Consider the following 67,342-nt stretch of genomic DNA (forward strand, 5'->3'; position numbering starts at 1 on the left):
TGGAGCCGTGCAGTTCAAACCCGCTGTTCAAGGGTCAACTGTATCATTCTCAGAGAGCTGTCGCAAAGATCACAGGAGATTGGATGTGTGGAGTACTTGGAACCCAATAAGGCCTGCTACAAGTGTGCGCATTGTTAAATACCCAGGACGATTCCTAGGAAAATAAATATATGTCCCTGCTCATCCTCCCCAAACTCTTCCGCCAGCAGCCGGCCACACCCAAACTCCCACAGCAGTCCTCTCCACCCATCCCATCCAAGCTTTTACCCCAGCCCTTCTCCCCTTCCCTCTTCCTGATCCCTGGGCAAGTCAGATAGGCAAGAGGGGTGTGGTAAGAACAGACACTTTATTGTACACCATGGGGGGAGTAGAGAGGAAGGAGGGCTCCAGGGTGACAATGCCTCATCCCTTCCCCTGGGCTGAGTGGTCTTGACCTACCCAATACTCTGGCCAGCCATGGGGCACATGGACTTGAGTTGTTCTGGGCTTGTGCCAGAACCTAAAGTGATGCTTGCTGTGCGTGCTTGGGTCTGTACAAAGCAGTGCCAGGGATGACGAGGGACCCTGGGCCCTCCTCCTCGGCCCCCGCGAAGGGGCAGTAGGGCCCGTTTTAGGGCCTGGTGGACACTCAGGGAGTCAGTCAGGTGCATTCCAACCTGTTCAGTCTCTTCTCTTTTCCACCACGAGACACTCTGAGGGGCCATGGGGGACGGGTTGCAGCTGTGAGGATGGGCAGAAGGGCAACCCCTGCCGGTATGTAATACTGCAGGCCTGCTTGCGGCCTGTGGCAGGCTGACTCAGGAGGGCTTCTCCTGACATTAGGAAAGCAACAGTCTCACAGATTTATTGCTGGAGGGCAAAGCCAACTTCACTGGCATCAACTTGTGTGCCCCACCTATCCACCCCCTCGGGCTTCATGTGGCCTCAGCGGAGACGGCTCCCTGAGCAAGAAGCTGGTGATTGAGCTGGAGGGCAGGGGCCGGGGGACTCTTGCAGGCATGCCCCTGCCCTGTCCTGGAGTCCTGTGGGCACTGCGTGGACAGCACCAAAGCCAGTGGAGGGAGGACCCTGTGCAGGGACAAGGGGCCACCTCCTTTTCCTCCAGGGAATCAGGGAAGCTGGCTCAATCTCACCTGGTCAGATCCCCACCTACTTCACCCCCCTGGCCTCACCCCACTTCCAGCTACCAAGCTCCCCTGTGGAGTGAGCAGAGGTGTGTCAGAAATAGAGGGGCAGCTGTTCCCTTCTGAACACTGTCAGAACTGCCTCAAGGACAAACGCAGGAGAGAGGCGCTTCTTGGGGTCTCACCATCTTAAGAAACGCGTATTTTCCTCAGGAGAGAGAGGGTGTGACTAGTGGGCACAGCAAGAAGCTGGCTGGAAAATAAATTGGGGTGGAGAGCTTTTCCTCTCCAAGGCCCCTCCTTCCCTGTCTCTGGCAAACCCAGTGATGGGAGGTCAGTGAGCCACCAGCAACAAAAGCCTGCCTTTTCCCCACAACAGGGGGCTTCCCGCAGGGCCCTGCCCCGAGGCCTGGCCTGACAGAGCTGAGAGGAGGAGGGGGAGGCTGATGGGGGCAGAGGGGCAGCGAGATGAACACTGGGAAACACAAATCAGCACCCTCCACACTCACCTCCACGTATGTACACACGCCACCCACACACACGCGCACACACACACACACAAGCTCTGAGCCCCATGACTAACACAGTAGACACAGCCAGGCCAGGGACCGGCCTACAGCAAAAGGCAAGGCGTACTCCCCAGCCCACGGGGATCAAGCAGACGGCACCGCTCAGCCCCATCGCAGGCTGTCGGGCTGGGGCCTGGCCCAGCCACAAGCTACAAAATTAAAAATATATCAAATATACAATGAAAATAGATCTGTACAGCACTGAGGATGAAAATAGTCCACCAGCCACGGTATAATATTGGGTTTGTCATTTAACAGCATTTACACCCACATGTACAGATTGAATATACAATAGAAATAGAATATATAGAAGAGTATATATAGTAGAGCCTCTCTCCTGGGACCTTGCTTTTCCTGTTGCTAAATCGGCTGGGACTAGGCCTGGCTCCAAGGTAGGAGGTCTTGTCAGGTGAGGGGGCCTAACGCGGGATATTGTGCTCAAAAGCTCATGTTTTTTGGGAGACGTGGGTCTCCCTCTCCCCTCATACTTGTGAAGGGCAAGTAGGGCTGAGAGGGCGAGAAATGGGAGGTGTCAAGGAGGGGTGAGTCAGGGAGATGGAGGGGTGGGGGGTAGCTCCCCAGGCAAGGAGGTGGGGACCAAGGGACTAAGGGGTGAAGGAGGGAGCCCTGGGCCTAGTCTTTCCTGTTCAGTGCTGAAAGCGGTCAGTCACAGGGGTGGCTTGGGATCCTCTGTGAAGGTGCATAGGCCTAGCAGTGTGGCCTGTCCCGCCCAGCCAACCACAGCTCTCAAAGATGGCGGTTTGATCTACGAGCCTTCCTTCCTTCCTTCCTTCCTTCCTTCCTTCCTTCCTTCCTTCCTTCCTTCCTTCCTTCCTTCCTTCCTTCCTTCCTTCCTTCCTTCCCTCCCTCCCTCCTTGCTGCCATCCATCCATCCATCCATCCATCCATCCATCCATCCTTTCATCCTTCCATCGGCACATCCGGTCCTCACACATTTCCTCTTCAGTCAGGTTCTAGTCCTCCCAGCTGGCATCCGATGCCATCCCGCCACCTCCGGCACCCACAGCACTGGCTGTGGCCGCCCTGCCACGGGCCAGGCCGTTTGGGAAAGGTTTCCGAGGTGTCCGTACATAACGTGCACACCAGGTAGTTGTGCTTACACAACAGGGTGAGTGGCAGCCAAAAGGGGCAGTGAAATGATATCTTTTCCCAGGTGTGAGGCTTCTTGTAGGTGAGCCCCTGAACTCCAGGGACCCCAATTCCAGGGGAGAAGCTGCCACTAATGAGCAAGTTGAGCCCCAGGTGAGAGAAGACGGGATGTGCTTTGCAGTTGTGCTCCAAACCATCCAATTGTGCTGTGGACCACCCAGTGTGCTCTGGAAAACTCTCAAGGAAAAGACAGCTGCCACCACTCTGGGCTCCAGGATGGAGGGGGGCCAGGGTGACAGCTAAGCTCTAATGGAGGAGGGAAGGGTTTGGACCCAGTCATGGCCCTCCCAGGCAGAATGCAGGAGCACACCCCACCCACCCAGGCAGGGCCAAGGACATTGGGGATCCCACCTAGAGGTGGGGGCAAAGAAGCCCTCTCACCCTTGCTGCCAGGGCACCATCTGCCTCACACAACAAAACTCCACCCCAAGTCTGAGCCCTGAGTTCTGGCACATCTGCCCCATTCAGGCAGCCTCTGGGACACCCCACCCCACCCTGGTGCCTCTCATGACCACCACCACCACCATCGGGCAGCAGAGAAGGACTCTGAGACCTAAAGAACTGCCAGTGGCAGGTTGTAGGGACAGAGGGAGGGTGGAATGACCCCGAAGGTGGCCACTGGGAGTCTCCTCTGTGCTGTGAATCAGAACTTCTGGGTTATTCCAGTTATTTGAGTGCAATTTGGTGAGAGGACCTCAGAGGGTAGATGGGTTGGTGACCTGGGCTGGGGGACAGAGCTTGTCCCAGTCCCCACTCAGGTGTAGGGAGCAGAAGTTGGCTGGGACTGGAGTGAGGGATGAGGCAGGGCAGACAGCCCCTCTTCTTGGACAGAGGGCCTGGCCTGGCAGGAGAGGCCAGGCTGGAACAGGGGAGCTGGCTGGGTGTCATGGGGAGAGGCGGGCAGGCTGGGAGCAGTGGTCACAGCTCTGACTCAGGGGTGCTGGCCAGGAGGTAGCCGCTCCCATAGCGTCCATTGGGGTTGTTGCTGGGCTCCAGGGGTGACGTGCTGCCAGGCCCCAAGTAGGAGCGGTGAGTGGGCATGGGGGAGGGTGCCTCGCTGGGCACCTTGCTGAGGATGAAGCGGGTCTCGTCATTCTCCTCCAGGTTGGAGATGTCCTTCATCATGCGGCCCTTCTTATAGGACACGGAGAGAGTGTTGGAGCCATCAGAGAGCAGGTGGAAGTGCCGCAGGACGAACACCACTGGGATGGGCAGGGTTGCCACGACGATGAGGGTGATCAGGAGTGCCATGGCCCAGTTAGGGAAATACAGGTAGCGCTCAGCAGCCTAGGGGCAGACAGGGGTGAGGGCTGCTGCCTGACACCGCCACAGCCTCACCCTCTCAGGACCTCCAGGACCACAGCCTCCTGCCCTCTCCCCATCCCACGCACTGTCCTGGTACCAGCAAAGACGGGGTCAGCAGGGGTTGCTACTTGAGTTAGCTGGTCACCCTGGTAAAGGGCCTGAGCCTCCCACTGTGCCAGTTGCTACACTTGTGAAAAGGATGGGTGACTCCATTCCACACAGAGGGAGAGAAAACGGGCTAGGTGCATTAGCCTTTCTGATCCTCAGTTTCCCCACTTGTGTGACAGGGATAATGTCACCTCTCCGAAATGTTGTGAAGCGTACAGACCAGGTGTGCAATGCCCCTGGCAGGGCCTGGCATATAGAAGTTGCCCGGTAAAGGTTTGTATCTATCACCGGTTGCATTACAGGAGAAGGTGCCTATATCACAGGGGTTCTGGGCCCCACCCCTCACCTCCTCTTTGATCCAGGCGCTGTAGCCGGGGGGTGTGACCCCCAGCTGTATGATACTGGCCGTGGTGAGCACAGCCATGCACAGCGGAGAGACAAACTTCCACATGTAGAAATAGAAGCGGTAGGGCCGGAAGCCCAGCATCTCCGTCAGCTCCTGCATGAACCTGCCAAGCACAGCAGAGGGCCCAGGAGTTGGCACCTTCACTGTGGCTGTGCATTTCCCCACCTCCTCCAGGAAGCCTTCATCGACCAGTCCTTCCCTCCCAGCTCTTCCATTCTTCATAGTCAGTGCTCCCAGTGTATTATTCTGTGGCCCAGCTGGCCTCCGGGAAGACTCTGCTGTCCTCCTCTAACCTCCCCTGACGCACCACCCAGGGATATGATACAGCCCACAGGCCAGGCACCAGCCCTCACACTGGCCTGGCTCTAGACTCCCCCTGCTGGAAAAGAGGTAGAAGTGCACTTCCCTAGTGTCCTACCAGCTCTGTGGGTGCAATTCCTGAATGGGGGATTGGGTGTGCGCGTGGTGGTGGTGGTGGCTGGCAGGCTGTCTACATGAATGGCGTTTTAAAAAAATCATCTTTCCCTCAATAACACCTAACTGAAACCTTGCACTTCTTTCTATTATAAATGCAAGCAACCATTAATAGTACTTAGGACTCTGCCAGCAACTCATTAAATCTCAGATATTTTCCGATCATATTATAACTGGAAATACCTACAAACATCATTTAGGCTCATCACTACTTTGAAATTACTGTTGTTATTAGACCCACAGCTCGATCTCGTACCTTAATGCAGTAAAAAGAAAGTACACCGATCTTACTAAAATCACAGATTTGAAACATTATTGTGCTAATTTTCAATATAATTAGTTGCCTGTGTAATCCTATATATTTTAGCATAAGCGTTTAAAGATAATATTCTGAGAAGGACCTCAGGGGTTTCACCCGTCTGCAGAGAAGAGTCAGCGTGTTCGGACCCTGGCTCACAGGGGGGCCCCCTCTTATCACCCAGCCCTCCTGCACCCTGCCAGGAAGCAGATGGTTGTATCAGGGCCTGTGCAAGAGTCCAATTCTAAGACCAGGTCCAGACGCCATGCGAGGGGCAGGCTGAGGAGCTTAGTGGAACCCTTGGCCTTGCTGAGTGAGTGGGAGCGACCCAGTCCTGGGGCTTCCAACCAGTCTTCTCCTCCTGGGGATACAGATGGGTTCTTAAATGAGGAATGAGGCCAGGGGCTGACAGTGAGCATAGATCGGCCCGAGGCTCAGGCCCCGAGACCCAACCCTTTCTTATTGCTGCATTCTCTTACCCACTCATCCCCAAACTTAGGGCCCAAACCACCCCTCGTCTCACACCCCTAGGTATAATAGGTCACCTTATAGCTGTCGACCCGGCTGCTAAGGTCCACGAGTGCTTTGACAGCAGGGGCCTTTTATGCACCCACTAGGTGCTTAACAAGCTCCATAAAATATTGAGGTGTTGGTACCCAGGAAAGGTGCTCTGGTAATTTAGGGCAGTTTAGGATGACGTCAGGATTTGTGTCCTCAGCCTGGCTCTGCCTCTCACCACCCAAGTGGTGTTGAGCAGTGATGCTTCTCTCTGAGACTCAGTTTCCCTAAATGGCACTTTCAGTCCCGTCACTGACTCTGTGACCTCCTGCCACACTCACAAGCAGCCCTGGGATCGTAGCACTTTCTGGGGAGTCAAGATGGGACAGACCCATCCTCCTGTCCCCACCTTACCCCCATAGCCTCCTTACTTCTTGGTTCCATAGATCCAGGCCACAGCGATATTCTCAAGGATGACGATGACAGTGAGTGGCAGGGTGGCCGAGTAGTCATCAAACATGGTGACAAAGTAGTTTCCGGAGCGCTGGACGAACAACATCCCCACGAAGAATGCAAAGACACAGCAGCCCACTACAGAGAGCCGGGAGGCCAGTGTGGGGGCAAAGGTACAGGTGGGTGGGGCCCGAGGGTCTTGGAAGCACCCAGGCCCTTCCCATCCCACCCCTCCCCCCAGCTGGCCTGCAGCCCACCCTCCAGCAGGCCCAGCCCTACACAGGGGAAGGGGTCCAGATTTGGAGGTTCTGAGCTCCCAGTCTACTAAACAGGGAGCATCTCAGGGCTGGGAATGACAGGGACGGAACAGGACCGGTGTGGAGGGAGGCCAGCCCTGCCCAAGACAGCTCAGCAGGCGTTCAGGAGAGAGGCACGTGAACAAAGAAAGAGGCCTGTCTGTCGGCTCAGATTTGGCACAGGTGCCCAACCAGTCTTCTCCTGGTTAGTGAGTGCCTTTCTCTGGTGGCAGAGCCAGGCTCCCGCTGTGTCCCAGGTGGGGGAAGGGGAGAGGAGGTTTCTGGGTATGGGGTCAAGAATGACTTGGTCAGAACCCAGTCTTTCTAAAGTCAGAGCCACAACCCACCCATTGTCCCTGAGGGCAGCCGCCAGGCCCGTGGTGGCTGCCAGGAGCAGTTACCTGTGAACATCTCCTTGGGCACCTTAAAGGTGTCGATGATGGGCGTGGTGATGCCTGCCATGGTCCCGATCATGCTGCCCAGGCCCAGGTTGATGAGCATCAGGAAGAACATGACGGACCAGAATGGGGAGGCAGGGAAGTGCGTCATGGCCTCAGTGAACGCAATGAAGGCCAGGCCTGTGCCTTGCACGGACTGTGGGTGGGGGTGAAAGGCAAGGGCTCCGTGAGGGCCCACGCCCAGCCTGGGATCCCCCGTTTCCGCCTCTCTGCCCAGAGAGCTTTAGGAATTCCCCCTTTCACAGGGATGCCCTGCCCCCACCTACATCCTGTTGTTTGGGGACAGGGGGTCTCAAACTTGAGTGGGCATCAGAATCCTCCCACCCCAGGGAATAAAACACCAACTCAGTTGTTCAGCTGTGGGGCCTGGAAACTGCAAGTTGTACAAGGACCTGAGGTGATTCAGATGAAGGCTCACTTTCAGAACCGTGCCCAGCTCAGGACTCCTCCTCTAGGAAGTCTTCCCTGGTTGTTGCCAGCTGTGAACTCCAGACCTGAATGCAGTGGTCTCACCACAGCTGCCCCATGGGATCACACTGGATCTAACCCCCCACCCTAGGGGCAACACTTTGATTGGTCTGGGGTGGGGGGTAAGCTGTGTATCAGGGTTTTATAAAGCCCTCAGGTGGCCCTGGTGGGCAGCCAAGGTAGAGAACCACTGCTGTAATGCTTGGGTGCCTGCTTTGGGGGCAACTGACCACACACTGCCATGACTTCTACATTGTCCTATACTGTCCAGTGACTGTGAGAGAACACCTCCCCTAGTAGGTGGGTGTGTAATCCCCGCCATTTGGACGTTATCGAGGTTGTATCATTAAAAAACTGCTACAGTCTTCGTTTTATTCAGAGGGCCAGGCCACGCCTGTGAGAATGGGGCAGGGTCTCATGGAAGGGGGAGGTGGGGAGGTCCTTCATACTGCCAGTCACCTGGGGAAGAGACCAGGCTAGGATCCCCTGGACAGGGTCCTTTTGCTCTTGATCACTTGGGAAGAGGGCAGAGGGTACAGGACACAGCTCCCTCAGCGTTAGAATGGAGCCAGGAGAAGGAAGCTGACTTTTACTGTGGAGCTCAGACACTGTTCAGGGAGTGTCCCCTTCCCTGGCCCCATGGAGAAGGACAGGGTTAGCCCGGGCTGATGGGAGCTGGCTCTGCCCCCTGTGAGCCTTGGCACCAGCTGGGTCCTAGGACCCTGTGGGCATGTCTCTCCTCTTCCTCCTTCTAACAGAACAGTCCCTTTGAAAAACCCCAGCTGTGCAAATGAGGATAGAAGCAAGGGGTCAGAAGTTAGGCCTGGACATTAATGAGGGGACAACATCCCCCTGCCCTCCTCCAGGGACTGAGGGACAATGTGGCAATGAGCGTTGGAATGGGGACAGCTGGGGGAGAGACAGAAGCATCAAGGGGTGACTCAGAGCATGGGGACTTAAGCCCCGGCTCCCCTCCTTGCCGGCTGTGAGGCCCTGACCAAGTTGCCAACTGACAGGCTACTCACCTGCAAAGTCAGAACAACATTCATATTCAACTCCCAGTGCTGTGAGGCAGGCCAAAGGAGGCAGCCAGTAAGGGGCAGACACTAACGGAAACACTTACGTCTGGGTGCCACGTACAAGGCACTGTTAGTGCCTGACATGGGGCGTGATGGGTGCTCAGGAAACCCATTCAATCAACGTGCAAGTCGTCCCGTACACTCCCTGGGATTTCTGTGATGTGTGTCCGCCTCTTGCCCTCACCCAGACTCAGCCTACCTCAGGGCAGAGGTTTGAACTGTTACCTTTCCTCTCTCCCTTTCTGGACACATAGGAGGTCCTCGCTTGTCAGGTAAATGAGGGAGTCCCTGGCAGCTTTCTGGGGCCTACACGCAAGCTCCAGCCCCTCATGGCGTGTCTGTGGGTCCACACTCCCGTGTATGCCTTCCGGACCCTCCCGACAGAGACAGCCTATCCCACACCTTGTTTAGCTCATCCTCCAGCAGGCAGGGATCAAGGCCCAGGGCTGAGAAACGGTCCTCCTTCACGGTCATGATGACCTTGTACATCTCCGTGTAGTCCTTGGTGGTCAGGTGAGAGAAGTTGACGTGGGGCGGGATGAGGTCCCGGCTCAGGACATTCGTGTGGAGGTACCCCAAGATTTTCTCGGCATTCCTGCAGCAGAAAAGGGAGAGGACCAGGTAAACAGGCAGGGGTGGGTACGATCCTGGGGGCACCTGCCAAGCACCCAGGCAGGGCCCCCCAGCCATCAACGAGACATCTCAGCCTGTCCTTGTGGCCCAGGGCTGGGGACAAAGAGCTTCTCTGTGTCGCTCCCTCAGCCCAGGGAGATAGGGGCTGTCCATCCATGGCCCGCCTGTCCCTTGGTTGGGTGGGCGGGGAGGGGAAAGGACAGAAGAGGTGCCACCTACTCGACCACACACTTCTCATTCATAATGTTGGCCTTGAAGCCCAGCACGGCGAACACCACGAGCGTGGCCAGCACCGAGGTAAAGAAGTTGATGAAGGACACCAGGGCAGCGTCGAAGTGGCAATTGTTGTCCTGCTTGTTGTAGCTGGAGAAGGCGATGACGCCCCCGAAGCCCAGCCCCAGGGCGAAGAAGACCTGCGTGGCTGCCTCCCGCCACACCTGTGGGTCCAGCATCTTGTCCAGCTAGGGGGGTGGCCGGGGAAGAAAAGAGACACACAGTAACGGTTTTATTCAAGCACAATGGCGTTTCCACCACACCCCCTTCCCTCAGCCTCAACGGAGTTCAGAGGCAGCACGATATAGTGGGGACAAGCTGTGGCTATGGGACCTTGGGCATTTCTTCTCACCCCTCCGAGCCTCAGTTTCCCCAAGTATAAAACAGATAAAAAGAGTATCAACTTCAGAAGATCATTGGGAAGCTAAGGTAAGATAAAATACACATACAGGCTTACACAGTACATCCTCAGTTCATTTTAACTGGTATCATTGCTTATCGTGGGGCTATCATTCTAAGGAATATCTCCAGAGCCATCAGGTACGACGTGTAGTGTACCACTCTAGGGTGTACCATTCACTTAGCCTACAGTGTGAATGGTGCCTCCTAGAGTTGTTCAGTGTACAGCCTACACAACAGTACAAGAGAATTGAGAACACCAGTGTCTCCCTAAGACCCCCTCCATCTCAAACCATAAAAACAGACACCAGCGGCAGAGCTGCTCTTCTCCGGGCCTGCCCACTCTCACCTTCTTGAGAGTGTACTGTCCTTTTAAAATAAATCTGCTGTTTGCTTGGCTTTAAAAAACAACAAGGACACCAGCACCCAACATCTCCCTCAGGCCTACCCAATCTTCTTTTTCTAAAAAAAAAAAAAAAAAAGAGGGGGGCCCAACATTCATTCATACACATCTATATGTTCCCGATCACAGAGAAACCCTCCCCACCCACCCAACTTGAAGCACAGAAGCCAGACCTTTCCTGGAGAGGGAACCCCTGCCTCACCCCACCCCCAACTGCCCTCAGACCTGACAGGATCCTGAACCACAACAGCACCTAGAGGGGATGGGGCAATTTCCAAAGCGCTGTCCCCTCTGTTCTCCTTTTACTGTTTGGTTCTCAAGGCATGGACCATGGCTTGGATACAGCATAGGGCTTTACAGTGGAACATGGGAGAGTGGGGCTACCAGAGAAATGGGCCAGATCTTCTTCATTACAAAAATAATACAGGCCCATTTCCTTATCTAACTGCCCTGGGGCCAGACTGGTTTTGGAAATCTGGCTTTTGTTTCTAATTTTATTGTGGAAAGGTAATACGGTGCATATGCCACATAATTACATAACACCACCCCAGTGGGGTCTGGGACAACCTGTAATCAAACACATTTGTATTTTTGCCGCAAAATATGAATAGTCACACCAAGTGAATCAATAAAGGCTATAAATAGCCTCACATCTGTTCAGGTCATTTTGCCACAAAATGAGTTCTGGGAGAAAGAAAAAAACACATTTTTGTTTTTCCAGGCTATTTGGATGTGGGCATTGTGAATAAGAAAATAGGGGCCTGCCTATACATGCTCCTAATAGAAATTTAAAGATTATAAAGAAAAGAACAAAATACAGCAGTCCCCCTCCATCCACAGTTTCGCTTTCCAGAATTTCACTTACCAAGGTCTGAAAATATTAAATGGAAAATTCCAGAAATAAACCATTCATAAGTTTTAAATTCCGTGCCATTCTGAATCGTAGGATGAAATCTCACGTGGTCCTGCTCAGTCCCACCTGGGATGTAAATCACCCCAGCGTATCCACGCTCTATACACTCCCTGTCGGTTGGTCACTTGTAGCCGTCTCGGTTATCAGATCGACTGGCAGGGTATCACCGGGTTTGTGCTCAAGTGACCCTTTATTTTACTTAATAATGGCCCCAAGGTGCACGAGTCTTGATGCTGGCAATTCAGACACGCCAAAAGTAGCTATTAAGTGCTTCCTTTAAGGGAAAAGGTGTGTATGTATAGGAAAAAACCTAGACTATATAGGGTTCAGTACCATCTGTGGTTTCAGGCATCCCCTGGGGTGTCTTGAAATGTATCCATCTTAGATAAGGGGGGACCACTCTAATCACAGTCCCACTGCTAAAGGACTTTGCACCTCCCCTCTCCTGGGTGGGATGTTTTTTCCTTAAGATCCTCCCAGAAGGTTCTGGAAATGGATGGATAGATTACTTATGCCTGGAAGGCATATTGTCATTCACTGGTGTTCACAGATGTCAATCATGACAGTTCTACCAATCTGGAACCTAGGCACTTCCCTCAGGCTAGAAACCTGGACCTCGTGGGAGGGCTCTGAGTAGTTCGGTAAGTTCCAAAGAAGCAAAAGATTGTATAAGGGAGAGCAGGTTGAATTGGACATAGCTCTGGTCATGTCATTTGCATGTTGAAAAATCTTTGTTGGTTCCCCACTGTCTGCTGGAAAATCTTTTCCCACTCTATGTTCCGAACACTCTAACTTCAGTGAACTTACTACTCTTCAAAAGTACCCTGGTCTCCACCCTCTGGCCTTTGGCCAGCCTATTCCCTCTGCCTGGAATTTCCTTCCTCCTACTCACTTTCTGGCGAACTCCTATTTATACCTCAAAACCCAGCATAAATATCATCTCCTCTTTGAAGCTTGTCCTGGCTGCCTCTGGCAGAGCTGGTCATGGTCCTGGGCTCGCACAGCTCTTGTCAATACCTGAATTGCAGGTGTATGTGTCTGTCTTCCTCTCACCACTTTGTGCTTCCTGAAAAACCCACCTGCTGTTCATCTTTGTATGAGCCATGCCTGGCACATGAAAGAGAAGGAAGCGGGGGCAGTCAAGAGAAAAACAGATAGGCAGGCACAGTCTGACCTGTGTGTTCAAAGGGAGCTGAGTCAGGCACCTTCAGTACTGAATGTCTGTTGTTCCCTGAACTTAAAGGGGCTCTTTCGAGACTTCTAAGGGGATGACACACAATTTCAACAAAGTCCTGATCATAGTGTCAACAGAGAATGAACCCATGGCCACACCTTAGGGAGCTCAGTGTCCTTTCCAGACATCAGGATGTGACTGCAAAAGAGGAGGTGGGAAATGGGCTTTCACACCGAAACAGAGCAATGGCCTCCTGCCATTTCCTTGGCGTAGTGGCTGAGTCACTTCCTCATGCAGGGAACAAGGTGTGTCATCACATTTGATTCAGCGGCATGGAGATGCTTTTTGAATCCACAAGCAGCTGCTGAGTGCTCAGCTTGAGCTGGTGCATGACAGGAGCACACACGCATGTTCCTTAGCACTGCCGGTCACCTGCCCGTGCAAGGACCAGAAGGGACCACGGACACCAGGTAGCACTGGAGCACGCGGTTCTCATAGCCTAAGAGCAGTGTCACCTTCACAAGAGACCAAAATAATAATAGTTCTGCATGCCAAGGGCAGGCCCACATGGTCCCCTGACAACGCCGTGAGGGAGCCACCATGGGTCACCCCATCTTACAACTGAGGAAACTGAGGCCCCCAGAGGCCAAGGAACTTGCCCTCTGATTGCTGAGTGAAGAGCTGGGGTCTGGATCCGCTCACCTGGCTCCAGAGCCCACCCTCTGCTAACAAGGCTGGGCTGCCCTTGTCATCCTGCTCGGAAGCTGTACTCCACCTGTGGGAGTCAAGAAGTTCTACCACTAACTCCACACCGGGGCCGTTAGGACTTGCAGGGACCCCACTTCTCTCCTCGAAGGGTTAACGCATACTTCTGACCCTGTGGCCAACCTGGCTCACTGGTCAGGACCCCTTGCTTGTCGAGGCCCAGAGGCGGCGAAGCGAGAGGCCGATGCCCAACGCTATGGCACAGCTCAGGTCGTGCCAGGCCCACCCCGGAAGACGGTGTGGCCCTCACTGTGACTGCTCTTAGGTGACACAGTGATGCTTTAAAGCTCAAAAGGCACGAAAGGGGCCACAGTAAGGTCTCCTTTTCCTCACCCCTGTATCCCAGACTCCCAGCTCTCCTTCCCTAGCTAGAACCATGACATCAGTTTCTTACGTACCCTTCAGGTGATATTTAATGCAATATATGTACAGAGGGTGGCAAAAAAGAATGTATACACATTTTGAGAAGGGAAAAAAACTGTATTAAAATGACACTGATGGTATCCACTTTGAGCACCTCTTGTAATTGCAGAAGTCAGACGTGACTTGTATTCATCTTTTGGTATCGGTATATATTCAGTATGACAATTTTAATGTAGTTTTTTCCTTTCTTCAAATGTGTATACTTTTTTTGGCATCTTCTGTGTGTGTATATATATATATACACACACACACATCACGCATATATCTGTGTACACACCTGTGTGTGTGTGTGTGTGTGTGTGTGTGTATTCCTCCCCTTTCTTCTCCTACTGTCCACACCAGAGATGCCTACAGAGCTCTCCACCCTCCTGGGGCCACCACCTTCCTGGGGCCACTGCCCTGGCCCCCAGCCTCAACACTCAGTGTGCTGAGCTGGGAACTCAGAGTGCAGGGCTCCTGGCAAGCTGCTCCCTCTGCCCATTCAGCTTTGTCCCCACGGTCTGCCTACGGGACCACCAGGCCTGGCCCTTCTGTCCAAGGATCCCATTTAGCTCGGCTGCTGCAAAATGTCCACAACTCCCAGGTTGTCCTGCTTCATCTGGACTTCATCCCAGGATGGCTGGCCCTGTCTCCTGCTCTGACTCAAGCCTCGGCTCCTCCATAGCTGCCCACCTCCTGCCACCTAGCCCCTGGAACTCAGTCTGACATCAGCAAAGTCTCCCCTCCCCCCCATCTCCACACTTCACTCTGGAAGGTCCCTCACCATCCTGTGCTGAGTCTGGGTTCTCCCGCCTGGCTGCATGCGAGAATCACCTGGACACCACCTGAACACCATACCCAGTGATCAGATGTGCTTGATTCTGATTAGTCGAGGGTGGGCCTGAGCACTGGCATTTTTTCCCTATTGCCTTGTTGCTACAGGTTCCAGGAAAGCCTGCTATGCAGGGAAGGGCTGAGCAAAGCCTGGCTCCGCCCTGAGCCCAATTCTTCCCCTGCAGCCCTCTCAGGAGGCTTTGGGGAAGGCTGTCTTCTCACAACCCGTGGGACATTTGGGCTTGCAGGTGGACAGGGTGCTGCCTGTTCCTCAGGTCCCCATCCCCCATTCCGCTGTGCGCTGCCTCTCTATCCAGTACAATTGCTGCCATAATTCTGGGTGACTCAGTCTCTACATCACTGTCCCTTTCAACGATCTGCCTCTGGGTCCCTTTACCTCCTCCTTCCACTGACCTTGTCCTTCCCCCCACTCCTACGGTCACGCCATGACCTGTGTCCAACTGGAACCTCAACATTAAGGACCCACATTCCCAAGCACCCCATCGTTTCAGCTCACTCCCTCTAGTATCTTGACTCCAAAACTTCTCCAGTTCTACCTGCATTTCTCTGCCCCTCACCCTCTCTGTATCCTAACTTCCCTTCCTAACCAGCTTAGTCAAGGGCCCATCATTTGGTCACTTACATTCTCACCTCCCCTGCCATCTCTCCACTGTCATCACTTGTTAAACTCCTAACCCTGGTGACATCCAACCCTCCACCTACTGGTGGCCTGTCCCCAAGCAGCTAACACAGCTGGAGAAATCATATCTGGGGCCTCTGGACAGGCGGGACCTTGGACAAGTTATTTAACCTCTCTGCTTCAGTTTCCCCATGTGCAAAACGGCGGTAAGAGTAATGCCTGAGTCTAAAGTCCGTATGGGTTCAAACGCGTTAACACAGGCAACCGTGCCTGTGTGTAATCGTGCCTGGCACACAGCAAGCGCCACTCACTGCCAAACACAGGATCGTTGTGAGTAACATGCTGGCTGACTTCACTCCTTACCCCAAACCTCCAGCGTGCCCTGAGAGCTGCACGCATTGCCCACCTCTTGCACAATTACTTCACACTCATGCCTCCTTTAGACCTCCAACCCCTCCTCCACCATTCTTACAGCGGATGACCTTGCTTCTTACTTCACAGAGAAAAATGACACAATCAGAAGAGAACTGCAATGAGAAGGTCCTCACTACAGCTTCTCAGATGCCAGCTTCTGTGCCCACAGGCTGGCTTGTTCCTCCTGCCCTTTTGGGGACAGTGTGTGCTCCTGGCTAAGATCAGCTCCTCCACCTGAGCACTGGGTTCCAGCTCTCCCACAACATCCATTTCCCCTTCTCTATTGGATTTTTTTCAAGTGTACAATTAAATGGTTTTTTAGCATATCACAGAGTTGTGCTGCTGCGATATCATGATTTACAAGATATCTGCTCTTTACCCAGTTCCTAGCTCACTGCTCCTAAAACCCTCGGCATATCCTGTGCTGAGAGTGATAAAGGTGTCTCTTGTTATGTGAATGTGGTGACTTTTGGAATCACTTAAGGATGTGGGCTGGTGGTCAGGAGAACCAACTACTGATTAGAGGGTTGGAACTTTCAGTCCCACCCCATTGACTTCTGAGAGGGGTAGACGGGCCAGTGACCAATGATTTAACCAACCATAACTGTGTAATGAAACCTCCATAAAAACCCAAGAGGACAGGTCCCGAGAGCTTCTAGGTTGGTGACCACGTGGAGATGCTGGGAGAATGGCACGCCTGGAGGGCATGGAAGCTCTGCTCCTTTCCCCACACATGCCCTATGCAATCCTTCCATCAGGTTGTCTCTGAGTTATATCCATTAATAATGAACTGGTGATCTAGCAAGTAAAATATCTCTGAGTTCTGTGAGCCATTCTGGCAAATTAATCAAACCCATGGAAGGGGTTGTGGGAACCTCTAATTTATAGCCAGTTGGTCAGAAGCACAGGTAACAACAACAACCTGGACCTGTGACTGGCATCTGGTGGGGGGGGCAGTCTTGTAGGAATGAATCCTTAACCTATGGAATGTGATGCTATCTCTGGGTAGATAGTGTCAGAATCGCGTTGAAGAAAGTTGAATTCTCGGACACCCAGCTGGTGTTCCGAGAACTGTTTGTTGGAGATGCGAAGAGCCCACACCCTTCACCGCCCCCCGCCCCCCCCCCGCCATGTTGAAAACTGAATCTCTGAACACAATTTAGCAGTCATTACTACAATCGATTTGAGAACATTTTCACCACCTGGAAAAGAAAGCCCGTACCCATTAACAGTCACTGCCCATTTCACCCCCAACCTCCCCACAAACCCAGCCCTGACCAACCACTCATCTGCTTCTTCTCCACAGATTTGCCTCTTCTGGACACTTCATGTACACTATGTGGTCTTTTGTGACTGGCTTCTTTCACTCAGCTTAACGTCTTCATGTTGTAGCATGCATCAGTATTTCATTCCTTTTTGTGGCTGGATAATAATTCCATTGTATGGATGTACTACCCTTTATTTTTCCATTCATCAGTCAATGGACATTTGAGTCGCTTCTACTTTTTGGTTATTGCAAAGAATTCTGCTATGAACACTTGTGTACAAGTTTTTGTGTAGACATATGTTTCTAGTTCTCTTGGATATGTGCCCAGGAGTGAAATTGCTGGGTCATGTGCTAACTCCGACTAACCTTTTGAGGAACTGCCAGATTGTTTTTTCCAAAGCAGCTGTACCATTTTACATTCCCACCAGAAGTGTATATGATGGATTATTTTTATCATCATATAAAATTCTGAAATAACACCTTTGATCCCACGGCCCTATCCAGTTAACACCCCATTTCTCATTTCTCTGCTCCCCTTCGCAGCAAAACTCCTGAAAGTAAGTATTCTCTATTACTTGTCTCCAATTTCTCACCTCCCATTTTTCCTTGAACCCATTACTATTAGACTTTGTCCCCAGCACTCCACCTAAACAGCTCTTGTCAAGGTCACCAGTGACCCCTCTGTTGCCAAGTGCATTGGCCATTTCTCAGTCCTCATTCCCTTACCGCTCGGCAGCTTTGAAGTTGGCTGACTACTCCCTCCTTCTTAAAGCACTTCTCCACTTTGCCTCTGAAATGACCATCTCCTTCCTTCCTCATCCTCCTCCTTCTCCTCTTTCTCCGTCTCCCTTACTAGCCATCTCTTCCCCAACCTCTAAACTCTGGGTCCCCAAGTGCTCAGTGCTCAGACCTCTTCTTTGTCTACATTCAGGCTCCAGATGGCTGTAACCAGTATGACTTTAAATCTTTGACTCCCAAATTTATACTTTCACTCAACCTCCAGACTCATCTATCCAACCACCTACTCAACATCTCAGATGCCTTTTAGACATTTGAGACCTGCCATGTCTAAAACAGTACTTTTTTCCCCTTAAATTACAATATTTTAAAGATTTTTTCTTTTTTCTTTTTTTTATTATTAGTTTCAGGTGTACAAATCAATGTACTAGTTAGACATTTACACCCCTCACAAAATGATAACCCCCTCCCCCATGATAACCTACTACCTCTCTGATATGGCATACAGCCGCTACATTTCCACTGTCTCTATTCCTTATGCTTAAAACAGTACTCTTGGGCCGGCCTGGTGGCTCAGGCGGTTAGAGCTCCATGTTCCTAACTCCGAAGGCTGCCGGTTCGATTCCCACATGGGCCAGTGGGCTCTCAACCACAAGGTTGCCAGTTCAATTCCTCGAGTCCCGCAAGGGATGGTGGGCAGCGCCCCCTGCAACTAAGATTGAACACGGCACCTTGAGCTGAGCTGCTGCTGAGCTCCCGAATGGCTCAGTTGGTTGGAGTGCATCCTCTCAACCAAAAGGTTGCAGGTTCAACTCCCACAAGGGATGCTGGGCTCCGCCCCCTGCAACTAGCAACGGCAACTGGACCTGGAGCTGAGCTGCGCCCTCCACAACTAAGACTGAAAGGACAACAACTTGACTTGGAAAAAAAGTCCTGGAAGTACATACTGTTCCCCAATAAAGTCCTGTTCCCCTTCTCCAATAAAATCTTTAAAAAAACAAAAACAGTACTCTTGGTGTTCCCCACCAAACCTGCTCCTCCCACCGTCTTCCCCCATCTCCATAAATGGCAAATCCTTCCTTCGAGGTGCTCAGGCAAAAGGCCTGGGAATCATCCTTGATCCCTCTTTCTCTCACATCTCATATCCAACAAACAGCAAATCCTGTTGACTTTACTTCCTCAGTGTATCTCCCATATGACCACTTCTCAGCACCCCTAATTTCCATCACCTGGCCTCCAACCACAGTCACCTTTCACCTAGAATGAATATCAGCACGTGGATGGAGCCTTCTAGCAGGTTTCCCTGTTCCACCTTTGGCCCCTAAGATTTTCTATGGCAGCCAGAGTGATCCTTTGAAGATTAAGTCAGGTCCTGTTGCTCCTCTACTCAGAACTCTCCACTGGCTCCCATTTCACCCAGAGTAAACAGCAAAGTCCTCCCCTGGCCTGCGAGACCCTCATGATCTGGCTCCCCCTGGGCCCCGTGCCCTACCTCTCTCCCCTCCCGTTCCAGCCACACTAGCTTCCTGGAATGCGCCAGACACATTCAATCTCAAGGCCTTTTCGGTTATTGTTCCTTCTGTTTGGAATGGAATATGCTACTTCCAAATATCCACGTGACGGGCTCCCTCACCTCCTTCAGGACTTCATTCCAGGTCTGTCCCTTTCTCAGAAAGGCCTTCCTTGAATATGCCATCTAAAGCAACCCCTCTCCCGACTGCCCCCAATCCTTCTTTCTCTGCATTTTCTCCTTAGCAACACCATCCAACACCTCCTTTATCTCACACTGTCTGTCTCCCACCCCTACAATACAAGGGCCACCAGGACCTGAAAGCTTATCTCCTTTGTTCACTGCTGTGTCCCAGGACCTACAACAGTGCCCAGAACATAACAGGCATTCAATGAACTTACTTTGAATGAAGAAATGAATGATGGTCATTTGGGTTGTTGTCAATCTTTTGCTACTAAAACAAAATGCTGTAGAGCAATGTTGTGCACGGATCGTTGGCTTGTGGGTGAGTCCATCTATAGGATAAATACCTACAAGTGGAATTGCTGAGCCAAAGGATGTGAACGGTTGTAATTTTGTTAGCTATTCCACCATAATCTACATTAATCCACTGCTTCATGTTGAGCAAATCACATAATGAATTGCGTGGTACCCTATAGTGACTTGGTTTTTACCTGGATGGAAAGTAATCAGGGGAGAAGTGGCCTAAGAAGTTCATTAGCCATTAACTTGAGTTAGTGGGTATTAGTGGGTCATCATGGTAGCCTGGCCACGCTGCATTTGTCACACTCAGTAACTGCTTAAAGGGGTAGACTGAAAGTCCATCACCTACAGCTAGGTTATTCCTGATATTGGAAGACTTTATGGAGGGAGCATCTTCTAGGTCATTCAGCATATCCATGGAGACTATGCTTCCTTCAGGTGGATTCTGAAATGTCCTGGCCAAAAATCTTGGGTTCTGCCATGTCTGCCAAATGTCATGACCTGGTATTTACATTTTGGTCAGTATGGAGCAGTGCACAGCCTGGGCAGCTGTGTGCAACGACCCTGGCACGCTACAGCACCATTCTAGGGCAAGAATTTGAAATGGTTCCAGGTTTCCTCGTACCTCACCGGTCCTGTGCTGGAACAGTCACAGCTCTGCAGCAATAGTCTGCCATATATGGACTGTCAGACAATTGTCTCTGGGAGTAGGTCTCTTTTTGCAGATGACTTGGAGGGATTTGTATGTAGGAACCCTCATTCCAGCCATCACTATGGGCTTTACCTGTTCAAACAAGCAGCAGCACAGGCTGTGAAGGGGATTCTTGATGAAGGAGTTTGGCCTCTGAGGCCCTCAGGCCTCCCCTTCCCTGCTCAACACATCCCTCCAAGGTCAAGGTCAGGAGCTGTCCCACAGAACTGCTCAGTAGACAAGGCCTCAAGATGGGCCCCACAGACTCTACCCAGACTGAAAGTTAGGAGCTCGGTGGGCCATGCTGGTTCTTAGTGACCTGGCTCCTCTAGGGTCTTCTGGATTTATTTCTTTAAGCTTCACCTCATGAAGACTCTGGACTCTGCAAATGCTAAAGTGGAATCACAGGAACGTCCTGTGAACATCCAGGAAAAGGTTTTGGAAAGGAGTATCCCTCGTTGTTCAAAGCGCATATCAACCATTTTGCATCCATCTGAGTGGCAAAAATTGAAGTCTAACAAATGGGGAGCAACGGGGACTCTCATGCACAACTGGTGCAAGTGTTAATAAATGCAACAACTTTAGAGAGCAATTTGGCCAACGTCTAGTAAAACTGAAGATATGCATAGCCTTTGAGACAGCAATTCCACTCCTAAATACATAGACCCTAGAAATATAGAAATCTGTGTGCATGAAGATCTGGGTAATAATGTTTATTGTAGCATTATTAGTAGTGGTGAAAACTGGACATAACTTAAATGATCATCAACTAGAGAATGAATACATCAATTTTCATTTAGTGCTGCAGTGGAATACTACACAGCAGCGAAAAATGGATGCATTAGAGCTACATATATCATTATAGATACATTTCAACACAGTGTAGAGCAAAAATAAAAGCCAGTCACCAAAGGTTGCATACACTCTGAGCCTTTCACGTAAAGTTTAAAAGTAGGCACAAATGCTCTAAGCATATGTTGGTTATAAACCCACCTATATGTATTACAAATTTTTAAAAATATACCCTAGCAGGATCAATCCCCAATTCAGGATAGTGGTTATCTTTGGGGAGGAAGGGAATGAGATCAGGGTGGGCTATACAGGCACTATTATGGCGTCTGTAATATTTTATTTCTTAAGAATGTCTGTTATATTACCACACGTGTATGTTTATTTCACTGAGATAGTTCATAAGCAAAAAGATGATTAAAAGTGTCTGAATCAAAAGGGGACCAGTATTGTATGTGCTGGGGCTGGCAGTCAATCTCACAAATGGCTTCTACCTGCTCCTAGAGTTACACACCAGGCTTTCTAACACCACCACGGGGCCCATCTGGAGACCTGCACGAATCTCCACATTTATGAACATCTCCGGGGAGTATCATTTCTTCATAAAGTTCAGTAACGTGTAACTGACTCAAGTGAACACGTTAGACTGATCATGAGTCTAGAAATACAGTTGAAGTCATTCATAAAAGTTGGCTCTCTCCTCATGGCCATTTTCCCCCAAAGAAACCAGGTTTTCCATTTTTTTCTTCCTTGTCAGACACCACGTGTTCACAACAACCCTATGCCAGCCACGTGGCTCGGGAGTCACACTCACGCCTCCGGAGATTCACTAAGTGTTTCATAAAGTGGACCTCCGTGGTTGTTGCCATAGAAACTTCAGATATTATTTCCCAGAGTGCCAAGGGCCAGTTTATGCTGTCTGGTGAACATGGAGTGGTGTGTGTCCTGTACGTTGCCAACCCCCCCCCCTGCCCCAACACCAGTTGCTGTTCACAGTTGTACGGCATGGTAGTTGGGAGGGAAACGGGGATTTCCAATCCCACTAGATCTGGAATTTTCTCCTTGTGTCATCTGTATGAACTTTCTGTATAAGTGTGTGTGTGGGTGCACATGTGAGCTATGGCCCTATTGGGGGGCAATGTTGAGGGGCCTCCAGCTGGCGGGGTTCGGACCCATGCCTGGGGACTGGAATCTCACCAGGCCCCTGCTGGCTGCTGGTTGGTCGGCTGGCATTAGGAGGTGGACTCCCCAGCCTGCTCAGCTGGGTTTCCAATTACATTGCTTGGGGCATTCCAACTGCATTTAAAATTCTCTTACTCCTCGGTGGACTGGCTCCTACCAGCTGTGCCCAGTGGTCTGAAGGGGAATAGAGAGGCAAGGCGACATGGTGGGCAGAGACCACTGTGAGGAAACCCGGGTGACCATCTGCAGGGTGCCTGTGCCTGCTGCAGCCCAGAGAAACGGGCACAGTGGTCCAGCTCGTTCCCGTCACTGCGCTACTGAGAGGATAAGTGACAGGAGATGTGGAGGATTCGGTGAGGGTGACATGACTATCCACTTGGTCTATTATTATCTTTAATACAATAGTAACATCGGTCCCCTGATTTGAGTACAAGCTGGGTTTCCCCAGGGAGCTTCTCTTAGGCATCTTCTCTGCTCCTGCTGTCACAGGTCCACCCACTGAAACCCCCACCACCCCCACACCCCATACCCCAGCCAAATCTGAGGTCCCATCATCCCCTCAAGCATACCCGGTGCTTTTCCACTCTGGTTCATGTGGTTCCTTTGACTGCAGTGCCCTCCTGCCGTTCACTGAAATCCCATCTGCTCTCCAGGGCTCGAGTCACATGTCACCTCCTCCCTGAAGCTTCTTCCCATTTCACCCAAATTGATGTGCTGTACCTTTCTTTGGAACCCTGAGGGCAGGGCCCATGCCCCGCCCCCAGTCCATGCTTCCGGGACCTGACACAATGCCTGACGTAGCAGGTCCTCCCTGAGTGCTACACGGCAGGAAGGTGACCGGGCCCAGTGGGGCTGCGGTGCCCCCAGACCCTTACCTTGGGCGTGAACATGTGCAGAATGCCATCGACGGCCCCTCGAAGCAGCAGCCCCCGGACCAGAAAGCAGGCCAGCACCACGTAGGGGAAGAGGGAGCTGAAATACATCACCTGCAGAGAGGACAAGGACCCACTCTGGCGCAGAGCCCCTCGTGCAGCTGGTACCCCCCTCCCTGCTCACAGCTGGGGCATATGAGCCTCTTCTGATGGCTACAGAAAGCAGAGCCCTGGGACCCCGGGGCACAGGGCCAACCCCACCGCATGTCTGGCCTTGAGCCAAGGCAGAAACAGGAGCACAGAAAAGCTGGAGTCAGCATGGCCATGCTTGGGGCTGGTTTTCTCCTTTCAAGGGCTGGTGGGGCTGGGTCTGAGGCCTCCCCACCCCCAAGGGCAGCCAAGGGCATGAGCAACCCTTTGTTCTCCCCTCCTCATTTTTTCATGTCTCCTGCCTATTTTTTTGTTCCTGATTCCAATGGATCCCCTGAGGATCTGCCCTGTCCTTAGAGCTCGTTTGACAGAAGGCATCCAGGAAATTATAGATATGGCTCCCAAGCAAAAACATCAGAAGAAGGTCCTGCCTCTTGTGATTATAAATCGTGTGCTATTTTCTAGCATGTGTTTCTTCCACATTTCCATATCCCCATGTGCCTGGCACAGAGCCTCAGGCAAAGAAGATGCTCACAGTGTTTGTTGCACTGAAACATGTCAGGAAGGCTGCTTAGGCGGGATGCTGTAAAGGTTAGCATACCTGTAGCTAGACCACCTGAGTTCTGATCCTGGCTCTACCACCACCGACCATATGACCTTGGGCTATTAGCCTCAGTGTGCCTCCATTTCCTCATCTACAAAAATGGGTATAAGAACTCCTAACGCATAAGGTTGTTGTGGACCAAATGCATTCATATATGTGGCAGCCCCTGATAGCTGCCACAAACTGTCAGCTACAAGTTTGGCCTTGGAGAGGGAAGAGGTGGCGGCTGAGACTATGCTACTTTTCCAAGGCTTAGCTTCTTTGCTCATCAAATCTGGTAAAGAGCCTGGAGCCTCAGACAAAGAGCCACAGCTCTAGTACCAGCTCTGGGACAGACTGGCTGTGTGATCTCAGGCAAGATGCTTTCCTGTCTCTGGGCCTCAGTTTCCTCTGTAGAATGAGTGAGTTGGGCTACAGGATTTCTAGCGTCCTTTCCAGCCCCAGCCGTCTATGCATACTGACATGTGATGAAGAATAAAGGGCCCTTATCTGAAGGGGATTTGAACTGCGGGGAGAAGGTGTGTGGGGCTCAGCTGGTCCGCAGCTGTAGAGGCCAGTGTGGAGCTGCCCTCTAAAGCCCCCTTCACTCCTAGCACCCACCTGCTCACAGAGCCTGTTAGCTGTACACACAGTGAGCTGCTGGTTTTCACCAAAATTGTTGAGCAGGGCTTTTGCTTGGGACCCTGAGGGGCTGGGATCTAGACGAATGTCCCTGAGTTAACACTGCTACTAGTCTTCCTTCTCTGTACTTTGCAGAGTGGGCCTGAGTTATCTGAGCACAGAGGGAGCTTGGGGTCCAAGCCCTGATTTTCTACAAGCCCAGTCCTGGTGTGCTGTCCACCAAGAACAAAACTACAAGTGACACCCCCATCACCTCCTCGGGGGGCCTGTGTCCTCATCCTGAGCCATCCAGAGACCGAGATCACCCACAGAACCCTGCATGGGGCAACCCCGAATTCTCAGCCCCCTGCCCTCCATCCTTTTCTCAGACCATGCGGCTCTGAGTGGCCCCTCCAGACTCACCTTCCCCGAGGACTGGATGCCCTTGACAACGGCCATGCCCACAATAGTCCAGGCCACCAGGAGGCACAGGGTCATCTTCCAGTTGAGACCTCCACTCTCTGAGATCGAGTTGGAGATGTCCAGGGCCTCTCGGTACCAGAAGTAGGTAGTGGCTGAGCTCTTTTCACACTCTGCCTCCACCACTGCAACAGCCCCAAAAGCCACACAGGACCTCAGTGGCGAGGTTGTGGGGCCACTTCCTCTGCTGCACCCCCACTCAGGGCGGCAGTGGGTGAGGGGACCACTGAGTGAGGGCAGCAGGGAGGGGCCGTCCCCGTTCTAGGTGAGTCACGATCTGGCAGAACCCGAGGACTCCTGGGCTTCCGACTGGGACTGGACCTCAGGACACACTGATCTGGCTAAAGTCCCGCTCATGCCACCCCCTGCCCGTGTCCATCCATGGAAGGCACAAAGGGTTACGCAGAACTGGCCTCTAGTCCCTTGGGAAGGTCCTGAACTGGGAACTGGTTAAATCAGTGGTGTGACCATAGGAAAGTTACTTCTGGGCCTCAGTGTACCCATCTGTGAGGTGGGATCAATCATCCAGCCCTTTACAAAGATGGCATGCAAATTAAGGCTGTTTCCAGAGAGAACGGTATTAGATTAACACAGCGTAGTTGATAACAACTAAAGAAAAGTCACAATTTCCAGAGTTTTACCTACACTCACTAGTTCATTCAATGTCCATAAGAACTCTGTGAGATAGGCTGGTGATCGTAAGGGGAAATGAGGGTCCGCAAGGGTAGGCATCTTATTCAAGGTGACACAGCAAGCTGATGAAATCCCAAATGTGTGCCTAAGCTTCTTAGACTCATTTGACTCCTTCCTGGGACAGGGCTGGCAGGGGTTCCCAGCTGGTCATATTCAAGGGACCCCATACTTGCCTGCCACGGTCCCATTCCTGATGACAGGACATTCGCTCCAGGGCAGTGGGTACTGGAAGGACTTGAAGAAGTAGAAGATACTCCACCCAATGATCACATTGTAATAGAGCCCAACGAACAGGCAGACCTGGGACAGGGCACAGTGTGGGGTCAGCTAGGCTGCAGGGAACCCCGCCCACCCACACCCAGCCACGCCACACAGCCTCACACAGCCGAGGAGGAGGACGCCCCCTCCTAATCCTCCATCCATCTGGCATTCCAAGAATCCACAGAGGAATGTTTCAGATATTAAGGTTCTCTCCTTCAAACAATAAACTCTTAAAATGTTCGTCCTTTCCACTTTGAAATTCTTCTCCTTTGCTTAAAGTACTTCCCCATCATTTCCTGAGGACTCAGGATCCCACTTCCAGAGCTATCCCTGGAGCAAGGGAGACTGGTACAGCTCCTCGGCCTCTATAGTTAACTGCCATAGACCCGCTACCCTTTTTGAGGGATTCTAGATGTTTATTGGTTTCCCATGCCCACCCTTCTCTCAGCACACTACTCTCCCTTGGGTAATGTCAGAAGCCTGCCTCTAGAAAGATGTCAGTGCTCATTTCTTGTCTCTAGAAAGATGTCACTGCTCATTTCTCGGAAGCATGATTACTAACCTCAGTAGAATTGTATCTAAAATAGGAGTGCATGGGTTCTGACTGAGAGGATCAAGGCGTTTCTTTGAAAACAATGCTTTCACGTGCAGGAACCTGCCGCATCCCCCCAGGATACTGACAGGTCCCTGCTGTCTCCAGGCTGTATTAGGCTTCAGTGACACTGCTAGTCATGTGACAGCTGAGGGCCCCTTCATCCATCTCACTTGAGCCCTGATGTGCAGGAGCAGACACTCCTAACAGCACACATTACAGGGGATACAGAGGGAAAGAGAGACACCCACTTCCTTTCCTTGGGTGTTTTCCACCCAAGGGGGAGACCCCACTCACTCTCATGGCCAGCCCCAGTACAGTGCGCTGTATTGGGCTGTGTCCACCTGTGCAGAGGTGATGCCGGCGTGAGACGGGGAGCTGCACAGACTCTCTCCCAATCTCTGCCCGAGGCAGGTTTGCCTGGCCCTGCTGCCAGGCCTGACAGAATTCTCAGGCCCTTCCAGAAGCAGATTCCAGTTTTTATCCCAGGTGAGAACGTGAGCACCTACAGGCTTTGACCTAAAGGGAGGCTCAGTGTCCTCATCTAGAGCACGAAGCGAGGCCCCCGTGGATTAGCCTAGGGCTCTCACGGAGCTCGCCATATAGGCCAGTGGGGTCTCCCTGTCTCCCCCTTTTCCAAAGCCTCACCCCTCCTGGGTCGGCTCTGGTCTGAGTCCTTCTCCAACTCAGCAAAGTGGCACACAGCAAAATGGCAAGGAGACTCGGTATCCCAGAGCTGCCTTCTCCTATACCACCCACTTGCCCAATTAACCAAAGAAAGAGGAAGGGTCTTCCTCGCAGGAAGCGAATGGACTGGTAAACAGAGAGTATCCAGGGTGGTCTACATGTCCCCAGAGAACTCTAGCTGAGATGTCTCAGGCACCCCCTCGTGAACATGCTCCAGGCTTTCCTCCTTAGTAACAATCCCAAATATTACATCCTGCTTCAGGCAGTGGAGCCAACTCTCAGTTTAGGAAATCCGTGGCTCTGAGACACCAGCTGGAAGCAATTCTCACGTTGAGGGTCTCCCTCCCTGCACTTTTCCCGGCCCAGGACTCTGGTCTCTAAAGCCTGCATCGGAGAACGGCCGCCCTCGACCCCGGTGAGTGCCCACTGCCGTCCCCCGACTCACTATACAGCTGGAGAAGCCGATGCCCCCCAGGCGGGGACACACGTAATGCCACACGCCGATGCTACCGCGGCGGATCCTCTGCCCCACTGCCAGCTCCAGGAAGAAGAGCGGGATCCCGATGATGATCAGCAGCACCAAGTAGGGCACCAGGTAGGCCCCTGGGGAGGCGGAAGGGATGTCAGAGCACGGCAGCAGGGAGGGGCCCGGCCGTCAGATCCCACCATCCCACCCACATCTCTGACCATCTCAAACTGTCACGGGTCCTTGTAGTCCTCCAGGAATGCGCTGCTCATACGTGGGACCTACAGGCCACCGAGACCCTCCTTCTCCCGCTTGACTCCCCTGACCTGAAAGGCTAGGGCCCAGATGTACATCAACACCTCCTGCTTACAAGTCTAGGCCCAGAAACAGGCAGACAGACACACTCGCCTTGGGACGTACTCTGTGGACACCTATGCACAACCCCTCCCACCCACAGAGCAGCAGCCCAGATGGACGGGGCCCCCCAGAGGCACAGACCCCGAGCACAGCCGTCCCTGTGCCTGCGCCAGATGCTGACGCAGCAGACTGGGCAGCTCCAAGGAAGTGGAGCTTGGAAGCTCTCCAGGGAGAGGGGTCTGACAGGCATGGCCATTAATCTACAGCTAATTGGGAGGAACAGGAGAGAAATTAGCAGTTCAGAAGAGTGTAGCAGGAGGACCATAAAGGATAGAAGGGCTCTCGCTGAAGATTCCAGATGATAAATTAAACTTGCTGTCCTGGGCCTCACTGCAGACACCATCTCGTTTCCAAGTGACAGGGCGTTTAGCAGGAGAATTAGAACCATGTCTGGACACAGACGAGTGATCCCTGCTGAGAGCTGTGCCAACGACCTAGTCCTGTTAGCAATGCTGTTGGCACAGCCCTGACTGTCCGGCAAAAGGTGTCAGACCAGCCCCAGTCACCCGTGCCCTGATGGTCACCCAGCACCCTCAGACCAAGTCCCAAAAGCTGGGGGTCTCCACGAGACCCCCCAGCCACAGTGCTCTGCCCCCCATAACATGACATCCTAGATACTCCCCAACTTGTGCCCAATCTGCCAGCGAACCCAGGGGAGCAGCATCTCCTGAGCAAAAGACATGGCACTTGGCAATAGCTGTTTTCTCAGGCATGTGGAGTGGGGGCATCTCAGGGCAGCAGAAGGCCCACACGCTCTCCAGGGAGAGCTAGCAGGACCCGTAGATTCACATGAGCAACATCAACACGTGTGTACACACGCGTCATACATGTCTCACACACACTCACGTCGCACAGAACCAGCTGAGCCCATACGTGCTGAGGGAGGGGTCTGGGTCCAACGCAGCTAACTAGGAAAGGCTTCCAAGGGAGGCCACCCTCCGAGCCTTACACAACAGCATCTAGTTCACTAAACACACACTTGCACAGTCACATGAACACGTCAATAAACACGTCACTGACAAGCAGCCCCATTCTGGTGCTAAAAAGAGGGAGGGCCTGAAGGAGTCCCGGTTCTGTCTTTTAACCTAGCTGTCTCTCGGTCTTGGGCTTGGGGAAATGGAAGAAAAATGATCTGCAGGAGAGCAAAGGGACACAGCCACACTGGTTTTGTATTTCGCCAGTGTGTCCTTGCTGGGGCAAGACATGCAGGGAGATGGGATTAAGGGTGTCAAAGAAGTCGGCTGGCACCTTCTCTGGATGCTTCTCTCCTCTAACCAAAGACCCAGGGGAAACACCCAGGTAAGTGCTGTCCAAAGAAGGGTCCCCCAGCAAGACCAGCCACCCGCGGTCTGCCACCCGCCACCATCACTCAGGCCCGTCTGCCTCAGCTACACCCCAGTACGCTGACTCGGAGGGGTTTGTGCACCAACCACACTGAGGCGGGCCTAACCACAATGCTGGGGGCAGCTCTTCTGGTTAATCAGAGGTACTTGATATTCTTTAGAAATGCACCCTCTTCCACCTTAGAAAATGCAGCTTAGGGATACACCTGGGTTTCGATGTTCCAGTGGTTTCCAGGAGCCTTAGGTCATCAGTCTAAACAGCGGGGAGCACTGCGCAGGGCCTTGGGAAATGTAGCAGACGATGGCTATAGGGATTGGATTCCAGGACCTCTGCAATCTCCTGGGTCACTAACACTTTACGTCTCCGTCTACAGTCTGGGTCTCATTTCTGGCCAACCCTGAGGTTATTCCTGGGACTTGAAAGACCACCATGGTCTCCATCTATTGAGATGCGTACTGAGTACAGGTTGAGACCCAGACTCTGGTGAGTAGAAGGGATTTGATACCAGGGCAAGAATCCACTAGAGGGATTTAAATTCAGTGGGTGGCCTAACGGCCCCTCCTCCCTAGGAAGCAGTAGGTGTGGTGATAGCATGCTCAGGCCCTGGGGCCAAGCTATCCAGGTTTCAATCCTGACTTTATTACTAGCTGTGTGACCTTGAGCAAGTTATCTAACCTCTCTGTGCCTCAGTTTTGCAGTCTCTAACATGAGGGTGATAATAACTCCTTCCTCAGACAGGGTTGTTGTGGGGATTTGATGGTTGAACCATATGAAATTGGTGCTTTGGTTGTTCCAAGATGCTCAAATATCAACAGTATCATGAATTTCAGCCTAATATCCAGTAAGTGTTTAAACAGTGCCTGGCACCTAGTAAGTGTGTAAAAACAATGGCCAGCAGTTGCTCTTTACAATGTGTCAGATACAGTGCTGAGCATTCTACATGTAAAGCTCTTTTCCTCCTGCCAACTATCCTGCGGGGCAGGAAGTACTATTATTTCCATTTTACAGAGGAGGAAGCGAGAGAGGCACAGAGAGGAAGAAACTTGCACAGAGCTGACTAGCTGGGCTGGGATTTGAACTCAAGCCGTCTAGGTTCTCGATAGCTCTTAGCGATTCCTGGGGGAGTCGTACTCTGCAATCCTGACCTCCAGCCGACAAGGGTTCCGATTCTGCCTAGGGAAGGGGTGTTCCTTTTCACCTCCCAGCCCAGCCCGTTTGCAGAGCACCCCCAGGACCGGCGGGCCTGCCTCTTACCGCCTCCGTTTTTCTGGCACAGGTAGGGGAACCTCCAGATGTTGCCGAGGCCCACAGAGAAGCCGATCTGGGCCAGGATGTACTGAAGCTTGCTGTTCCAGGCTGGCCGGTCCTCTGCGTCCAGCTCCTCCTCCGCGGCCCCTTGCTTCCCGCCGGCCCCACCGGCCACGTTCAGGACGCTCTGCTTGTAGTCCACAGGCTCCTCCAGGGCAAGCAGGTCAGCCACCGACTCCGTGACATGCTCGCTGCTGTGCTCACGCTGGGTCACCTTGCTGTTCTTTGGCATTGGTGCCACTGAGGCCACACGGCCCTGCTCCCAGCACACAGAGAAGGTGGGATGTGGCTGTCCTCAGCGCCTTCTCATCCGGGACCTGTGAAGCCAGGTGAGCAGGAGACGACTAGCTGGCAACACCAGCGAGGTGGGAAACTCGGGTAGACACAACCAAATCAACGCCCCATCACTCACGTGGAGCTGGTCAGGGGCCTGGAATATTGAGCTGGCCTTCCTCCCCATCAGGGCTGCCCTCAAGGAGCCTAAAGTCTGCAGACTCAGTTTCCCCAGGCCTTACCTGATTACCTGAGCGCCGTTAGAAGAGTAATCCTAATGGGGCAGAAGAGGCCACACCAGACATTAAACCCAAATCAAGTGTCATCCACAACAAGTGCTCCCCTTCCTGCCTGCACAGCCAAGAGTGTTCCAGACTCCGTGGAGATCTCACAGCCTTTCCCTCCCAGGGTGGTGCAGGTGGGACCAGGTCCAAGCCCTCTTGTGCTCTATTGAGCTCAAACCACCTGGTGGGACCCAGGGAAGCCAGCATCTGCCTTCTCCAGGGTCTTTCTACTCAAAAGGAAATTCATGGGCCAGCAGCATCGCAGGGCCTGGTTAGAAATGCAGAATCTCAGGCCCACTCCAGACCGACGGATTCTTTCTCTGTATTTTTAGATGATCCCCAGATGATATTAACTTTGGAGGGGGTAAAAAGGCTATCGCTGTCACTGCGGGGCCGCTGGACACGAGGCCTCTGGCACCTTCATTCCCCAGGCAGGAGCACTGAGCAGGCTCCACTAAGGATTCTGGCACCAGAGCCCTGGCGGAATTCATTTGGTGCCAACAAATCCTGGGTCATTGCTCACCACTGACATTATCTGAGAGCCACTGCAGCCAAGAGCCAATTCTCTATCCTTCAGCGACAGTTTTACAGCAGATAATGTCTCCAGAACACAGGCGGGGGAGGTAACACGCTCCCCCCTGCTCCTGCTAGTTCTCATCCATCTTTCATGCCTCCCCTTAGAGAAGTAAAGCACCAAGAAAGTGAGTCCTCTGAAGGATCCCAGCATTCTGCCATATTTCAAAGCGTCTCCTCCTTAAGAGGAGGTCAGAGGATTTAAAATCAAACACATGTACACCCCGTCCTGCACTTGCCCTGCATCTTTCTAGAGATGTAGATTACCTGGCTCTGTAATTACGTCACTAAAGGAGGACCCGCTTCTGGAAGCCACGCTACGGTCTGTTCTCTCCTCAGATGTGCCACCTGCATGGCATGGGCAAGGTCACTGCACAGCGGAAGCGTGCACGGCTGCCCTCCCTGCTGGGCTTGAGCCAGACCTCCTGGCTGACTCCAGCAAAAACCTGACCTCTGAGGCTACGTGGCCAGCCAGATCCTGCTAACAAAGCGGGGAGGCCTGGCAGACAGGGACAACTGTCCACGCTGGCCCTGCCCAGGCCAGGCCTCGAACCGCATTCCTGGGTGACACTGCCCTCCCCTCCTCATCCCAGGGTGACAGTAAGTCTTTAGCAACTGTTCCACCCCAGGAACAGGCAGGGTCTTGGGCTCTGGAGTGACTGGGCAGAGCCGGCCTGCCTAGAAGACTTCAGAATTTCCTAGAAGAAATGCAGCTCTCAGTTGGGACCTCACTTCACAGGGGGTCAGCTGAACATTCCGTTCTGTCCTGGAGGTGCCCCAAGGTGGCACCATGTGTCTGTGGACCCTTCAGTCCTCAGCCTCCCCCGGGAGTTGCTGCCCTGCCCGTGCTACACAAGCAAATGTGGTCTTGCCTGGGCTGCCAGGGTGAGCACCCCCACCCCCCCCAGTCAGCAGGTCCCTGTCCCCAGGGCACTCAGATGGAGAAAACCCAAGCACAGGTGATGGCTGCTTGTCTAGCTACCCCATCTCCCCTACAGCATACATCGAGAATTTTTATTAAAACTAGAGCCAGGAAGAAGGGTCGCTTGGTCCCGCTGAAGACTGCAATCAGCAGGGTGCCTCAGCTCAGAGCCTTTCTCTAGAGTCCTCTGCCTGCAGCAGGATTTGATCAGAACAATCTGCAATGCATTAGGTATGATTTACTGCTCATCCTGCCACAACTGGAGCAAACCAAAGGGGATTCCGCAAGTCGGCAGAATGTATCTTGATGCTGACCCATTGGAGAACACGATTCCCCATAAATAGCCTCGTGCGCAGCAGCTCTGATCACCAACATGAGAAAGGGCTGGGGCCAGGGGGAGCGTCATTTTAAACTAGGAAGACTCAAGGACAAAATTAGCACATTCTGGTAAAGCCAGAGGATACCACAACAGCATCGCTGAAACCACAGGCATCAGCTCAATATGAGCTTCTTCCTTCTTCCCAAGATGTCACTGACAAACATAAGCAGCCTGCACTGCAGGATGGGGCCCAGGGGCCTCCTGTGCCATCAGCTTTGCAGGACGCCAAGTGCTGGTGCAAACGTGCACGCTGAGGGATTGGGTGGGGCTGCAGTCGTGACTGGAACCTTCCACGCCCAGTGAATATGTTCAGGTGACAACACCTGAATTCACACTTAGAAATATTAAAGCCCAAGGGACCCTAGCTAGCAACATTCTCATTTTATATGTGAGGAAATTGAGGCCCAGAGAGAGGCAGTGAATTGCCCAAATCCACTGGGTCAGACTCTGCTGTGGGACGGGCACAGGAAGAAGACAGTTGTTGGTGGTGGAAAGCAGGGGCTTTGAAGTCAGACAGGCCTGGTTTTGAGAGCTCCCATTTCATTCATTCATTCATTCATTCATTCACTCAGTCACTCACTTGACATACATTTCCCGAGTGTCTCTGCTCAAATGTCCCCTCCTCAGGAATACCTGTCTGGACCATCAAATAGCAGCCCTCCAACTTGCAATCCCCACACCCCACCCCATGTTATTTCTCTTTATAGCATGGATCACCACTGGCCCTTCTATATGTCTATTTCTTTCTTTAGTACCTGGCCTTTTCTCTAGAAATATAAACGCCACAAGGGGAAACACTTGGCTTATTTTGTTTGCTGCTGTATCCCTCGTGCTGAGAACAGAGAGAAGACAGTGCATGGCTCACATCACACAGCTGTCAGCTGTCGCCACCCAGGTCTCCTCATTCCTGTGCTCGCTCCATGCTTTTAAAGGGGAGGTGGCAGCAGTGACTTGGAACAACCCCCCCTTCCTGCACCTCCCTCCCCAGTTCCCTGAAGCCTGGAGTTTCTAGGCTGGTGAAAGGTCAGCTTTCAAACCAGGATGTGGAGATGTAATGTGTATCCTGCCAACGACCCCAAAGTGTTGCCTGGGACAAGCACCAGGACGAGAGAAGCACCTAGGAGGGGCGATTTCTCTCTGGCCCTACCTTCACAGGCCGAGGGGACAACCATGATTCAGGCATCAGGAGGCCGGCCAGTGAGCTGCTGGTCCTGACCCACCACCAACCGTGCAAACTGGCACCATTGCCCTGACCTCTCTGAGCCTCAGTTTCCCTGTGTGTAAAATGGGTTGGTCTGAATAATCTGGGAGGCCCCTTTCAGCTCTGCATGTATCCAGGGAGTGCCCCCACCTGGGTGCGAGCAAGGAGTGACGTGCTCCAGGCACTAGACTTGCAGGTTCTTCAGTCCCAATGAGCCTTCGTGAGAGCTCATTGGGCCACTGTGGGGATGCTTTGACAGCAGCCCAGCTGTACTCAAAGTACCCACTGGTAGCTGCTGAGTGGTTGTATAGTTGCTTTCACGAGCAGCTCGTGAGATGATAAAGTTTCATGGCACTCTGACAGGAATGCCTCAATTGCTTAAAGCACAGTGCAGAGGGGCTGGCGTGCCAGGAAAGACTCCCTGACGTCTGTCACTTTGCAACCGGGTGCAGCTTACAGCGCAGAATAGCACACGTGAGAGAAGCAGGACAGAGCCAAACTGTGCATCTTTTTAAAAAGAGAAAACAATAGCCCTACCAGGAAGCAGACAGGTAAAAACACCTCCTGCCTGACGGCTGAGAATGCCACCACCACTTTTCAAGCACAGCAGTCAGCGAGCACCTCAAGGAGGTGGGGATGGCTACTCACTCGAGACCAGGGCCACGCCACAGCCCCTCCACCCCACAGCAGCCAGAGGCCCTTCTGGAATGCTAAGCCGGCCCTCTGAGCGTCTGCCTCTTGGGGTTGGAGTATCACTCTCTCAGGAAGGTTGTACCAGGTAACTCAAAGCAATCACTGATTTTCCAAGTCAGACTCCTGGAGGAGTTGAAGGAGAAGCCACCATCTTCGGGAAAGCAGGCGGCCAAGGTAACTACAGACCCCACAGTGCCTTGCTCCTACGAGTAACATGGGCCGTGCCTCGCTTTGCTACCCTTAGGTCTCGAGGCTCTGGAAAGAGTGCTACACATTCTTAAACGCAAACCTCTACGTCGTCAGAGAAGCTACAGGCCATACAGCCAAGGTCCAATTCTAGACTAATCTGTGGTGAGAAGGAAGCAAGGTTGGGGTCCCTTTTGCTCAGAGACCTGAACAGCTTCCTGATTCCACATGACAAGCAGTGGTGGCCCAAGCAGTTCTCCTAATTATCTCAGAGCCTCTGGGCTTCCACTGAGCCCAAAACAGGTCAAACTGTTATCAGAGACACAAATTATCTTCTAAATTATTTTTAATTGTTTTATTGAGACCTCTGGCAGTCACCTGGGGCAAACTGCTCCTGACAGGCCCTGGCCTGGATTTGGTGGCGGATTTCCTCGGATTTTCTCGCCCAGGAGCCCAGCACCGTTCTTGATCTCTCCCTCCTTCATGGTCCGTCCAAAAGCCATAAAGTCCTATCAGTGTGCTCAGGTCTGTCGTCTTTCTGACCATCATGCTCTAGTTCAGACCTTCTCTGGGTTAGATGCCCACAGCAGGTTCCCAACTCACTGCTTCTTCTAGGCCTTCAGAGGCAGCTTCTTGCAATACCACATTGCCCCACTCCCACTTGCTGGGACATCTGCATCTGCTCCACTGGGCCTCCCTCCCTTTCCCAGCCTACCCGCCACTGCCCTGCATGAATCCCTCCCCATCCGCTGCCCACTGAAGCTTCCAGTCTTCGAAGGTGCAGCTCAAGGTCCACTATCTTGCCTCCATGACATCTTCCACGATTGTCTAAGTGCGAATTAACGTCCCTTTCTTTCCCTTTCTGTCCGCTCCTTGTAACATATACTATTTTACACTTCTACCGCACGGCTTTCTAGTATAGGAACTTGTTTACATGCATGATTCCTTTTCTCAGTGCCAGCGCCTGGCACACACAGGGCAAAATGTGAGACTTACAGATGTTCCAGGGTCGATGCCTTCCCACCCTCCAAGAACAACCTGCTTCCCATGTTGAAGTCCTAACCACTGCCTTCGCCTTTGAAACAAAGAGGCAGGCCTAAAAAGCTAATCGATCTGACTAGAGAGATGTTTAAATCTACTAGAAGTCTGCATGCCCAGCTGGGGGACTCTAATGGAGTACAGCCCTGTAGCACATGTGGGGAAGACCCCAGGACTTAGAAGCCAGCTTTGTGTTCCTTATTCATCTGTGAAATAGGGAACAGTGCCTACCTACCAACTGCATCTGCTCACCACATGGATAGGAGGAGAAAGAATGAAAAGCTTATTGAGAAGCCAAATAAACAGAACGGTCACCTCTGACTCCATTTCACAGATTTGCCAGGTTTGGGTCGTGGTCTCCCACCCATATCTCCGTTGACACCATCTTTGCCTTACGTGTGCTCAGTAAATGTGACATGAATCAACTGAATGAATGAATCGATGAACTCATGCATTTTGAGCTCCCCCAAATTTTCTAGAGTCTAATTTCTCAGCTTCAAATTTTTCCCATTTTCTGCCACGATATTCTGATCCCAAGAACATCTGATCCCCAAGGATGGCCTCAAGCATCAGTTTACAGCTAAGGGATTGCTCGGCCATTGTTCATTGACTTTTTGCCTCTGACGAGGAGCCACTGTTCATGCCTCACTTTCTCCACTTTGTAGACAGGATCCATCCAAGACATAAACACCGGATGGGCACAGCGTTGGCACAGAGTGTTCCCGGGGGCTGGTGGGACCTTTCCAAACAACTCCGGCAAAGGAGCCGGTAGAATCTTCTGCAGCCTGTCTCACCTTCCTGTTGCATTTTCCAAGCGTGTTCTCTGCAGTCGGTATTTTGTTTTCATAGCCAAGGAAGAAGGGAAGTAAGAAAAGGGGCAGATGGTCCCGAGGGGGAGGAACTGGCACTGGGAAATGCGGGTAGGACCAGGGCAAACCATTTTACCATTTCACATTGGGGGGGAATGCATGGCGTGGGGTATGTAGCAAGAGCAGCACCTGGCCGCCCCATGGACGCATTAACCTTGCACTAGAATTTAGGTGAGGAGGGAACTTCTGAAGGCAGAGTGGGTGTGGTAATAATAACAACGACAGTAAGAACACACAAGCGATAGTCTTGAGGGTAGACTCCCTCACAGCAGAGCCGCTCTGTGGAGCAGCTGTTACCTCCTTTCACCCCACTAATAACTGTATGCTTGGTATCACTATCATAATAGTTGGTATCGCTATTATACCCATTTTACAGATGAAGAAGTAGAGGCTTGGAGGGATTAATTACCTATCTTTCATTGAACTTAAGGCCTGTTAATGCCGGTACTTTCTTGAACTTACCTGAAAGGGTTAATGGAAGGCTTTTCACCCAATGAAGTCGCCACTGCCTCCTGATCACCAGCCACTTTAAGACGTCGTTAATAGTCACATCCTAAAATCGGGACAAGATGTGACACTAGGACCTGACTCTCCACCACGACACTGTCACAGGAAAGTCATGGGGTTTGGATCCAGGGAAACCTGGAGTTGAGTCCTGGGGCCACTCACTGCCTAGGCGTCTGTGAGAAAGCACACAGCCTCTCTTGGTTTCAGCTTCTGAACCTGAAAAGATGGGGATGAGCCTCTGACCTCCTGGGGCTGTCATGAGGATAAAATGAGATAACATGGGGGGCACAGCACACGCCCGTGAGAACATGGGAGAAATGGGCTCAAACAGCAACAGGGGCGCCTCCACCCCCTGTCCCACAATGTCCCAGAACTGATGTAAAACATGCACGTGGGACCTGAGGGTGTGGCTGGGGGCTGGCAGGGGAGGCAGGTGCTTGGTTACAACTGATTTCCCTCTTCCCTCTTGGGCTGAAGGAGAATGGAGCCCAGAGCATCCTGTGAATTAGAGATACTGCTGAAATGTGGGATTTTAAAAGTTCTCTTTGGGGGGCGGGGTGGGATTTAAAAAATTCTGTATTTTCCCCTCCCTCTTGCCATCCTTCCTCTCCTTTACTTCCATCAACAAATATTTACTGAACACTAACTATGGACCAGGCCCTGTTCTCTCGTACAGCAGTGAACAGAGCAAACAGAGTCCTTGCCCTGTAGGACTTCTAGTGCAAAGGGACAAATAAAAATCTGACAAATATATAATTCATAGTGTATAAATAGGCATATACTATATTTATAATGTAGATAAATAAATCAAATAAATAAATTATAAAGAGTAGGAGGGAGGGATGTAGTGAGGGATATAAAGAGTAGTGAGGCAAAGATGTTACAATATATAGGGAGATTAGGAAAGCAACTCTGAATAAGACCCACTAGGGTGAGAGAATGAGCCACGTTGATATCCTGGGAAAGCACTTAGGGCAGAGCGAACAGGAAGTGCAAAGGCCCTGAGGCAGGACCAGCGTGCTTGGTGAGTATAAGAACCAGAAAAAAGGGCACCATGCTTAGAGCATCCTAAGCAAGGGAAGAGTGGCAGGTACTGAGACAGGAGGATAGCTAGAACCCCAAGCAGGCAGTACTCATAGGCCAAGGAAAGGACTTTTGCTTTCCTGTCAAGGCTAACAGGAAGTTATTGGCAGTTATCGATCCGGGGAATATGACGCAACTGTTTTAAAAGGGATGACTCTAGTACAAGTGAAGAAACAGGGAGCGAAGGTAAGAGATGATGGTAACCTGGGCTGGACAGTTAAATGAAGTTTAGGTTTTAAACAAGAGGGAAACAGAAGACACCAGGGTGCTGAAGGACACACAAGGGCCCAGATGGGTAGAAGATCCGTGAGACTGTCTCAGTTTGGAAAATGAATTGTTTTTAAAAATCAGATGTGAAAATAAAAAGTCCAGGAGCAACAAGTGAAGGCCTCACTTCTTTTTTCCCTCATCATGGGAGGCCCATGGTGGTGACAGATGGGTCCTCACAGTAACTCCTAAATCCTCTGACCTGGATTTTCTTAAAGCCTCTATTCTCTCTTGTCTCAGAGAAGACAGAGGGAACCAAGGGTGTCCAATTACCTGAGCCACCCACAAGACTGCTGAAGAGCACTTGAAGGAATAGTGATCAGAAACCCTTAATTAAAGTCCCAACATGATGTCTCTTTCCTGAGAACCAGAAATATTTGTGTCTCTTTCCTCGTCAGCCTCAGTACAGCTTTGTGGAGGGGTGGGAAGAAAAGCACTCCTGTCAGGAACAGGTTGCAAGGAGCAAGCCTTTTCTGAAGACCTACTATGCTTACATATATTATTCACACCCCCAATAACTTGGGATGAAATGTAATTCTCATTTTACAAATAAAGAAACCTAGGCTAAGGGAAGGTAACTATCAGGTACAAGATTATCCAGCCATGAAGTGGAAGAATGGGGATTCGAACCATGGTCTCCGAAACTCCGCAGCCCATGTTCTTTCCGATATACTAGTGCTTTCCAATCTTTTGCATGCCATGACACACAGAGAAGAGCATTGGAATGGCATACTGGGGTACATGGAGGGGGCTCCACCATCCTAGGCGACTCCCAGGGATGGAGGCACCCTCACTTGTGGTCCACATGCTGCCCATCTGTGGCGCTGGTTAGGAAGTTTTCCAACGTGCTATGCCGCATTGCAAAGCGGTACACCTGAGTCTCATGCATCACGTCAACACGAGGGTGAGTCCATCGACCATCATTTCTCTCTAAGGTCAGGAGCCTCCTCACTTGGCCAGGTTCTTTCCCAAAGCCAACAATACAAAGCAATTTGGGGAACTGGTCAAGGAGATTCCTTCCATCTGTTCAAAAGGAGTCCCCAAATTATCAGCAGGCAGGTTGTCTCAGCGATGTGCCAGGACCGTGGATAGTGCCCACCAGGCCATTCTGGGAGCCAGGGCGTGGTTGCCCAGCGCAGGAGCTTGGCTCTCCTTCCTTTAGAACGCCCCCACCTCCCAAACACAAGGCCCATGTCCTCGCTGCCCATGTACTCACCTGGCAGCACCCGATGAAGCCACACCCCCAGGTGACTGTTCATACCTCTTGAAAGGTAGCTCTCATCAGAGCACTCCCCACCTGGCGTGGGATTTAAAACCACAGGAACCCAGGGGTCTAATAAGTAAAGAGAAAATGCAACCAGCTGGAATTTGGGGTGTGGGCCAATGAATTCTATTTGCAACTGAAAGATTCGGTGGCCAATTAGTGGTGCACAGAATCCAGCAGAAATTCTAATTAAACCAGTAATTTGAAATGAGAGGCAACTTGTTATCTTCCAATGAGCCATGAGTAGGTTCAGGAAGGCAGAGTGGCAGCTCAGTGGGACAAATGTAGCTGATGAGATGACCCCAGGGCCTGGGAGTGGGGCTGTTATTTCCTCTGGCCCTACCCTTACCCCACTCTCACTCTACAAAACGCCACAGAGCAAACAGGTCTTTAAGTCTCACCCCCCAAGTTGGGGACTCGGGCTGCCAAAGACTCACCTGACCCAGATTTATTCTCTAATGAAATATACCTGGTTCTGAATATGAGAATAATGTAATGCAGTAATCCATCTTGCACCTGAGCTTATTATGTTTTCATATGGAAGTTTTCTGTACACAGTGAATATCTAATTATATATATATATTAGATATCTGGATTTATCCATAGATGAACAATGTTTTAATTTTTAAAATTATTCATGGCAGGGAGTGGGTGTGGGGGAATTATCAAAGGACTGCCAATTGTCTCCATAAAATGGTTACCTGTGGAGCAACGGTTTCTGGGACGACCTCTTTGTATCCTCTGGGGGTAAGGGGCGTACTATTGCTTCCATGCCCATTATCCACCCTCACTTACAGGAACCTCCCACCAAGATCAGGATGGTTTAGAGGTGCCAGGCAGGCTAGGACAGTAAGGACCTGTGCCTCCGTGGTGGTGACTTCTCAATGAGAATAGAGATGGAGAAGCAAGAGGAAGCAGATGTCAAGTTTCCCAGAATAGCCAAGGACACCAGTGGCAGAGCCCCAAAGGTGAGGAGAGTGGCTCTCCAGGGGATAAGACCAGGCAGCAAGCAGTGTCCCTCTCAGCAGCCCATGCCAGCAGCTGCTGTAAATAATTCTGGAGTGTTAGCAGTTTTGCTCTGGGGTCTCATCAGAAACTGCTGGAAAGTCCCTGGCACATACTCTCCAGCAGAGAAACCTGACACACGAGAGCTCCCACCAGAGACTGGCCATCCTGGTTGTGCAGATGCAAAAAGCCTCAGGGCAACATCCAGTCTGCTGCTCTGACTTCCCTCACTGCTCCCAGCCCCAACCCCTGACGTGGACAAACTGGAAAAGAATGAGGTCAGCGGAGACAGAGGTCAGGAAGAGAAAGGCAGACAGGACCATAAAGCATCAAGATGGCGCCTGGGATCTTCTTCTGGATTCCAACCTACCTGGAACAATGAACTACATTCCCCAAACTGGAAAGGTAGGTATGTTCATTCTCTCTCAATGTCCCATTGGGGGAGCCTCATTTCCCCCTTTCTCAGGGCACTAGCTTAAAGAACTGGACCCACATGTTTAGACAACTTCATTTGAGTAAATGCCTACGTGGTCAGCAAACATTATAAAAAAAACGTATTATAGAGACATAACACACAGTGGTTAAAAGCAGGAAGTTTGCAATCTGACAGACCTGAGTTCAAATTCTCAGGTTACCACTCCCTACTTGGGTGACCTTGAGCAAATTATTTAACCTCTCTGAACCTCAAGTTCCACATCTGTGAACTGCAGAGAGTAGTATCTGTCTCCTGGGATTACAGTGAAAATTAAAGAGATGGTGTATGAATAAAACACTCAGTACAGTGCAGAAACCTCAGTAAAAAGCTGGATGTTAGCACTATATGCCAAGCATGGCGTGAGCTGCTAGAATCCAGAACTATACCCACCCCTCCTACAAGCTCACAAAGTAGGCATTTCCCCACACATAACTGTCCCACCTGAGTTCAGGAGCTTGTATTTACACAGGTTTACCCGTGGTTCTGTGCTTTTCACCTTTGGAAGCTTGGGACACCAGCAAAGGGAAGCTAGCGTCAAAGGACTCTGCAGGGGCTGAGTGACAGTTTTGGCTTCCCCCCTCCCCCCATCCCAGTGCTCCTAATGTGTGTCTGTGAGGATTCTTGAAGCCCAGCCTGGAAGCGAGTGATAACTCAGACCGGGTTCTAGGATGAAAGCCCCAGTGCACCTTTCCTTTAAACTATTCTGCTGCTTATCTTAGCCGCTTTAAAGGGAATTGCCCTGCTGCAGCAAACCTGAACAGGAGAGGAGTCTGAGGGAAGGGAAGATGCCCAGACAGAAGGGGCCTGCTTCTCAGGAATCCTCTCATCTCTGTCTCTAGCATCCTTGGAATTTGCCAGATCCAACAGAAAGGGAATGATTTCCAGGGTGCATGTGCCACATACACATACATGCACACACTTCCAGGAGCAGGGTGGAGTCCCCGGGGTCAGATGGCTTTTCTTCCTGCACCTTCTTCTTCCACTCTTGAGGCACACACATCTTTGTTCAGCACCAAGTCTAGATACACAGCAGAGGAGGACACAAGGAGCCCACGACCTTCAGGGAAGGCAGGGAACACCTGTCCTCTCCTGGAAAGGCCAGCCTCACCTCTCCCACACAGCGGTCTTGTAGCTTCCAACTCCATTATGGATAGTACAGGTGGGGAGGGCAATAGCAAGACGTGATCAAAGGGCAGGGACCCCTGAAGTCCACCCAGCAAGTGGCCACAGTCATGAACAAGCCTAAGGAGTCAAGGTCTGTGCTGGAGTCTTGCTCTGGAGCTATCCCAGATAGCCAAGGGCACTCAGCAGAGCCAGCAGCAGCAAGCCCTGCCCCCACCCTCTACCTTGAGCCCTGCTCTTCCTCGGGCTTCCCCATTCAGGGTTTCCTGGGGAGAACTGAGGATTGGAAGCAGATCAGTTTGAAGCTGAGGTATGGGTCCTTCTCAACCACATGTGAAGCCCTGCCACTTTCTTTGGTCTCCATAATCCCTCTCACACCAAGGTGCAAGGACAGGGAGAGAAAGAACCATTTCTGGATAAGGCCCATAAAGAGAGAGGTGGGAAATCACATGTAATACGCATTTGGTATGTGTCCACACTGGGCTCAAAATAAGCCTGCGGCAAAGGCACCATAGGCATCCCTGTTTTTCAACTGAGGCAACCAAGGCTCCAGAGGTAAAGTGACTTGCCCAAGGTCACCCCACACTGGCTCACAGCAGAGTATTGGGCCATTCTGACCACAATCACAGAGCCTCGCCGGCAGGCTCTCCTCCAATCCTTCTCCCCAGCCTGGCCCTGCTCACCTTCCTGGGGGTCAGCGCTCTAGGACCCTTGCCCAGGAGACAGGCAGCCTGAGCTCCGCTTAGCTCACTCTGAGGACTTGCCCACCCCTGATCAGCGGCCCCCAAACCCTGGGAGCTCCAGCCATTCCCACTCACAAGTGCAGGTACCAAACCTCATTCAACTCACAAGCAGCTGACACAAGTCGGTGTGTGACTCCAGACAAACAAAGTCACTCCAGTCAGAGCTGGTGGGCACCATTTGCCCCCCCCCTCCCCGTACTGACTCATCCTCCAGGCGGAGCTGTAGGGATTCGCTGAAACTCACCACCTACTTAGCCACAGATGCTCCATTCGAGAAAAAGCCAGCAGAGGAGCTGGAGCCTCCAATTTCCCCATGGATGGGCCACAGCCAAGGACAATCAGATGTGACCTCAAAGCCCTTCCTGCCCAGATGATGGGTCCACCTCACAGACCACAGGATAATGTGAGCACAGCATAAGACACAAGAAGCCCCCCACTGTGACCTCCACACCCTGTGACCTTGTTCTCCAGACATCAATCAGGATGTCCAGCATGGCCCTACAGGATCTAACTAAAGTTTTGGTTTCTTTCTTTCTTTTTTTTTTCTTTTTTTTTTTTTTGAGCCATTACTGGATCTGAGTTTCTGGAAGTTCCTGTTAACAAGGGCACGGCCCTCAAAAGAATCTCCCAACCCAACCCCACCTGCCTGCCTTCACAGCCCAATTGCCCCCAAAGGTAGCCCTGGTTAGAAATTCCATCATCCAAAGGGCCCATTAAAAAATTTCTCAAAGAAGGAAAGACGGATGAAATCAAATTCTTTTTAAAAAGACAAACTCTTCTTGACAGCAACTGAGCCCTGTCCGGTGAGTGGCCTCAGGATTTCCCAACACTTGGAGCCCTGACAGGGCTGTGTGGGCTTTAAAAGGAAACGCCAGGCTTCCTTCCACGGCGGCTGCGCCCCTGGAGCACTGCAAGCATCGCCTGAGAGCACCGTGTGCACAGGTATAAGCGTGGCAGAGGCCTGGCTCTCGAGAGGGCGCCCCCTCTAGACCTGCACCCCACGAACGTCACCCAGCTCCGACATGCGCTTCCCTGGAGGGTGCATGGGCTCCCCGTTAGCTCGGAATGCAGCGAGGACCAGACCCAGGGCTGGGAATTAAATATTCCTCTGGGGCGTGAGCACTCTGCTTCTCCTGCCAATGTTACTGTCAAGGTCACAGGCCCGAAGCCCAGCGGCTGGGGCTGGGGTCTCCAGCGGCGCGGGGGCCGACCGGCGGGACCTGCGCCCTGGGCGCGCAGCTCCAGGCGGCGAGACCGGCCGGGCCTCCTCTCCGGGCGTCCTCGGGCGCCGGCCCCGTTACCTCCGGAGTTCTTGGGCCCATCTGAGCCCCGGAAGCTGCAGCCGGGTGTCCAACACGTGAGCAACACGCTAGGCACCCCAAATGCGACGGAGGAGCCAACCCCCACCTCCGGGCTCCGTCGCCAGGCAACCGAGGCTGGAGAGGCGTGAGGAGCCCCGGCCCTCGCAGGGCCGGGCGGATACCCCGGCGGCGCCGCCTGCACCCCGGTTCTGAGGCCTTCCCGGCTGGGGCGGGGCTGGCACCGCTGAAGTTGCGGTGGCTGACCTGGTAAAGCCAGGCGGGGCGCGACCGGCGGCGACTCACCTGCCCCGAGTGTACCGTCGCGCGGACCCGGCCGGAGCACTCCTGCTGAACGGCGGTCCCCGGCGGGTCGCGGGCGCACAGCCCCTCCCACTGGCAGCCCGAGTCTGGCGACGACGGGCACGGGCCGGGGCTGGGAGGGGACCGGAGCCGCGCGCCCGGGCACGAGACTCTGCTCGCTCCCCGCTCCCACCCTCGCCCGCGGTGCGCTCAGCGCTCCGGGGAGCGGCCCGGGGACCCAGGCCCCGCGGCGGAGGGAGCGCGTGGGGCTGAGGGAGCCGGAGCCGAGGGCCGCCCTCCCTGCTCCTGGTCCCTCCGGCTCTGCGGAGCGGAACGGAGCTGGGCGGAGCGCAGCGCGCACGGTTCCCTCGCTTTCCGAAAGGCCACCCTGGCGGCGGGGCGCCGTGACGCAGGCTTGACTCACGCGCGGGCTCGCGTCAATGCGAGGCTCTGGGGCTGCGAGTGAGGCTGTGATCGCCGACGCAGGCGGAGAAGGTGGGCAGGGAAAGGGAGAGGGGCTGCCCCGGGAGCAGCCTCTCGAATCCTCTGGCCAAGGGATCCAGACCCTGGAGAGGTGGCTTCTGCCTCCGAGAGTGATGGGGTCCCCGTGACCAAGGCCCTCGTGAGCCCTGGGCCTTGTTTTTTCATCTTTTCAGGCCCATGTCTTTCGGCCCCCCTTCATGAATGCAGTCCCACCCAAAGTGGTTGTTTCCCTTTTCCCTAGCCACTTGCACCTCCATGCTTTGGTTCCCTCTGTTCTCCTCTCTTGGAATTCTTTTGCCGCTCCACCATCCTTCCATCCTACCTTCCTGCAAGACCATTTCCTGTGCCGTTCATCTCTTCAGTACATCACTCATCTATTGAGGTCCTACTGTATGCATGGGCTGCAGGCATTGAGAATATCCCAGAGACGATAGTACGGAACCTCTGGGAGAGGCAGAGTGGGGTTTACCCAGATAGCCACACTACACGGCAGAAGGACGGAAGACCCTGTGACCAGGCAAGTGGAGGACAGTGAAGGGAGAGGGAAATTCTGCCTGGGCTCTAGGCAGACCTTATGGAAGAGGGGAGACAGGATCCTGGCCCCAAAGGGTGAACAGGACTTTAACAGACAGAAGGGAAGAAGGATGATCCGTCTGGAGGGGACAGCATGACAAGGGCAAAGACACAAGAGAACAGAAAGGCGCGCAGGCGGAATGATTACCTGAGCTGCAGCAGGGGTCGGGTGATAGGAGGTGAAGGTAGGGAGGTAGGAACCATGCTCCAGGGCCTTGCAGGGCAGTTTGGGGAGTCTGGGATGAATTACCTCTGCTATAGAGGACATTAAAGGGACCTTGGCATTAGTGACTGGAGTTTGGGAGGGATGGGAGGTGGAGGCTGTCCCAATAGTCCTACTGAAAGGCAATAGGACGATCGTCATGGACACTGAAGGTCCTGAGAGTTTGCCCTTGCACTCTAACAAGTCAGCCTGCCAGAGTTTCATGGCTGCTGGCAGAAGACATGAGATTCCTGGAGAGGAGACAAAGGACTTTATTATTCGTGGCACAGCAGACACCATGAGCTTCACAGTCAAATCAGTTTCCCTTAACCCCCCAGTCCCATGGGAGGAACGTGGGGCTGGGCCCAGGTGACACTGCACATGCGGAGGAACTCCAAGCTTAGGAAATCCCAACGTTTTATAACGGGCTGCAAGCAAAACTGCCCAACCTTTGCCACAGATGTCGTTATACGTATTACCAGTATTGTACTGGACTGCAAATAAACCTGTCCTCCACAGGAGAGACACTCCCTCCATCTTCCAAAGTTGGTCGCTATGCAAACATCCGCAAAAAGAGAGCCCCTTCTTTTAGAAGCACAAATACGTTGCATTCTTCTCAAGCTTGCAGAGTTTTGCCCCCGTCTTTAACAGGCCCTTTAAAGGCCCGCCTCATCTCAGCCTCATTTCACACTCCTCTCCCCATGGCCTTCCCTGCAGCCCACTACCTGCACTGACCTTCTCTCAGCTCTCCTACTCGCCCACTCCTTCCTGACTCAGCCGTTAGCCCATTTGCCCTCTACACCGGAAAGCCTCTGCACCCTTCCTCCTCCTCTTCCCTGGCTCCCTGCACACTCACCCAGAGTTCACCTCGGACCCTAATGCTTTGTGCCTCTCCTGACCACGGAGAAGAACTCAGTCAGCGTCCCAGGTACACATTTATTTTCCTTTGTAGCCCTTGTCATGATTATAACCAAGTACGTAATGGTGTGACTGGCTGCTGAATAATGGTCACCTCGACATATGTGTAAGTTCCACAGGGCAGGGACCACGCCCATCTTCAATACAGAATGGACGCTCCATAAAGATTTGCTGAAAGAATAGATGAAGTGTGGTTAGAACTATGGGTATAAAGCCAAGGAAAGACGGCTGGAGACATACAGACTTGGGGTCATAAATATTAATATAAAGGGGGTGGTGCAGCAGAGGGGAAGATGGCCCTCCAGGGAGGCATGCAGAAGATGGTCAAGAGGACAGAAGCTTGGGGGGAGGGGGCAGTGATTACTTCTAAGGCGTCGGAGGAGCAAGAAGGGTCAGGAAAGGAGACAGACAGGAAGAGTCAAGAGGTGAGAGGACAAGGTACATCACAGAAGAAACTGAAAAGTGCAAGAAGGAACTGGCAGTCCCCAGTGTCCAAATCTGCAGCCCCCTTAAAGGGGATGAAGCCTGGAAGGTGTTCTTGATGACAGTGCGCATGGAGAAGTGGGCAGGCAGCCATATTGCAGGCCCTGAGACGGAAACGGGAAGAGAGGCTTCCACCGCAAAGTCTTCTTGAACCTTGCAGCTTTCAGTGACCGTCTCTCCTCTGTACATCCAGAAAACTGATTCTTCCTTTTACCAGGCCTCTACAAATATATTTAAATTGTGCAACATGATATTATGTGGTAAGTACTGTTAGTCTCCCCATCATCCCAATGGGGGAACTAAGGCTTAACATGGTTGCCTTCCGCCTTCTCCCCAAGTCTGCCTTCCTGAAAAGAAAGGCCCTGAAGTAATGCTCCTAGTTTTTCTCTTTCTCCAAAATGAACCTCAGGACCACTACCCCCAGATACGTTGAGGAGTGAGATGTATGAGGAAGTCTTGGCTGTGGCTTTTTTCAGGACACGGGGAAACAACCCAAGTGGCCATTCACCTGTTGTGTTTGTGTTTCTGAGTATCTTAAACGCACAGATGCTAAGATATGGCTTTTCCTTTCTTCTCCATGGCACAATTATTAATTTTTCCAGTGTGGATGTCTTTAAAAATGGCCCCCAAATTCTTTGACCATGCTCTCTTCAAGAAGGGCCAGCTATATCCTCTCCCTTTGAATCTGTGACTGCTTGAACAAGAGAAGTGATGTGTGCCTATTTCTGAATGCAGGCCATCAGAAAATGGTAGTTTTCAATCTCTCTCTTGGGGTGCTTGCTCTTAGAACCTAACTACAATTCGTGAGGAAGCCCAAGCTGCCCACGGAGAGGCCCACGTTGAGAGCAACTGAGGCCCCCAGCCCGAGCCCTGGCTGAGCGCCTGACCTACCGCCAGCCCCACTTTGCCAGCCATGAGAGTGAGTCCTCTTGGAAGCAGATCCCAAGCCCAGTCAAACCTCCCCAGCTGACGCTGCATGGAGCAGAGACAAACTGCTTAGCTGAGTCCTTCCCAAATGCCTGACCCACAGAAACCAGGAGAGAGAGAGAAAAAAATAATTGTTGTTTTAAGCCGCTAAGCTGTAGGGTGATTTGCTACACAGCAATAAATAACCGGAGCAGCCCTGAAATTACTGAATAATGATGGAAGTAGCAGGAGGGTTGGTGACCGCATGCTTCTCTCACACCTTTGAGAACGCCCTCCCCCCTGACTTAGGAGCCATAAACTGGCCTCTTCCCACAGCCATCATAGGGTCCCCATCCTCCCAGATGAATTGTGTTAGTTCAGCAAACAGGGTGGGCAAACTCATCCAATTAGGGTGCAGAATCTAAATACAGCTGACAGTATAAATGTCTAATCACTATGTTGTTTTATACACCTGAAACTAATAATAAAAAAGAAAGAAATTGCATTTATCCTATAAAAAAATAAATAAGTAAAAATCAGCTGACAAGAAAGTACGCACCCGCCTCTGTTACTGGATAAGTGTATCTTTAGAAGACATGCTCCGCTGATTGCGGTTCTTTGCCAGAGATGGTTATCCCGTTGTGGCCTCTGAGGAGAAAGCCAGTCCCCATGGGACTGTGGAATTTTACCTGAAGGAAGAGGCTGATGCTGGTGTAAGTCCCTGAGGGAAATGGAAACTGGAAGGGAAAACATGAGCTCCGAGTTTCTCCAGGGCTGGCCCATTTCCATGGCACTTCTGATTCCTTACCTCCCTTTCCTAGCCCCGACTGCCATCCCTAATAAATTAGGATTTGCTTTTCCATTGAGACTCCACTTGGCTACCAATCCACTGGAATCAGCAGAAGATGTGGAGCATATGTGCGGTGTTGACTTAGGAAATGAGTGAGAAAAGGAGGTCTCAGCTCTGAGAAGCAGGGGTGAGGGAGCAGTGCCATGCAGTAGTTAAAAACTTGGGCCCCTGCAGTCACGGTGCCAGGATTCCTAGTCTCACCCCATTAGCAGTAGCTTGGGACCTCTCAGGGCCTCAGTGTCCTTGCCTGTAAAATGGGGTTAACAATACAAATGGGGTTAACTCATAGAGTGTTATTAAATGAGATTTTTTTCCAAGTATAATAGATTTTATTTTATTTTATAGTTTCCAAGTATAACAATATGAAAAGATTTTTGCATTTATAACAGCCAATCTGGGACATAGTGAGGCCCTAATACATGTAAACTCTTGCTGCTATGATGATGATGGCGATGGTGCCATAGTGAGGAGCTGGGCCAGGAGCTTGGGGGTTGTGGGGTGCTTCAGGCTAGAACTCTTTGTCCTGGGGTCTTGGGTAGTATGAACAGAACTTTGAGCCCAAGGAGGAAGCTCTACCTTGCAAACCACACTGTCTAGAAAGTCACCTGTCCAGACTTGAGCCATATGTTAAGAAGGGAGCCGTGAGAACCTGAACGAACGGGGAAGAGACTTCCCAGGGCAGAGTCAGGACACGACGGGCAGCTGCCCCTTCAACCCAGCTCATCTGGTGCCAGCCTTGGGGGATGGCAGCCCTTCCTACAGCTCTGAGCCTCCTGGTGCTGTTTACAGGCAGCAGTCGGGTTTTCAAATCCAAGTGAATCGTATTTGGGGAAAACTAATCTGTGTCATGCACTGCACTGAGCTCAGTCAGTTTATGGCTGAGTTCAACGTCAGGGTTTCTAAATCAACCAAGGACAATTTGGAAGGTGTTAAAGAGCTAAACAACATTCCTCTGTATAGGCCAGAGCCTAACAAAAGCCCCAAAGCAGTCCCGGGGTGAGGAGACAATGGTGACCTTCAGATGTAAGAGACAGCAAATGAAAACAGGACTTTGTTAGCACCTGGAGTCGGTGTTCAGTTCGATTTCTGCTCTGAGTATTATGTTGCTTAGAACAAGGAATAGGATTCTCTCTGTCTCTCTCACTCTCTCTTTCTCAATATATATTTAAAGATTCAAGGAAGAATCTTTGTAGAAATAGCACAGTTGAGTTCATTGCCTTTTACATTTCTGTTTTTTCCAAAATCCATCATGCTCAGTTTCATCAGAGTTTACATGAAAAATTACTGGAGTTTTAGTTTATTTTAAGCTATGAAAATGAAGCAACTGCGCCAGCCCGGTGGCTCATGCGGTTAGAGCTCCACGCTCCTAACTCCGAAGGCTGCCGGTTCGATTCCCACATGGGCCAGTGGGCTCTCAACCACAAGGTTGCTGGTTCAACTCCTCGAGTCCCACAAGGGATGGTGGGCTCTGCCCCCTGCAACTAGAAACAGCAACTGGACCTGGAGCTGAGCTGCGCCCTCCACAACTAAGACTGAAAGGACAACAGCTTGACTTGGAAAAAAAGTCCTGGAAGTACACACTGTTCCCCAATAAAGTCCTGTTCCCCTTCCCCAATTAAAAAAAAAAAAATCTTTAAAAAAAAAAAAAAAGAAAAAAGAAAAAAAGAAAATGAAGCAACAATGTGAAATGGCTACCGAAACAGCTAACTTAAGTTGGAGCTGCATTTGTGGAATTATAATTTTCAGCTGAAGGGATGGCTATCACAAGTCCATTTAGCTTCCTCCCTGGAGCTAGAAAAGCACTGTAAAGAAATAGAGAGCAAGCGGGCACAAACTCCTGCAGGAATTCGCAATATCGCCAACCTCACAGGCCTGGATCCAATTGGGTCATTTAGGGAACAAGCAGAAGATAAAGCCAGAAGGAGCGTTGGATTCTCTAAAGTGGAAGCTTGACATGTCGGGATGGAAAGCCTCTACTCATGTTGGAAGGTAATAGGAAGCCATTGAAAGTTTTAGAGCACGATTGTGACCTCCTATGTAGGCTTCAATGGGAGGTAACAATCCAGAACCCTTCAGAAGCATCTCTATTTCCTGAGAGGAGACCCCAATTTCTATTCCCAGGTTTCACCTCACAGCAGCTTCAAAAGACTCCTGACCTTAACTCCCTCACCAGTAAAACAGATGTGTCACTTTAGGGTCTGAGAGAACCCAGTGGTGAACAAGGTATGGGGACATAGGGGAGACTTGAGGAGGAATTTGAGAGAGGAAGCAAGGGGTCAGAGACCCTGGACGACCAGAGAGAGGTCTCCAAATTCTTTCTGGCACTGGCCACCTCACCTTCTTCGTTGTGACTCAAACGACCTCTGAACTACTTGGTTCTTCACCTCCCCCAACAACAGGAGGCTGGCAACTGAGGTAACGAACAGGAAGAGCAGACTGCTCTTCACAGGAACAAGAAGCGCCACACAAATGCAGACCAGACCCCGTCTTCTGCTCATTGGCTCTCAGTGGTCTAGAAAGCTGCCCCAGATAATTTGACTCCATAGAGTCTTTATTGAGTGGGGTGGGGTGCCCAACTAAACATACCTCTGCATGCACACCCAGAATACAAATCAAAATGAGTGATTCCAAAGGACACTTCACTTCACAAAAGGACTGACCTCATTCTCTTTTTCTGAGACAGTGTGATGTACAGAGTCAGATAAACTCAGGTTCTGATCCAACACTACCTTGCCAGGTGACCTTCGACGAATCCCTTCATACCTCTGACCTTCAGACTCTTTCTCTGGGAAATGGAAAGTGTAATCTGTTCTCTAACCTCCTGGGGTTATCGTAAGGATTAAATAAGATAAGACCCTGTGTAAACTCGAAGCTGTATTATCACTGTTGTTGTGACCAGTGGCTCATAAAATGTGCCAAGCACCTCACACTTATTAACTCATTGAATTATGAAATAGCCACCTATCCTGGGGGTTTTTTCAATGTAATGTGCACTCTCCTTTGAAAGACTGAAAACTTCATTTGAAAAATAATTCATAACTAAAAATACTTAAGAGAATATAATTCGGTAACATGATTGGATGCAAAATTAACATACAAAATATCATAACCTTCAGATATACAATAACCCGTGAGAAGATATAAGAAATGCTTCAGTTACAATAGCACAAACAAAAAAAGAAAAGTACTTAGGAATAAACATTAAAAGATGTATAGAAAGTCTACATAAAGAAAGCATCTGAATGCTACTGAGAGATCCCAAAAGAGGTCTGAACATAAGAAAAGACATATTCTTAGATTGGAAGAGAAAACATAGTAAACATGTTAAATCTCTCTAAATTAATCTATAGTTTTAAAATGACTCAATGAAAATAGCAAACAGGTGTGAGTCTTTTTCTTTCTTTCTTTCTTTTTAACCAGACAAGCTGATTCTAAGGTTCTATGGAAAAAGAAACAAGAATAGTCAGGGAAATTAGGAGGGGGAGTAATGGGCGTGGTGTGGGGAATTAGCCCACCAGGAGTAAAGCATATTATAAAGCTACAATTTTAAATCAATATGGGCCTAGTTATGAGAAATACATCAGGCAGAACACAAAGTCCAGTAGTGAACCCAGATCCAGTCATTTAGGAAATTATGATGATTATATTTCAAGTGAATGGAGGGGGAGACAGATTTCAAATAAATGGTATTGGTTTGGCCATTCAAAAAGAAGTAAATTTAAATACTTTCCTTATACCAATATTGTATATATATCAAGATTAATACATGTACAAAAATAAGCCACAGGAATGCATCAAAGGCAGTATTTAGAGGGATATTTATAGCCTTAAGTCAACGTATTAGAAAAGAAGCAAGATTGAAAATCAATGAACCAAGCAACCATCTCAAGAACTTTGGAAAATAGACCCAAAATAAACAGAAGGAAGGATATAATAAAGACAATGTAGAAACTAATGAAATAGGAAACAAACATACAATAGAGAAGATCATTAAAGTCAGAAGTTTGTCCTTTGATAAGTCTAATTTTTTTAAATGAAACCATAAAAGTACTTTAAAAATGTGGGAAAAATCATTGTAATTTTGGATGGAGAAGACCTAAGCATGATATAATCACAGGCACTCCCTTTAACCTTCTGTTTTGTTCTCCAAATCACTTCTCACCATCTTGCACTCAATTCACTTTCCCGTTTATCGGCTTGTTGTCTGCTCCCCAACTAGACTAATGCTGTATGCTCAACACCTGGAAAGTCCTGCCACATGGTAGGTGTTTAGATAGAGATATCTGTTCAGTGACTGCTTAAAGAGTGGGCGAGGTATTTCTTTAATATACAAAGAGTTCCTAAAAATCAGTAAGAAAAAGAGAGAAGGATATGAATAGAAAGTTCAAAGAAAATAAAATGCAAGTTGTTCTTACACATATAAAAAGATACTCAATTTCATTCATAATGCAGAAATGCAAATTCAAAACTGAGATACAATTTTTTACCTATGGGGTTGGCAAATACACTTAAAAAAAAAGATCCATAACACTCATGCTGCTAATGCGAAAAGAGTTAAATTGTGCAGTCTCTGTGGAAGATAATTAAACCATATTTATCAAAATTACAAAGGCACATACCCACGGCCCACTGACCATAGTTATCAAAAGCAAGGGCTCATTTTGCACATGTGTTTGTTTAAAGACATTCTTCAAAGATATTCCTCGTAGCAGTGTTTGTAATTTTTAAAAATGGAAACAATTTAGATGTCTATCAACAAGAAACTGTTTAAATAATTTATGGTAGCTCCATGCACTGAAATTCTTTGCAGCCATCGAAATGAACAAGTATGCTCTCTTTTTCCTGGTTTGGAAACATCTCCAAAATGTACTGTTAAATGAAAAAAACATGCAGACTGGTGTGGAGAGGGTGTGACCATTTGTGTATTGTAGAGGCATAAAATATTTCTGGAACAATACATAAGAAACTGATACTAGGGCTTGCCTCTAGAGCAAGGAACTACGGGGTTGGGGGCAGGTATGGAAAAAAAGATTTACTTTTCATCATATACCTTTTGAATTTTATACCTGTACCGTGTATATTCAATATATCTATATCTGCTTCTATCTGCACATGAGATCTCTAGAAAGGGAGTGCCTGAAACTCCACGGTGACTTTTCTGCAGAGTAGACTGGGGCTGGAGGACCCTGGAAAGGGAAACTTGGTATTGGACTTACTTTAGTTTTAATCTTTCATTTCTTTGATGAGGTGCAATTCTTACCCATCCATTAAACTAGCAAAACGCATTTCTCCTTGCTCCTCTGGACTGCCCCTTTCCGCCTCTCTCTCCTGGGTCCCCACCTCCCCTCCCAACCCTCCATTCAGACACACTCTGCTTGGACTGTGGAATCAGACAGATGCAGATTCTTATTCTGACTCCGAGCTCCTCTCCTCATTTGTAAAAGGGGGATAACAGCAGTATCTGTATTACTGGGTGTGGTGAGGCTTAAATGAGATAACGTATATCCAGTGAGTGCTCAATAAATGACAGCTCCTGTTGGCATTAGCTTGCTTTTCTGGAACATGGCTATAACACCCATGGAGGGCTGGGTGGCTGAACCCTTCCAAGTCTTGTGCTGGAATGTATGCTTCCTCCCTTTAGCAGCTACCTCCAAACTTCAAAGGAAGAAAGAAGTGGCAACAGCTTTGAGTACTCAGAGTTATCTCCTACTATCTACTGAGAGCCGCAAGAACGTTCCTCTTGTTGGTACTCAAGGGAGTGGTGAAGGAGGGTGTCCCCAATTGCCCGCAAGCCCAGCATTCGGGGACCCCAAATTCCCAGAGTGAAGGAAGCCTGTTCAATGTAAAGAGAAGGGGGGGGTCTGCTCTTGTAGGAGCAATAGCAACTGGGTATGGGGTGGGGAAGGGAATGTGCCAGGTCATAAGAGAAAGGGAGGGGGCTGAGTGCCCCGACTGCAGGATACGGGAGGGAGAATCAGATGTAAAACCTGCCTTGCCCCAGGGCCAGCATGGAGCTTTCCATACCAGAGTCAAATATAGACCCATTTCCATAAAAGCACCAGCCTGCTACTATAAATACCGCAGCCAGTTTTCCAGGGTTCTCATGTGACTTTGATGCTTACCTTCTTGTCTGCGGGGATCCGTCACCATGGTGACCAGACCACGTGACCAGCCACTCTTCATTCACCGCAAGTTGCAGCATCCTGGGTTGGGGGTGGGGTGGTGAAGGGGGCTGGAGGGAGGGACGAGGACAGGGAGAATGAGGATGAACAATGAATAAAGATACATTGCCCAGTCTTGGGAGGAGGCTGCAGAATTCTAGCTTCACTGCAAGGGTGCTCTGACAGAATTATTCCCCAAGCTGCCTGTCAGGGGAGGGACATTTTTAGTTGAGAAGATTTAGACATCCCTGATTCTGAGTCAGAGAAGCAAAAGTTCAGAGCAGGAAGGCACCTCCCTGCACCTCTAAGCCACTGCCTCTGTCAGATGAAGAAAGTCAGGCGCAGAAAAGTGACTTGTCCCAGGTCACACGGCAAGTCATTGGCAACACTAGGGACAGAACGATGGCATGTGACATCAGCAGGCTCCTCTGCACGTCTTTCAGCCTGAGCTCTGGGCTGTGGCTGCAAGGGCCATAGAGATGTGTGACTGGGGAGTGGGACTTGGGTGCCTTTGCTCCCAGGTTGTCCCACCTGGTTGGAGTCCTAGGGCCTCCAAGAAGGTGAAAACAGCTCATTTAGTCTGTGCCAGGACTGGCCTTGGCCCCTGACCCCCCGCTGATAAAGGAGGAGAGAGGGGCTAATAAATCATGAGAAGTCCTGCAGTGTCGAGCAAAGGCAGGTGTAATCCTTGGAAATCTTTTTTGATCAGAATGTCCCAGATCTGGCCCCATCCTTCAAACTTCACCCAGTCCTTCGCCCTTTCTTGCTTGGTGCTGAGGATGAGATGAAAAGGCAGGAAAAGACCCGTCCTGCCCTCACAGAGCTGCCCTGCTTAAGTATATATGGATAAGCAAATAGAAGAGAATCTAGCTAAAGTTCTGCTCCAGAGATGTTTCAGTCTAAGGAGGGCTGCAGAAGTCAGGGAAGGCTTCCAGGAGGAGGTGCAGAGGAGGGCCCAAGCTGGGACGTGGAAGGGAAGGAATATTCTCGGGGATATCAGGTTATGGCACAGGACCAGGTATGTGGGCAGACGGACAGTGCTCTGACTGAAGTAGGCTGAGGGGACAACGCTGGCCAAGTCTTAGGATAGTTCGCTGCCTACCAGAGAGCTGATTCACATGGTTCAGTCACATGGCTTCAAGCAGCCAGTGGTGAAGAGTCCCGGAGGAGATGGATTCAGAGAAGACAAAGAAACTCTTGCCTTGAAATATTATATTCCTGAAAGAGACAGAGAACAAACACAGACATCAGCAGTGGGCTGTGTCACCACCCAGCCTTGGGACACATGCCCTGCAGGCTCCATGGAGGTTAAAACCCACTGTACTGGAGGCTGGTAGCAGCTGGAGTGTCCCAGGGCTCCATCTTCCTTATCCATCACCTACGCAGTCTCCATAGAGCTGTGGACACAGTGCCCACCTGCCCCTGCCCCACCAACGGCGGACTGGCCATAATCACCATCCTCAACCTCAAAGGTGAGACCAGTTAGTCTGATGAGGGAGGCCACACTTCCTCTGTGTTTCACCACCAGCTGAGCACCCACGCTGTGTGTTTACCAAGACCGCCAGCTACTGGAGTCCAGAGACAGTGCCCAATCTGTTTCTATAAGCTCCTTATAGCAGGGGCAATAGGTGGAAACACAAATTCACTCACCGCTAGTTGGTGTTAGCTCTGTGGTGCAGACAGAGCACAGCTTTGGAGACAGACCCCATTCTGTCCCTCCCTCATGTGACCTTGCGGAGCTTATTGAGACCTCAGTTGCTCATCTGTAAAAGGGGACAATGTTACCTACAGTTGTGAAAATTAGAGGCAATGATTACCAAGTGTCTGGCACACAGGAAGTGATGTTAAATGGCAGTGGTCTCTGGGGGTAGATGAATGGGTACGTTTCCTTGTGGGTCCTCAGCCTCCATGTCATTTGCTCCAGAATTCCCTGAGTCGTCCCACCTGAGACCTTCCTGTGCACCATCCCGCCTGCCTGGAAGCTTCTCCCACTTGGCTTCACTCCTCGGAAGCCTTTCTGTCCTTCAAAGCCCCATTTCAATGCCACTCCCTCCGGCCCACAGGATGCCCTGGGGCGATTCTGCCAGTTCTTATTCTTGGCCATGGTGCTGTCCTTCACACAGCACAGCCTGCCGTTAATGGCAATGACGACAAGAACAATCATTGTGCAACACCATGGACTGCGCTAAGCACCTAACATACATGAGACAGAGAGGGTGAGTGACTTGTCTGTGGTCACACAGCTAAAAGGTGGCATGGGTGGGATAAACACAAGTCCAGCTGGTCCCATGGCTTCTGCGTCCTCACCGTCAATTATACTCTCACTTGACCATCTTCACTCACTATTATAAGTGAGTGAACTCACAACAATATTATAAGCCAGTGTGGTGTGGCAGAAAAAACACAGATCCATGAGTCAGCTGGAAATGGGTTTAAAGCTCACCGTTGCCACCGACAAGTTGGGTGCCTGGAAATCCTTGTCCTCTGCAAATCTGTTTCCTCCCCTACAGCTATGAGCGGTCCAGTGAGAGGATGGGCCGATCTTATGCCAACCAACATTACCACTCAGAAAATGCTTTTTTTTTTTTATAAGAAAAGCATTTGCTAGGACTTGACTGCGTACCTGCACCAGCGCCATTCTAAGGGCTCTTGTGCATGTTTTCATTGTCTTCCCGACAACAACGCTACGAAGTAGACACTTCTTAGTATCCTCATTGTCCAAAACGAAAGCTTACAGAAGTTAAGAAACTTGCCCAGGGTGACATAACCAGGCAACAGCATTGGGAACTGAGCCAGATCCATCCCACCGTGATTCATGTGGCCTCTCCACACGGCAGGTGATGAACGATTCCTCACCCACGTCTGCTATAAGATAGTTCAAGCAGGAATCACCAATTCTGTTTTACAGACGGAGAAGCAAAAGCCTGAGGGTATTAAGTGACTTGCCCAAGGTCACAAGCCAGCCAGTGGCAGCGTCCATTCTAGAACTCAGAGCTGGTAAACCCAGTGCTCCACTTTCCCCCTCGCTCCCTGCAGCCTGTGGCTGGGATTCTTGGGAGGGAGACAGCGAGACTCTGGGACCATGGCCAGGAAGCTGGCCTCCGGCCTCATCCTGGGCCCAGGAAGCCTCCAACCATGGAGGAATTTGCTTTGAAGACAAAGGATGACTGACTCCTGGCGAGGAGACTCATTCTTCTTTTTGCTCCAGACAAATGGGAAGGTGCTGCAGATTCCATAATAAATCTTTTTGCTAAAGATGATGCATCATTCTGGGCTGGTTATGTGCATAGTCTTTGGACAGGATACAAGTCAATTAGTGGGACCAAGTTCCCAGCACTGAACAGAGATATTTTCATCGAGTGGTTGTAATGGAGCCAAAAAGCCTCCCGGGGATCCAGCTGGGACCTGGGTCCACTTGAAATTTGATGTGGGGGTGACTGTACAGTGGTGAGAACTGCCCGGGAGCCCAGCGGGGAAGGTGTCCCCCACTCTTGTCACGATGGCTTTCACTCCGTTTGTCCCTGAGGTCATCACAAGCTGTGGGCCAGCCAGGATTATTCTGCTTATTTTAGAATCCCCAGCCTAACATGTCCTCACTCTTAGCTGCCTCGATTTGAGGAAAGGAATTGCTATTCCAGGTCAAACCCCAAGAACAGAGCTGGAAACAGGGCGTTGCTTCCCCAGGCCTGAGGCTCAGAAACCCTTTCCTTTTACCCTGAGAAGCTCCTTATGCGAACCCCAAACACTTCCAGGCCATCCCTCTGCCCCCCCCAAAGCCTCTCAGTCATCACGGCTTGCGGAGGCTGGCCCCTGGAAACTGCTCTGCTCTAGCAGACCGGCCTTCCCGCATCCCCCAAACCCTAAATCAAGTACAGGCTCGTCCTCCGAGGTCAGGAATTTTAAACCTAAAATGTTTGCTGCTCCAAGAGGGTCTTATGGCCTGAGTGCAGCATTCAGTGTTTCAGAACCAAGGTTTAAGGTACTAGCAGGAACGCTGGCCTGGGAGACACGGGCTTCACTTACTGCTGTGTGGCTTTGGGTAGGTCTTTAACCTCTCTGGGCTCCCATTTCCTCATGTAAAAATGTGGCCAATGATTCTTCCTAGCTCCAAAATGCTAAGATCCATCCTATGGGTTTTTAAGAAGGCAGTTGGAGGCGGCTGGAGCATAAGATGAGGGGCTGCAGGTGATAAGAAATAGGGAGGGGAGAGATTAAACAGAGAGAGCAGGAGTCTGAATCACAGAAGTTGAATGTCATGTTACAAAGCTTAGGTTTTCTTTTAAAGCTAATGGAGAACCAGGGGAAAATTTTAAGCATGGGAGTGGAGTTGCCAGATTTAGCAAATAAAAAAGACCAGACATGTAGCTAAATTTGAACGGGCATCCTGTGTGGGAATGATAGACAAAGCTCTTTGGCCACTGAGTGGAGAATGTATTGGAGGGGACAAAACAGGAAGCAAAAAGCCTGTCTAGGAGGTTATTTTTATATTCCAGGCAACAGTTACAAAAGTTAATATTTGTTGAACACTTGTTTTTTGCCAGGCACTGTGCTAAGCATTCTGTGCACATAAATTCATGTAATTCTCCTACATAACAAGGAGTGATATCTAGTATCTTTCCCATTTTACAGGTGAGGAGACTGCAGCACAGAGAGGTTAAATAACTTGTTGAGGTCACACAGCTAGTTAGTGGCAGAACTGGGATTGGAGTCCCAAGATCACATGTCTAAGCTCTGCAACATACCCCTGGGGGCCAGGCAGTGGGAACTGGATGACAGTTAGAAGTTGTTTAGAAGCCCTTGGGCTGGGTGTTGGGATACTGTAACTAGTAAAGAAGTCAGAAGGAAGGCTCAGGAGTCACATTGTATTCAATTCACATGTTCAGATCACTTGATACTTTTCAAAGCAGGAAGAAAGGCTCATAAGAAAAAGAACCCTGGCCGACTGACTGGGCTACCCACTGCCTCAGAGGGTGGGGGAGGGCGCATGGCTCATAACACCAGCAATGGCCAGGGAGCTGTGTCCTACACAACTAGACTGAGAAACAACGGCTTGAACCGGAAGGGGTGGGGGTGCGGGGAGGTGGAAGAAAGGGGGAAAGAAAAAAAAAAGAAAGAAAAAGAACCAACACTTCTTCAGCTTCTACCAAACACCATGCAGGGGTACAGCGACTCTGGAGGCATTTAGGAGGCATGATCTGCAGCATGGTAGTTGCTGGATGTGGGATAAGGGCGAGAGACGGGTAAAGGCAGACTCAAAGGGTTCTGGTTTGGGAAGGCGGAGGGCAGTGTTAAGCAGAGAGCCTTTGGGATAATGAGCAGCATGGGTGTCTGGGCCCCAAGTGATGGGGGTTGGAGAGAAGAAGATACACTCTCTCCATGCTCAACTTATCAGGTACAAGACAAAGAGGAAACAGAGGCCCAGCTCTAGAGGTTAAGTGACTGCTGGAGTCACACAGATGGTAGGTGTTAGGGCAGAAGCTGGAACTGAAGTCTCTTGACTATATCTGGGGTGAGTGGCACAGACAACCCCCTTGTCTAAGTTCAAAGATGGGCTCAAGATGGAGATACCCCGAAACACAAATCCTGGTCAGTATTTTGGGGCCACTGTTTGATGAAGTTTCAGGTGTTCCTATACACTCAGCTCTGAGAGCAGATCTTGCCCCTTCCACTCTGAAAACAAAAGCTGAGGGCAGAGCTGGGATGAATTTTAGGTGCTGTGAGCCAAGAACAGTCTCTCTGCAACAGTTTTTCTCCATCTGTGAACAATATCCACAGCAGAGTCATTTTGAGGATTAATGGAGGTAAATAAATGGGAAAGCAATGCACAAATGTTAATTTGTGGTTGGGATATTGTTTCATTCTTCTGCCTCCGCCACTATTCCCTCACACCTTCCATCCTCCCCCATCTTCTCTCCGGCTCTGTCCTCACATTTCCTTATCTTCCTTCTTTTTAGACGGTGGGACAGGGCCCAGTCTATGGAGTATCTGCAAAGGAGCAGCCTAGAGACAGCATGCTGCCTCCCATCTCAGCTAGCCTAGTTCACTCCTCCCACCCCCTTGCCAGCCCCCCCCACGTGCCACATAGGACAGCCCACCACCTCAGGACCAGCTGGCCACCCCTTCCTGCTTCTACATCCAGCGGCCTCCAAGGAGCCCTGCCCACTGTTGCCCAGGGAGCTGCCAGAGGTGGCAGTAGGGACAAGGAGAGGCTCAGGGATTAGGAGGCTCTGGCTCCGATGGCCTGGAAATGTACAAAACCTGTCCCTAGGGACCCAGCGAGAGACTGACGTCAAACCGAGGCTGAAAATATAATCTGGAAAGTCATGCAGCACTGAGACAAATGAGCCACTCTCCCAGCTAGGAACATGGAGTGTGAGGAAGAGAATAAACTCCAGCTCTTTAGTCTCCAGACAGCAGGGTTAGCCACTGCAAGGCGCTAGAATGCCTGCTGAGCGGTCTCGGGATCCCCAACACCCCATTAAGGGCACCTGCAACACCCTTTCTCCCCACTCACACACTCCTAAGAGCAACCCGCGCCCTAAGAACAGAGAGGCACCAAGGGAGCAGTAGGGGGTGGCCCAGCACCCCTCCCCCTCCCCAGGGAGTCTCCAGCCAAGCCAGTGTGGTGGGGACAAGACCTCTCAAACCACACCCAGAGGGCCCGGCGAGCTGGGACCAAGGACCCCGTATGAGGGCCAAGGTCCCAGCCGGCACTGAGCTCTGCAGCCTTTGCCTTCCTGGGGAGCTTGCCTTACTGTTAGGGGAGCAGGCTCTTCTTGGCGTGGTGTCCAGGGTCTTGGCGTCTCGAGCAAAAAATTGAATGAGGCACCGAAATACAGTGGTAAAGAGTAGTTTATTAGAAGTGATAGTACACTCCAAAGAAATAGGACCGGACCTGAGCAACAGAGAATGGCTCGAGGGCCATCATTAGAAGAGAAAGGACACTCCAAAGGGTTTGGAGTTTTGGAGCAGCCCCGAGCAAAGGCAAGGCTCAAGAGAGGCTCAAAGGGCTTGGACTGGCAGGGACTTGGAGATTTTATCCTTTTTTCTCTAGAATGGGCTGTTCCTTTCCTGGCTTGGGACCACTTGATTGACAAGAGGCCATTACCTCATCTTTTTAAACTTTGCATTTTCCTTCCCAGAATCCAGTCTGCTATAATGATATTAATGAACTTCCGGGCTTATGTATAGCATAATGACGGTATAATGAGGCCCAGGTGAAATGAAGGTCTTTGTGACCTTTACTGCGCAAGTGCAAATGACTGGTCTAATCTAGTTGGGTATTTTGCACCCATTTGTAATTATCTCTAGAGGTAGATGATTACAATGAAAAGGGGACGTTTTTGGGTGGAGAGGGGAGGTCTTTTGGGCAGCATTCTGTGGATTATGCAGAAATGCAGAGACCTGATGCCTATCTCTGTCTGCCTTGTTTTCCCCTTGAGAGATGTGATCCCCATAAAATCTCGATGGGAAGTTGAGGGACAGGAGGTCTTTTCTTCTGTATCTGCTTCCTGTTGGACAGGGGCACAGAGCTGTCCCTGCCTATTGGGGGGATTCGTGGAACTTTCGCCCTATCTGATCTCAGGTGAGATGAAGGAGTCTCGAAATCTGCTTAGAAGACAGTGTTGGCTTCTTTGGTTGCTGCTGGCAACCTTGCTGGGGTATCCTCTGCATCCCCAAGGCCCCTGAATGAGGAAAAGGAGATTTTAATTAATCCATGCAACACGTCATTCGTCATTCGGGTGTTGTTAATTGTCCAGGAGTTAGGCCCGGAACGGGTGGGTAGGAGAGAACACTAGGCTGCAATGATTACAATCAACAAGTATGAATCACACGTTTTAGGGTAATTATCTAAAGCAGGCGTAGGAGATTTCTATGATTCAGGTTAAAAACAATCTATTATTTACGATTAAGAAACTAACGGAGTTAAAACACTAAAGAAAGAAGATTTAGAATTTCTGCAGTGAGAAGGCCTTTCATTTGGCTTGTATCATTACCATCTCATCTTCTCTCCTCTCCCCAAGTACTTGTTGGTGTCCCCTTTACTACAGGAGAAACTGAAGTCCAGAGCTGTTGGGTGGCCGGGTGCCTACTCCACAGGCAGTCCCTTTCAGGGAGGGCCCTGGAAACCTCTGGAGCATATGGTGCTCAGAGACCAGACTGCCTGCCACTCTCAGACATCCAAGTAGCCCCCTCAGACTGGTGGGAAAGGAGCAGAGGAGCCCCAGGCTGAGGGCCAGCATGGGAATGGGGCTTTCTGAGATAACCAGCATTGTCAAAGGCAGATGTCCCTGCCCCCATCCCTGCCCTTACCACCCCACACCCCCCAACCCCCACCCTCACCTCTTGGATCTCCATAAGCTCCCAGGAAGTAAAACAGTCCCAGGGAAAGTGATAGGGTTTTCCCCCCCCCATCCCTGCAAGGTGAAAAAGGTTAAATTTTCACCACTCTGTGGCAATAGAGACAAAGGAGAATTTAAGCTGTTTTAGAAAATAGAGCAACTTGGATTAATCTCAACCCTGAGTTGGAGAGTCTTCTACATACTTCTACATACTTTCATATCACTGTATCTCATTCCCTCTTCTGGTCTTCCCCTACAGATGCTCTTTTTTTTTTCTCCTAAAGATTTTATTGGGGAGGGGGAACAGGACTTTATTGGGGAACTGTGTGGACTTCCAGGACTTTTTTCCAAGTCAAGTTGTCCTTTTAATCTTAGTTGTGGAGGGTGCAGCTCAGCTCCAGGTCCAGTTGCCGTTGCTAGTCGCAGGGGACACAACCCACCATCCCTTGCAAACTTGCAAACTTGTAGTTGAGAGGATGTGCTCCAACCAACTGAACCATCTGGGAGCTCAGCGGCAGCTCAGCTGAAGATGCCGTGTTCAACCTTAGTTGCGGGGGAGGGGGGGGCAGAGCCCAACGTCCCTTGAGGGAAGGGACTCGAGGAGTTGAACTGGCAACCTTTTGGTTGAGAGCCCACTGGCCCATGTGGGAATCGAACCGGCAGCCTTCGGAGTTAGGAGCCTGGAGTTCTAACCAGCGTATGCTCCAGAGAGGGCCCCTGGACTCAGAGCTCCATGAGGGTGGGGGGAGGCTCTGACTGCTCACTATTAGGTCCCCAGCCCAGCCCAGCACTGGTGCCTGGCACAGGGGAGAGGCACCTGACACACAGCCACTAAATAGTTACAAAAGCAGCTAGGAGACAGGAAGTGCAGCTGGGGGCTGGGTCAGACAGGACTTGGTCTGCCTTTTATGGGCTGCGTGATCAGTCACTTGAGTTCTCTGAGTCTCTAAGAGGAGGGTAACCATGCCTGTCTCGCCCACTGTTTAAATGTGATGGGACCTGTGTTTACTGCTGAGCCAGAAAATGGCAGGAGACCCACAAACACTGGGAAGTGCAGACAGAGGCAGAGCTCACCCTCCCAACGCATCCCTGATTCTGGTGCCACTTCAGGGGCTCCCATGGGGCCGCTCCCATGAAACGCACCTCCCCACTAGTTCTCACGATGCCTCCTCCTGCACTGTGTTCCGGCAGGAGCCCGCTCTGTCAGACAGTAGATTACATGGGTTTAGTACAAAGAGTTGGCTTACGTGAGTGTGGGGGTGCTGGCTAAGCAGGGCCGAGGTCCGTGGGGCAGGCACGTAGGAAGGGAAAATCATGGGCAAGCTGAAAACCACAGGCAGGAGCTGAAGCTGCTGGTCACAGGCCTGAGTCCCTGCAAGGAGAGCCTAAGCCTTCTCTTCACAAGCTTCCGACTGATTGAGTTGGGGCCACCCAGTGTCATCTTCATACCTTCGAGTCATTTGCTTAGGAACTTGAATCACGTGTGCAAAATCCCTTTACCACAGCACCTAGATTAGCGTTTGATTGGGTAATGGGGAGACGAGGGGGGAGTGTATGCTACAAAACGGCTGCTGCCTCCCTTCTGAGGAGAAACTATCACTTGCAGCCCCACCCCTCTCTCCCCATGCCCCATCCAGAGTCCCCTCCCCCTTTTTGTTTCCTGTTGAAAAAAGTGGGTCGATGTTCCACAGAATTTCTCACAGGCCAACTGCCTTCTAGCTTGTGGGAAAGTGAAAGTCTTCATTCCCAAGACTGTCAGCTAAGGGTTCATCACCCTGGCTTCTCCCAAGCAGATGCCCCCCCATGCGACTTGTCAGTGGCACTGAGCCAGGTGAGAGCTGGCTCTTTAGGGTGGCGCTGGAGGCATTGGAGTACCTGTGGGGGGGCCCTGGGCTCTCATCCCTGGAGCCCCAGGAGCCAAGCCACGGGCGGTGGCAGTCTGAGTGTTGCTCTAACTCTGCAGCCAAGGGATCCTCGTCAACCACCCCTCCCTGCAGTAGACCCCTTTGGGAGCGCATCCTGTTGACTGCAATAGAGACCAGTGGACAAAGTGGGGGAATAAGAATAAGTCTTCATCCTACCTAGCACTTTTGAGTTTACAAAACACTTTTACATACTCGTGTTTATTGGGTGGTAGTTAAGAGCTTAACTGCCCCACAAGGAGGGCATTCTTCTCCCCATTGAACAGATGAGCCCACTGAGTCAGAGAGACCAAGGGACCAACCCACAACCTCACAGTTAGGGAGTGTCTCCAGGCTCGATCCCAAGTCTTCAGGTTCCACCTCGAACACTGTTCTTTCTCACCATCTTGCCTTCCTGTCCGAAAGGGCTGCCATATTCACAGCACAGAGGAGGGAAGAGCTGGGCTAAGATGGCCCCAGGAAATGAGGCAGCACAGAGAGATGTAGAGTCTAGAGAAAATACTCCTCACTTCACTTAAAGCGAAAATGCATTCTCCTCAAATGCCTTTGCCCATGATGCCAGTTACGGGGCTGCTCACACAAAGTCGTGGAGTCCGAGCGCCCGACGCTGCTGTCCCTACAGCCAGGCTGCGCTGGAGGGAGGGGGCAGCAGTGGCTCAGGAAGGACAGCCATCCGAGAGAACCCTCTCTGTGGCCTCAACACTGTCACAGGACACATAGGGACAAAACCCCTCCAGAGTCTGTGTTCTAATGTATGTGTGTGTATGTGTGTGTGTGTGTGTGTGTAGAAGGGGGGTTGCACTTGGAGTTGGTCAGGGAAATAAAGTACGAGGGGGCGGGTAGAGCCTGGGAGGACCAAGGCTTTCTTTCCTCAATGTGCCATCATTCAAGTTTAAACAGCATCGGTGTCCTGAGGTTGTCTGCATGAGATGAGCGACCTGTGGGCGGCTCCGAGGGCCTTCCCTGATGGACAGCAGCTTTGATCCTGGGGTCTCTGGCTCATAAATAATGTCCCAGGCATGGGTGCCCTGGGACTTCTCCAAGGGCAGCTGGCTGACAAGGCCAATTCGGCCGGGCCTCGGCAGGCAGACCTGGCCCCACTGCAGTGCTGTGATGGGTTTATGGCCAGCGGGCAGACAGTAGTTACCTCAGATTTATCACCCTTCCACAAGGGCAGAGGGAGCCGCTAAAGGCTGCCAGGGAGCCCTTAAATCACTGTGATGGGAAATGCTGTTGGAGGGAGCGGAGGGCAGGTAGGCAGGAGCCATCCTGGGGGCTGGGGCTTCCTGCTGACTCCTCAGGTTACAGTCTTTTCCAGAGGGGGATT

At 51.1% G+C, this 67,342-nt stretch overlaps 1 protein-coding gene across 2 annotated transcripts; it reads right to left on the reverse strand.

Annotated features, from left to right (window-relative positions):
• Nucleotides 1-327: 327 nt before the first annotated feature.
• Nucleotides 328-45,554, reverse strand: SLC6A17 (solute carrier family 6 member 17). Of its 2 annotated transcripts, XM_081026484.1 has the most exons (13): nucleotides 45,179-45,498; nucleotides 37,571-37,661; nucleotides 30,637-31,007; nucleotides 27,601-27,758; nucleotides 25,789-25,915; nucleotides 24,866-25,047; nucleotides 23,092-23,202; nucleotides 9,559-9,800; nucleotides 9,109-9,301; nucleotides 7,103-7,295; nucleotides 6,384-6,543; nucleotides 4,623-4,785; nucleotides 328-4,150 (listed from the first exon to the last, which is right to left on the reverse strand). In XM_081026484.1, the coding sequence occupies exons 3-13, from the start codon at nucleotides 30,920-30,922 to the stop codon at nucleotides 3,782-3,784; spliced, it is 2,184 nt and encodes a 727-aa protein (XP_080882610.1). In that variant the 5' UTR covers nucleotides 30,923-31,007; nucleotides 37,571-37,661; nucleotides 45,179-45,498; the 3' UTR covers nucleotides 328-3,781. The 2 variants fall into 2 exon arrangements, with proteins under 2 accessions (XP_080882610.1, XP_080882609.1); XM_081026483.1 differs by lacking the exon at nucleotides 37,571-37,661 and having other exon boundaries at nucleotides 45,179-45,554.
• Between the last annotated feature and the right edge of the window lie 21,788 nt (nucleotides 45,555-67,342).

The sequence above is a fragment of the Rhinolophus hipposideros genome (genome assembly GCF_964194185.1).
Source record: "Rhinolophus hipposideros genome assembly, chromosome: 19".
NCBI lineage: Eukaryota > Metazoa > Chordata > Mammalia > Chiroptera > Rhinolophidae > Rhinolophus > Rhinolophus hipposideros.

What these genes read in the sequence shown, in the direction of transcription:
- SLC6A17 (XM_081026483.1), bottom strand. Translation starts at nt 30,922, where the DNA reads ATGCCAAAGAACAGCAAGGTGACCCAGCGTGAGCACAGCAGCGAGCAT. An exon ending in GTGCCAGAAAAACGGAGGCG is followed by an intron (nt 27,759 to 30,636) that starts GTAAGAGGCAGG and finishes CCGCCTCCCCAG; the next exon opens with GGGCCTACCTGGTGCCCTAC. An exon ending in GCATCCAGTCCTCGGGGAAG is followed by an intron (nt 23,203 to 24,865) that starts GTGAGTCTGGAG and finishes TCCTCTCTGCAG; the next exon opens with GTGATGTATTTCAGCTCCCT.